General features: G+C 37.2%; 5 protein-coding genes across 6 annotated transcripts; 2 read left to right on the top strand and 3 right to left on the bottom strand.

Annotated features, from left to right (window-relative positions):
- Window positions 1–12,961: 12,961 nt before the first annotated feature.
- LOC306882436 (homeobox protein EMX2-like) lies at window positions 12,962–19,458 on the bottom strand. The gene is made up of 3 exons (XM_079437048.1): window positions 18,753–19,458; window positions 17,252–17,436; window positions 12,962–14,131 (listed from the first exon to the last, which is right to left on the bottom strand). Exons 1-3 carry the CDS (start codon window positions 19,141–19,143, stop codon window positions 13,964–13,966), a joined length of 744 nt encoding a protein of 247 aa, XP_079293174.1. The 5' UTR covers window positions 19,144–19,458; the 3' UTR covers window positions 12,962–13,963.
- A 4,193-nt stretch (window positions 19,459–23,651) lies between these two features.
- On the bottom strand, window positions 23,652–41,267 carry LOC306882874 (eukaryotic translation initiation factor 3 subunit A-like). The gene is made up of 22 exons (XM_079437858.1): window positions 41,095–41,267; window positions 40,241–40,431; window positions 39,651–39,787; window positions 39,207–39,370; window positions 38,793–38,992; window positions 37,239–37,447; window positions 36,904–37,075; window positions 36,700–36,804; window positions 36,262–36,360; window positions 36,035–36,151; window positions 35,702–35,887; window positions 35,268–35,615; window positions 35,023–35,127; window positions 34,750–34,863; window positions 34,352–34,474; window positions 34,050–34,203; window positions 32,276–32,457; window positions 28,961–29,040; window positions 28,343–28,863; window positions 27,719–27,857; window positions 26,971–27,131; window positions 23,652–25,352 (listed from the first exon to the last, which is right to left on the bottom strand). The coding sequence occupies exons 1-22, from the start codon at window positions 41,141–41,143 to the stop codon at window positions 25,171–25,173; spliced, it is 3,738 nt and encodes a 1,245-aa protein (XP_079293984.1). The 5' UTR covers window positions 41,144–41,267; the 3' UTR covers window positions 23,652–25,170.
- A 2,192-nt stretch (window positions 41,268–43,459) lies between these two features.
- LOC306882801 (DENN domain-containing protein 10-like) lies at window positions 43,460–51,381 on the top strand. 2 transcript variants are annotated; one of them, XR_013785295.1, is made up of 10 exons: window positions 43,460–43,929; window positions 44,275–44,471; window positions 45,057–45,136; window positions 45,306–45,454; window positions 45,676–45,787; window positions 46,635–46,735; window positions 47,199–47,306; window positions 47,393–47,487; window positions 49,148–49,488; window positions 50,051–50,382. XR_013785295.1 is itself a non-coding variant. In XM_079437698.1 (9 exons), the coding sequence occupies exons 1-9, from the start codon at window positions 43,866–43,868 to the stop codon at window positions 49,313–49,315; spliced, it is 1,074 nt and encodes a 357-aa protein (XP_079293824.1). In that variant the 5' UTR covers window positions 43,460–43,865; the 3' UTR covers window positions 49,316–51,381. The 2 variants fall into 2 exon arrangements, 1 of the variants encoding a protein (XP_079293824.1); XM_079437698.1 differs by having other exon boundaries at window positions 49,148–51,381.
- A 783-nt stretch (window positions 51,382–52,164) lies between these two features.
- LOC306882802 (thioredoxin-dependent peroxide reductase, mitochondrial-like) lies at window positions 52,165–54,827 on the top strand. Its single transcript, XM_079437699.1, has 7 exons — window positions 52,165–52,257; window positions 52,762–52,879; window positions 52,959–53,100; window positions 53,506–53,641; window positions 53,848–53,951; window positions 54,073–54,238; window positions 54,583–54,827. Exons 1-7 carry the CDS (start codon window positions 52,174–52,176, stop codon window positions 54,631–54,633), a joined length of 801 nt encoding a protein of 266 aa, XP_079293825.1. The 5' UTR covers window positions 52,165–52,173; the 3' UTR covers window positions 54,634–54,827.
- Window positions 54,828–55,254: 427 nt separating this feature from the next.
- Window positions 55,255–70,898, bottom strand: LOC306882800 (transmembrane 9 superfamily member 3-like). Its single transcript, XM_079437697.1, has 15 exons — window positions 70,649–70,898; window positions 67,511–67,706; window positions 67,201–67,323; window positions 64,892–65,052; window positions 64,579–64,656; window positions 64,334–64,465; window positions 63,939–64,105; window positions 63,693–63,787; window positions 61,393–61,523; window positions 60,981–61,120; window positions 60,685–60,753; window positions 60,448–60,594; window positions 60,148–60,231; window positions 57,125–57,201; window positions 55,255–56,997 (listed from the first exon to the last, which is right to left on the bottom strand). The coding sequence occupies exons 1-15, from the start codon at window positions 70,739–70,741 to the stop codon at window positions 56,930–56,932; spliced, it is 1,761 nt and encodes a 586-aa protein (XP_079293823.1). The 5' UTR covers window positions 70,742–70,898; the 3' UTR covers window positions 55,255–56,929.
- Between the last annotated feature and the right edge of the window lie 665 nt (window positions 70,899–71,563).

Raw genomic sequence — 71,563 nt, 5'->3', positions numbered from 1 at the left:
ATAACACAGATGTATGGTCCACACTGTAGACGTCAATAAGAAAACAATTTCCTTCCCTCAAGGAGACATTTAGACATCTTTTGAAGTAGCAGACTAAATCGACTTGTTAGGTAAAGACCAGATGCGTTTTGAATAGTGCAGCTTTTACGACCAGGTTTTTAGGTCCTTTCCAGGGAAGGAAATCACTTTGCTCGTAAGATTTTCCTCAAACAAGTGTTTTGATTCGAAACAGCGTTTTTGTTTTTGCCAAACACCTGTGTCTGGAATGTCCCATGATTTGAATAAATGTTCTGAACACTAGCCCCTTAATTCAGACTATATCTTTAAACTCATACCTTAAAATGCACACTGCAGCCTGTGTTCCTAAATGAGTGGACGTTGGCAAAAGGCTTTTAGCTGTGAGTGTAAACAAAAGCTCTAATTCTAGATAATAGTTCACTGCACATGATGCTCAGGGAGCAGCAATGACCAGTCTCAGTGGCTTCATTATCACTCTAATTTGTATTAGTGAGGCCTATTCTCAGAGGAATAATTATGTATCTTGTGTGTGCTCTCTTAATGAGGTTAAACTTAAGTCTTTGCACTGAATGGGGTCCAGTCTTGCCAGGATGTGAAAAAAGTGCAGTTCTCAGTGGTATGCTGCCTTTTTCTGTAATTGCTGTTTGTTAGCCGTACACTACTATTACACTTAATAAGGTGGCAAATAGACTTGGCAATAATACTGCCCTTATTGATATATGCACATGTTTGTAATCACTTTTGTAATTAGAGCTCACCACTTAGTTTTGAGAATATTAATGCAATGCAACACTCACAGCAGCATTTTCTGTGTATTGCACTAGGGAGTCTCCCCATATCTGCTATCACAGTAGCTTATCACTGCATAAAGTGCATGTAAAGATCTCTAGTTTAAACTGCCTGATCCTGCTCCGCAACTCAGCTAAAGCCATTTAAACACTCTGGCCTACAGGAGATACAATCAGAGAACACTCTTATCAAATAGATGGGCCCCTGTCATCACACAACCTCTCTAACCTTGCCTCAAGACTGTTGAAGTCTTGCCACAAACTGTTGAATCACCACCCAGCTGAAGGTTACAACCAGATCAATCACTGCGCTGATGTTTGTTGGTATATAGAGGTCTCACAGCTTGCTTGGGCTTAAATATCAGTGCTGAAAAAAACAACACCGAAATCATAATATGTTAAATTCTTTGTTTGTTAAATTCTTGTGGCTGGACATTATTTTGTTTTAATAATTTATGTGGTCAAATAAAAATTCTAAACTTGTTCTATATTTATTCTTCAAAATATTTATGGATCAATCAAAGATGTATAAGAGTATCCAGGAGAAAGAAATCTATTTCAAACAGTTTTAAACGTGCCATTTTTGGTTTCATATAAAAAAGAAAGAAAAATAAAATGTTAATATTTTCAAGAAAAGTTTACCTTTAATAAAATGTCATGTGGTGAAGTAAAAAGTGAATACATATGTTAGTGTACACATCTTGATTATTATTTATTTTTATTTATTTATTATTGACCTCAACACAATCAGGGGTCCAGGGTCTGCAGGGGTCCTTTTTTTCCATGTTGGTTGCAGCACAATTTTTTGTAAGTCAATATTAAAAAGCCAAATATTAATATACAGGAAAGCATATTATTAATAGCGATAATAATGTGTTTTTAAAAAATATTCCTTAGATAGGGATTTCATTCTTTTTTCTTCCTGATGATAAAAGGGCAGTTTATGTTGACCTGCATTTTAATGAACTTTTGAATAAATTAATAGACAGAACAAAAAATGAGTGTCGTATCATTGACCCTTCTGTATCTGAGTACCATACTCATAATTTAGCTATGAAAATTCTGATATTGCACTGATACTAAATTAATGGATGTCAAATATTAAACAAACCACAATCCTCACCAATAAGCTCAACACCACCAATTCACCCAGCCCTCCTCTGTCTCTTCTCATCTTCTATCCTCGTTAAAAACACCTCTTTTTTCTTCTTCTGCAAGGTTAGGGAGAGAAACCAGCTTATCAGTGATGGAGAGGGATTTATTAGTGAGAAAAAGATAATAGCTACCCATAGGGCCATAGAGGCCTGATTTACTGCCACTAATATTTGGGATTCCTACAGCCAGGCAGGCCGGGACTCTTTATCTTCCCCCCTGCCTGTGGCGCTGAGAGGTGCAGGGTCGAGGCCGGACAATGAGGGATGAACCCCCACGAAACCAATACTCTCACTCGCTCACTCAAAGCAATTGCGGACACAGAGTGATGTGAGAGGAGGAAGTTAGAGGGTGCTTGAGGCATCTGTTAAAGCCCAGCTCAGAGATCTGTCAAGCACCTGCTGAGAAACAGACAGAATTCCCTACATAGGCTTGCTTTTTAATCTGTCACATAAGAGTCAAGTCCAACAAGCCATGATCTTCATTCTAACATTTGCCTGCGTTCACGTGAGCCACAAATTATTTAGCTATTTGCTGTAAATCATGAAATAAAACAACATTCTAATTAGAATGTTAACTTGGGTTGAATATTCCACACATTCTCTTCTTTACATAACTATCGTGTATATCCTGGTCATGTAGGCTACAAAAATGTCAACGAAAACCTAGTAGTGTTTTAGAATTATTTATTAGTTATTTTATGTTGTGTTTTCATATTAGCATGCAGTGTCGTTTTAGTGATTTGAAGCTTTAAACTGATTGGTTCTACGAGGAAAGATCTAGAATGTCAGTGTTTAGCGGTCAATCACAAATAGTCGGAACCCCTCCATCGGGGACATCATATCAAATCACTCAAACATTTTGCGGTACTATGGAGCCCCGGAAGTAACACTCGCAAAAAAAAAAAAAAAAGTGCGGACAAGGCATTGAACGAGAAACATCTTCATGTACACAACAACGTTCTACGAACGCATGGAAAAGCAACGGTAATGGCAGCGCATGAGCACTTGAAAGTTTCTCTGCCTTGCCAAGTCGGTGGTTTTCCCACGGAATTGGGCTACTTTAACACAGTGGCCACAGGGTGTTTTTCATGTCTGCGGGTTGAAGCAACCCCAATAACGTGATATTTAGCCCCTGCAATGCAAATTTTTTACCGGGGGACCCCCTCAAAACACAATTGTACTAGTTTTGAGTAGCAATTGGGCGGTTTTTCATGCACAATTGAACATTTTATCTGCTTTTTTCTGCAGTTGTCAGTAACTGCTCTGAATTGAATGCTGATTTAATAATTTCTTATTCAGATTAATGGCAATAGTATAATTTGTTAATGTAAGCAAAATTCCTGAGAACATCATTCCTATTCAGCCACTCAATTCCACCATAATTTCTATCCATTATCCACTTACTCTGGGGCTTGAGCCCTCTAATGGACATTAATCCAAATATATTTAAAGAATTTATAAACTGGTGCATTTGTGAATCAGAAATCTGCACTTAATGTTACACAATGAATAGCCTAAAGGTGTGTGCACATATGTGTTTATGTACATGTCTTTTAGTGGTCTATTTGCCAACAATTCTGTTATCTTATGTATGAATGTACATAAATGTTTTGATACTATTGAGAGATTTTACTGTCTTTACCTGAGCACAGGTGACATATCTTCAGGGCTGGATACACAGTTCAAGATGGCAGGGAGCCTAACAGGATATGAGGAGATGTGCAGCTGTCTGTCCACGCTGATCCCTGCGCTGACCGGGAGGCAGAGGGAACTTCGGCAGCCGCACTTAGATGAGAGGTCACGGGTTCAAACCACAGGTGTTGTGCCCTGCAGCAGGACACTTCCCGTCTAAACAGTGTAAACGGTTTTGAGGAATGTGAAAGTGCATGACTGGATCAAAGGAGCCAGCCGATCAGGATCCAGTTTACACTGTATCTTTTGGAGACACTTTGGTTAAGCCATCCTGGTTTAAGCAGTGAGCTGTGACAAAGATGTAAGCTGTGTTATTTGCTGGTTTGTCTCAATGTAATGAGGTAAGCTAAAGTTTGAGGTGAAAACAACAAATGATATCACCCACATAACCGATGACTAGGTTATCTTTAGCATCAACAAAAAAAGATACAGATATATGTTTGACACCCAAGATAAGAACTTTTAACTAAATTGACATTATGTGCCATTTGTCGCTGTTAGCCTGCTCACAACTAGGATGTGGCTAATTAGTTAAAACTGCATAAGTGACTTTGTTTGTTGTTCTCACTTATTTAAAGCCTATATTAATCAGGAGATTTTAGCATTATGCTGCAACCCATGTCACATAATCAGTGAGTGTTTTTCACCATTACTTTGTGCCTCAGGTGGTAAAAGCTCTGCCATACGACTGCCTCACACCCTTTAGTGGCAAATAACGCATCAGTGGAGCAGGTGTGGCATATCTAGCTGTTTAAAAGTGGGCACCATAATAACACAAAGGCATGCAAATATGCTCAATGGGCCATTGAGCAATTTATGAACAAAATATGTATTCTTCATTTATATATTGATTACGGTCAATAAATTCCGGGCGTTCTCTAATATTTACACTCAAATTGGATTAATATATATATCCATTAAAATGCAAGCCATCTTACACAAAAATGTATGAAAATATGTGTTTTTTTCTTGAATTATATATTAATTCTGGTCAATAAATTCAGAGCGTTTTCCAATATTTATGCTCTGTTTGGATTAATATCTATTAAAATGCAAGGCCCCTTTTTTAACAAAACAAATGACTGTGTTTAGTGCAGACATCAGAGCCTGGAACCCACAAATTAGCTTCACTTTAAACTCTTCTTTTAGCTGATTCAATTTCTAAATCTTTCATTTCCTTTTTCTACCCTGAAAGACATCACGCCTTCAGAATATTTCATCCTTCTCGCATATCGCCACCTCTTTAAAATAATCTCTTTGCCCAGGCAGAAATCTTACCGACAGATAATCAGAGATAAATATGCTTAATTGAGGCCAAGTGAACTTTCTCTATCCGCACCACAGTCAAGCAATCTAAAGTAAACGTGCTAATTAGAGCGAAGCTCTGTTCCCGCAGAATGCTGAGTGGGCCGGGCTGCTTGAAAGATGCCTCACTACGGCTAAGCTATTAACATGGGGAGGCTCACATACAAATGCATTGCACAACATCACAGCTATATAATATGCATATATGTTACTTGGTAAAATTGATAGTTAAAAATCTTCACCGTCTGGGTAAGAAAACAATCATCTGCCGAGCTCTTACTGATAATGAGGAATTATGGGGATTTTTCACCAATAAAATACATCTCACATGTAAATAGAGACACAATAAACAGGTCCGACCGAACCACACCTGCTCTTTTACACAGCTTCCTCTGCCTGCTAACAAGTTTACATCTCAGCTAACTGAGATTCAAAATGTGGGAAAAACTGCTGAAAAGCAGGCGGGGGAGATATAACAGATTCGGGTCAGACTAGCGTTTCTCTCCATTTTCCAGAAGGGTCTGAGAGCCCAGTGTCCCTGGTCAGACCGCAGGCCCTAGCACTGATGAGACTGGACCACTAACACCCAAGGGAAGCAAGTTCCTAATTACCCATTGTGCCTGACAGAAGCCTCTTAATTACCAACTTCATTAGCTTGCTGGTCTTTGTTTTTCTTCAGTGGGGGCCGGTAGGATGGGGTGGAGGCTCGTATAGAAGGGAGATACGAGTTGCTGTTTTAGCACCTTTTCTCCCCATTCTGAACAATTCTTTCTTTCTCTCTCACTCTCTCTCTCGCTCTCTCTCTCTTTCTCTCACTCTTTCCTCTCTTCAAGGAAATGTTAAGACCTCAGTCAAGGATCTAATTAGATTCATGGTGAGAATCAGACACCTTTTAACTAGCCTCTGGAGTCCCTAAAAGGACAGCAAGTGACTGGGCAGGAGAAAGAGAGAGCTTCTCACACGCACACATGTACACACCACCTTTCATGTGTGAAATGGCCTGCTTTACTCTTTTCTCTCACTTAGATTAAAAAGCAACCAGTGAACACAAAATGTAAGACTATAAAAAGCTCCAATGCACTTAGTTCTAAATGTATTAATGGGGCTTTTATTTATTTATTTAGTATTTATCCTACTAATAACATTAAAAATGTGATGTAATCAAATTTTCTGTCATCTTGCCCAAAATACAGTTTACACATATTTGAAGATCCTTATATAAGATACACACAAACATAGAAAAGTGCATTATCTTAAAAAAAAAATTCACACTTCAGTTCAATGACATCATTCTTCCTTTTTTCCAGTTTGTGCTCTTCTCACAGTTAGATGGGGGAAAATGGTATGGGATATCTCATAAGGTCGAAATTGTAGTCCTGCTTTAGTTTTTTGCACTCCATTTACAAAACTGTCTAGGTACAGTTATTAGTAATATTAATTATTCCAATAAAAACCATATTCATAACATACTCACCAAAACTGAAGTCATTCTTACATAAGAAAGTGGTCTAACCAAATGTTTCAGTCTCATTATACACACACCCTCCTTTTCTCTGCTCCACACTAAATTCCATTTGCTAAACATGGATCATTAGAATTTTTTCCCCTTTAACAACATTTTTCTTTTTGTTGCATGGGTGCTGCAACTGTTGGAGAGTGTTTGGTCTAGGCAACGCACCAGTAGTTCATTTGAGATTGGTTCGCCAATTTGAATCAGGAATAGAGTCTTTGACTTTCAGAGGTTGACACTGGCAGTGAGTTGTCAAGTGGTTTAGTGTTTTCTGTCTGCATTAGGAATGTCAAAGGATTGACATAAATCCCAAACTGAAAATGAAATGAGTCTGTGAGAATTCCAGACCACAGTGTGCATGTGCATGTGTTCATGTATCAAGATCTTAATTTACAAGCAGTTCAGTAGTGCACACAAAGTGAGAAGATATCAAACATTTCAAATGTTATGTATCCTAAAAAATACTTTGAATTTCTCAAGACTTTACAGAAAGAAAGGCATAAACAGTGTATACTTAAATGTCTAATTCAAGACTGAATCTATATACTGACTCTTAACCAAGCAAGATTTTTGTCCTTGTGGTAATAGAGTTTTAGCCTGAGGGAGCATGTTTAGCATCGACCACTCATTAACTGTCACACAAATATATTAAACGATTCTAAACTATTGTGTAATAGGTACAAAAACAAAAAAAATCGGCAGACGAAATTGCAATTGCAAGACTTTTCGCTTAATGGTGGACAAAATTATTTCAGCACTACAAAGTGTGTTATCTAAATCAAGGCTGGCTGCGGTAATGATGTCTTTCAAAACACACACTCAATGAACTAGTGTTAGAAAGCATACCATCAACTTAGGCAACATATGAGAGGAGTGACCACTAGGGCGGTAGACGAGGCGAATCAATATGGCAACACATGTGATATATTTAGTGAAGCCATTGTTTATTTTATTTAGGGAACGAATCGAGGATTTTCCAAACAGCGAGGCCCCAGAGATATTTTATCAGGTGTACAAGTTCTGCCATGTGGAATACATTAGTACTTTAAAGGGAATGTCATTTGGCATTATTTTTAAAATAATAATGGTAATAAAAATATTTTATTATTATTATTATTATTATTATTACAAAGTCGAACCAGAAACAAACTTTAACTTGAGAACCCATAAAGAACACGCTTTGCACTTGCAGTTGAAACGCTCGGCTTTGACTTCTCCATATTATCTAAGGCTCATCATTTATGAAAAAAGCTACATTCCAAAAGATGCAATGACCACAACACTAATGTGGTAGCCTACTTTCAAAAGCGTGCATTGCTTTAAAACACAAATTTATTAAAGCAGTGCACCTGGGAATTCCAGGGTGAATTTAGTTTTAATCCACTCTGTGAGATAGTCAGGCTTGTGCGGGAGATCCAAGATACAGCAAGCTGACCGACTTACACTGTGCAAATGCAGTATTGTTAAAATTGAGTTATTTAAGCCCTATAGGCCTAGTGCTACAGGTCTGTTTCTAGGCCTACAATTTTTGTAGTCTGTATGTGTGTGCACGTGCACAGCGTGCGCTCCCCCCTCTTCTCTCGCCCGCTGTCTGTGTGCGTATGTCTGCAGACACCGAAAATATGTAGAAGTGAGTTGTCTGATAGATTTGTCAACAGACTATGCGGAAATGGAGAGATTGTTCATTTTAAAGCTAAAGTTATAGATCTTGGTTAGGGTTAGTGATTTCTGTCCTTTTACCATATCATCGAGGGTTGTTGTTGTGTTTTACTTAAGCAGTGATGTAATTACTGTATGGGATTAGGCTATTGATGTTATTCTATTAGTTTAAACGTAGGAATTAAATAGAAAATCACTTCTTAAGTCTGTTGCATAAACTTAATAAATTACTTCATGCACGGCTACTGTACACTAAAACACTTTTAATATAGGCTATAAATTTAGAAGTAGGCCTAAAATAAAACATGCTGGCAAGAGTCCCTTTTAAAACGAAACTCTGCAGTCTGTGCATGCACTTGAAAGGTCTACATACATGGCAGGGGATGAGGCTTAACTGTATAGGTCTATATAAGAATAGTGATTTAATAAGAAATCAACCCTCAATTTGATTTTACCAAGTTAACAAAAGACATTTGAGGGAGCTCTTCCTCCTCATCCTCTTCTTCCTACAAAACTGCTCCAGAAGCTTAGTCTGTATCATGGCAGCCACATATGATCGCAAATGCATTGGATCTGTGAAGTTGTCAGCCAAGCAGCAATAACTGCAGGGTCCCTTAAAATGACCCACAATGCGTGCTATCCCGTTATATTTTGTTACCTGCATTTGTCTCCATATTGTTGAGCTATGCTGCATTTCTTACTAATTTTCTGAAAATATTTATGAAAAATTTTTTTTTACCAAATCTCAAATTATTTCTTTATTATAGGCTATTCAGAATTGTCTTTGATACGCATGATTTTGATGTTTGGCGGTATTTTCACGATATATATTATTGGGGTCAAGGAGACCGTTTTGGGCATACTGGGGAAATTTCCGGCCATAGTTCAGCACCTTTAAAGCGTTTGAAAGGTTTTGGTTTCTTCTAGACAAATTCCCAGCGTCACCATTAATTAAAATGAGGTGATTCCAAATAACAACATAAATACATTTTTTTTTTTTTTTTTTTTGCAATACTAATGCATTTACCAGGGGCCTCATTTATAAATTGTTGCGCCGAAAACATCTTAAAATTGATCCTACAATCATCTCTCAAATATGCGTACGGGTGATTCATAAAATGACGTAAAGAAAACGCACGTGCGCGTCTCTTTCAGATGTGAAATCTAATCGCAAATGATCTTGAACTTGCGAGCAGATGAATGATTTCAGCTCTGTAAACGGCTCCTAAATAATGTCATTAACATGTAAAAGATTGCCAGTCATCATCCAAATTCTTTAATTTAGAACAGCAAGCTGCAAGAACAGTTTACATTTCCAAAAACCTGCAGTAGGCCTACTCGAACAAGAAAAAGTGCGTACGTCTGCTCAGACCCTGACGTGAAGCTAAGCATTTTTTCCACGTCAAATGCAGTTTTTACAAATATGAGCGTTGGCGTGGATTTAAGGGTACGCACGCTTTATGAATGAGGCCCCTGAAGTCAATAATAACGGTACCAAAATGTTTCCATCATATTGACGCATTAACCATATGGCAATGGATTTAGTGAAATGAGAATTCAGAGAAATGAGAATAGACTTTTAAATGCGGATGAAAAAGCCCCAAAAAAAGTAATGCTGTTAAATTTGTCAATGAAGTGGCCCTTTGAAGCAGCATAGTAATGCAGGTAAACCAAGAAAAGGACTCCCTATAGCTACAAGATCGATAAAGTCTCAGAAGTGTCACCGCTGCTGTTACCCGTGTTTTTTGATCCATTGATATGTGTGTGTTTAGTGCAGGGGCTGGGGGGGATTCAAGCCGAGTTACTGGAGCTGTACAAAGCAATGCACTTGACCAAGGCTATAAAAATGAATTATCGTCGCACTACGTTGTGTGCCATACTAAGAAGCTGTGACTGAATTTAAGTAAATTTCTTTAGACCAGCATCAGTTTTAGAATGGAAACTCTCAGGGCTTTCCTTCGTTAATAATAAAAAAGAGCATCTAAGATGATATTTAATTTGTAACGTAAACTATTTGAAGGGTGATTATTTTGTAATTGCTCATTAGTCTTGTATATTTATCGTTGTACCTTATGGCAAGGCCGCGGGAATTGTGAGGGGGGGTTCATTCTCCCATTACAAGGATCAGTTTCAAAAGCAATTTGTGAAACTGGATAGATTGTGTTTGTCATGACGTCACATTTCAGTCCATGCTATATAAATATCGCCTCAAACCAGCTTCAGTGGTCAGTTGCATTGGAAATAAAGCAGAAGCCGGATTATGTTTTTGCCAACTGTCAATAAACTGAAGTAGAACTGAGGACGGTCTGCACTTTAATCTCCATCACACTTTTTAAACATTTTAAGGGTAATCTTACATCAGTTTGGTGCAATACGTTGCTATAATGCAGGTAGCAGGCATAACTTTATTTTGCACACGAGTCCAGACCGTCCAGCGTATTATAAAACTGCCTTTTAGTGGGATCAGCGGACGTAATTAAAGCTAGTAATTGCAGATTAGAGGTTTTGGGTCATTGGGGTTATTTGATAGGAGGCTGTTTTAAATGACGGGTAATTATTTAACATCACTCGTATGGCGCAGGTTTTTCACCTGGGTTTAAAACCCAGACCTCAATTTCAGAAACCACTGCAAGCATTTGGAAGCTACACCAACTTTTTTTCCCTCACTGTATGATGAATCATGGCAATGGCCCTCTGTGATTGATCGTTTTCCTTCTGCATAAGCGTGGCGTTGTTGAACGTTTAAGTTAATGTTGCTTCTGAAACACGTTATCGCAGCACGGGGTAACCTAACGGGTCAGAAGGTCCTCAATACAGCGAGTCCCATGGCCCGTATGCTTGTTTAGAAAAGCAAATCGATTGATAGGCCTAGTCTATACAAGGTGGAAGTTATAGGCCACCGCTCACTGTTTGCGAATAATGACATTTTTGGGTGGATAGAGATTGTATCTTTCGACAACATTTGAATAATTTAAACACACGAGTTTATCATAATGTTAATAATTAGTTCGTTGCATATAATTCAATTAAACACATGCTTTAAAATAAGGCTATAAGAAATATAAAATATTGCATTAAGTAGCCTACTTCCGTTCTCTAATGCCCTCGCATTTTTGCTCTTTATTTGGCACACTAACTGGGCCTTTAAAATTAATTTAATCTTCTCAACTCAAATAACGCTAACAAATAATAAAAAGTTTTTAAGCCTGTTCTGTTTGGCGAAATATAATTTCCCTTCTTTAAATTCAGCTAATTGTCCAGCATTAAATGCAAAACACCAGGCGCATTTAAATCAGCAATGCAAAATTAATAAAGGGGAGCGAGCGGTAACGAGGGGGTGTCCTGTCTTTTGAGGCACAACGGAGGGAGAAAGTGCGCCAAATTTGTTTGCAGCGGATCAAGGCTCACCGCCTTCACTGCACTTTCTTTATCTTAATTCCAACTTGAAAAGATATAATTATCTAGTTTGAACAGGGCTGCTATCAAATCCTTCTTTAGGCAGGGTAGGGAACAGCTCGAGTGGATTGTGGGCTCTGAGCCGCTCGGTGTTGCCCGAGATAGGAGTAATGAAGTTGTGGAGTCCGGAGATACAAAGGGCATTAACCTCATTAGCATGAAACCTTTTCTTCTAACTATTGTGGGACCCTTTCAGCCTTCTAATCCCTCTATTTCAAAGATGGGTTTGTAATAAAGCTTTTAGGGGTTTTTCAAAGCTAATAGTATTCTCCGCAGATTTTTTTATTTTATTTTTTTTATTACCGTTATAGTCCACAGACTGTTCAAAAATCCCTTTATATAGTGGCCTATGTGTATGTATAGCCCAATGAAAATTTTAACCTTTATCAAGTTTTGGAAACAACACGAAAAGGCTCAATGGTCTTTTTTGGGATTTCGGAATATTTTGTCACGTTTGCGAAATAAAATAGCGAATAGGCTACTTAGCTATTTCATGCAATTTTATTTTTTTAAACGACGATTAGGCTATTTAGGGATAATGTGTTTTTTTAAATGGATGCAAAATAGGCCTACTAATAGATGAATTGACGTGTTTCACATACAAATAAAAAAAATCATATATGCATTCTATAGCCTATTATTCATAGTAGACTAGTATAATAAAAAACAAAGACTAGATACATTCCAGCCATTGCTGCCGACAAGATTTTAAACAAAGCTCCTATTTTGCGGCACATTGCAAACCTTCTCTTATCGCGTTGTGAGAGGTAGTCAGATTGTACTAAATTATGTCCAACCAGGCCCCCTTGGATCCACGGATTAACAGATTAAAGTGGACCACTGGGCAATGCATCCCCTTTCCCCCACATATTACTCGTATGATAATTGCCTAAACTGATTTGCACTTTCACAAAAGCTCGCAGGACTCTTTGTAGCTTGAACAGACCAGACGCTGCTCTTCTACCAATGGAAATAAAACTGGTTAATGCCAGTCTATCAGACTCAGCGGCAAATGAGGCAAGAAAAAAACAAGCACTTCGCTGAGGAAAAATCGAGCTAAAGACCGCTGTAAGCAGTCTATTTGTGTTACATTTTAACCAGTCCGTTTCCCGTTACATTCTTTATACACTCAGATTAATTAGACAGCTGGTGGAATATTCCATCGATAAAATAGTGATAGTTACGATACCTCGCCTGTTTGTCCTGAAGGACAATGACGCCAAGGGACCGAATCAAAAGAACACAACTGCCAGTGAAACCCATACAATAGCGTCCAATAATAATTTTCTAAAAAAGGATGCATCCTAGAGCATTCACTATACCGGATAAAAGTTTCATTTTGACCTCTTTTTGTCAATCAAAAAGCCTGTCATTTTATTCTGAGCAACATATTGATAAAACTTTATTGACAAAATATTGACAATTACATACTTCTTGGAAGTATACTTTGTGTTAAAATTGTAGCAAACTTAACACAAACACAAAATTATTTACATTCTTGTAAAAGACGATTTAACATAAACATTAGCTTTTAGTATCTCTATACATGGAATACGCTCAGTGCTTGAAGTTCTGCTGCCTAGGCGGCCGTCAATTCTCGCATTAATCCTTCGAGGCAACTCTTTAGAGGAGGGATATATTCGCACCAAGATAACGGAGTCATGGTAAAGCTTCATTTTTAAGGAATGCCATGGAGAATTTTTCATTAGAATTACTGTTGTACGTGGTAAACTTGAATAAAGTTTTTATAATCTGGTTTTAAATTTGTCTTCTTTAAAAACACTACAACGCAGCACTGCTACTTCATATTGTTTTCACAATCACTTTAACACGAGAATCATAAATTCAAAGACTGCACACTGTTGTAAAAAAGGAAGAAGCACACAACATTTCTCAGATTAAAAATAGAATCAAAACAAATTTACTTTGAAAAAAGAAGGTCAAATTAATTAATAAACCTACCAAAAAATTCATTGCTCTACCATGCAATTCAAGTTTTACAAAAACAGTTGTATATTTTGGTATCTTGATGTAGAAGGTTCACGTCTTGAAAAATAAAACGAGAGGAAAAAACCCTCAGAAGTGCAAATGTCCTATGCGCATTTGAGCTATGTTTTGTGATAGTGGTGACGAGGTGGAGCGGGTAGTGTGGTGATGGGGGGCGGGGGGCTGCATGTAATACCTGTCAATCACCTTGCCTTGGCAACGTGAAAATTATTGACAGTTCCCCTGTAGTGACAGCAGTGCCACCAACAGGATCTCTCACCCTCAAGCTGCCGATCTCGAAGAATCAAAATGTGATATTGGCTTTACCCTCTCCCTCTGTCAGTACACATCCTTCAAGCCACGCCGCTGTCCCGGGTTCAAACAGTTTAAGTCTTTTAATCGTCTGAGGTGACGTCAATTTCCTCAGGGCTTCCTTGTTTTGTGGCCATTCTCCATCGGTTTATGTGATGAGTTCCTTTCTTTTTCTGTTGTGAATCCGAACCTTCCTCTTCCAGTTTCTGACGCTTGAACTTCGTCCTTCGATTCTGAAACCAAACTTTTACCTGTGGCGAGGAAAAATGAAAATAATCAGCGTAGAGTACACAAAGGCTTTTCGTTGGCCTCTGAATAAAAAAATTCAACAAAGAGAGTTGGCCTAACAGAAGGTATCACTAACGGGCCTTAAGAATAACTAGGGCTAGACGGACAAAGAACCGCCAGGTATCTCACAGTCAATCTAGTCGCGAGAGCATTGGTCGACTTTCATTTAGTGTCCTCGGTCGGCATAAATTAAAACAGCATAAAGAATTTAAATGAGGTATTAAATGCATATTACTGATAAGTGAGGATGAGACCGGCTGGCGTTGCTTTCCTTTTAAAGTGCACCTGTCCTGTTTACGAACGACAGGTTGCATCATCACTATCATGCCCTGCTGCTACTTCAAACTCAAACTTAACTGTTGAGCGAGAATATACTCGGTACAATAGAAGCAGCATGTGAGTGTATAATAATCATAGGCGTAATTTACGGGTGGGACGGGTGGGACATGTCCCCACCACTTTTTACCAGGCTCGATATTGTCCCCACCACTTTTAAAAAGTAACTGAAAAATAGATTGCGTAAGGTATATATTAAAGGAAAAGCACCATCTACAAATCGTCACTCTTCATAATCTAATTCATTCATTTAACACATTTTTCCGCCGGTCAGACGCTTTTCAACGTCCTCAAAGATGAATGTTAAGTCTCGTTGTGAAACTATCGCGAGATACGCGATATGCGTCATGGGATATGTAGTTTCCTTTCCCTATTAGTCTACAGATCCTGTACCTTTCTTTTTACGATGTTCGTATTGTTTGGATACTGTTTCAAGGTTGAAATATTTTATTTGAGATTTTTGAGAAGATTAATTGGACAATATATCTGGTCCACAAGTCAAATCATCACTCACTGTAGTCATCAAGTGATCAAGTGATGACTAGAAGGTGGACCACGGTTCTTCTTCAACCACGCAGCGAGGGGAGTTCACTTGAGGCATTGTTAAAAACTCACAAGTCACGGTTATTATTACAAGTCATGATTAAGTGTTATAGGAAAAATTAAGTTATGTAAGAAGTAAATAATTCATTTTGGGATCTAAATGTTTACATTTGCCATCATAAGCAATATATTGGCATTTGTCCATCATTGAAGGCTGAATAATAGTAAAAGCACTTTTAGGCAACAGGACAATTCTATGTTATGACTGGGATTTTCACAATTAAAACAAAAAGTATACAACTACAAGTCTTTAGTTCATAGTCCTTTAATTCAGTTTTGTATTAAATCACAGCGCGCTCCAGTGGCCGCCAGAAAACATGATTAGCGACAGTATGTCTATATTCACGTAAGTTAAATATAATATGTTTTCGTGTTAAGCAAAGTAACTTACTGTGCGTGGCTGCTTCACTAAAAAGCTTCTTATATCACTTCCGCACTTTCTTTTGGACATTTTGTTGATGTTTTAACATTTATGCTATAGGTAGCAACATTTACCGTTAACTAGCCTTTACATGTGATGTGGGGGAGGAAAAAATAGAGCTTTTATAAAAACGTCATAAAAAAAATATTCGTTAAAACAATTTCATTTATTTAATTATTTAATTAATAAAGGTAGTTTAACCATTTTAAACACAAATAAACTTTCACTCATGTTTTACACAAGGTTTTGCGTAGTTCAGGATTGGTTAAATTATTTGATTGGATGAGGAAAATTTTGTGGGCTTGTCTTGACTCTTGACGTAATGTTGATTAGAAAATATGCAAGTAATTCAAAGTAGAATGAATCGTAATACACACACACACACACAATTGTGCAATTAATGAATACGCTGCAGTTGAGCTGACCATGAAATGGTAAGTTCACCATATTTATCTTGCGTATTTTGATTGATATTAGCTACCCTGGATGTGTTGTGATAAGCAAAACGTAACATTCACATTGTGAATGTTACGTTTTGCTTATTCGTATGTTTATAGACATATTTGTGAATGTGATGCATGTGTACATCAAAGTGAAAATTAAGTGCATTTCCAACTCTGAACTCAGTCCCCAAGTAAATTCGGTTATTAAATAAACAAATAGCAAAACGAGTTGTGCGGTGTCCCCACCACTTTTCAAACCAAAGTTACGCCGCTGATAATAATAGTGTGATACCAGTGTAACTTCACCGACATTGTCGCTTATTATCACGGATCAGTGTGTTAGCTGGCCTATTTACAATTCACCCCCTCGTTATTACATCCCCGTATAAAACCTTTTCTATTAGCACACATTGGTAAAGTTCAGTCTTTAGCTTAATTCATCACCTTTATCATTCATATCATCCGTAAAGCTCACAGCTGACAACTTGGCAAGTGAGGCACATTTAATGTGCTTTCAGAGAGCTAATTGAAGCATTGAAGTGGCTCGTAGTCCATTTCTCTCTCTTGCTCTTCTGAAAGAAGGCGTTTAGAAAAGGGCCGGTGCTGTCACCGGGACAATAGACTCCGACCGGGCCACTGAACGATACGCGCAAATACGATCTTAAATATGGTTAGGGAAATTCATCCGCCTCATTCTTTTAAGTGTCCATTTAAAACGGTTAACTGGTTAATTGCCAAACATTTTCCACAAGAGCCCTCTGCCTAAAACGGAATCGCTCAACCTCACCAAAAACCGGGTTGAATTGGAAATGGTGGCTTTAACTCACTTCAAACAGTCGCGCTTTTCGAACATTGCCTTTACGCATGGAATTCCCAACAAAACCAAACGCTAAACAGCGCAACAACATTTTCTGTTTGAAATCAAAAAGTCGCCACATCTGTGCAAATAATAGCTAAATGTATTGTGCAAGGCCACTTATTACTAACGCCAATACTCATTCCGACTACATATATGCAAATATGCTATCAAAGAGAACGATTAAACGTTAGAATATATTTACATAAAGAATTTATATTTTAAAAGATTTTTATTGTTTATTAAATCATTCAGAACTGCGTTTTTGTTAAGCAAACATTGTCTATGTGTTTATATTTAAGGTGTAGTCTAACCGTTTCAAGGACGAGATTTTAATAGTTATTTAGGCCGTATATCCATAGAACCATGCGCACATTCAAATATGGCTGTACACGCTAACGAAGACAGGTAAACTTCATCTTACCTGAGTTTCTGTGAGGCTGAGGGTGTGAGCGAGCTGTTTTCGTTCCGCACCGACGACGTAATGATTTTTTTCGAAAGCATGTTCAAGCCGTAGTAGCTGTGATGGTGAAAAAGCTGTACGAATCCTTTTGGGCTTTCTTGCCAGTGCATTGTGCAATAGGAAGCTTTCCGGACTCGTTTCGTTTCCTGTAATCAAAATGGTGAAAATGAAAACCCATCGTCTTCCATAAAATAAGCAGCCTATCCTTTATCAGTGTTAGACTTCGTTCGATTTGTTCTCACCTATTAATTGGGCCTTGCATGTTATAACATTATATAGGCTAGCATGCAACATCTTACTAAAATATAGTCTACAAAAATATCACAATTAACCGGTCATGTCAAACAGAAATAGGGCTATATAAAGATATTTTTTCCCTGTTATCTTTACTTGCCAATAGCCATAATGTTTCCTGTAGCTAAGTAAACTTTTGTTGCAAATTCAAATCTGAGACTAAATAATGTTATTTACAGGTAATCGTTAAAAATATGATGACTACAATATTATTTTCCTACATTTGTAAATAAACACACGGAGATAGGCTACAACACGGCTCTTTTTATTTCACAACTGAAATGTCTACGAATTAATTCAATGGCTTTGAGTAGCCTATCATTACCAGTGGTAAATAGAGGTTTTCATTATATACGAGCGTCTCGGTTAGAAACTGGGATGACAAATGTTTTCTTATACTGAATAATATAAAAAAGAGCCAGAATATTTCCTTTAACATTTGTGTAATTTAGCTAATAGTGTGATGTATGTAATAATACGATAGTATCACACTTATTAACGTTTATGAATATTAGCGTTCGTTTTTAAGGTCACTTTTACAACATTAAGGACCCATTCAAACGCACTTTTAGATAAAGACAGAATCTCTATAGGATGGAAATTTACGAGAAAAAAATAAACAGTCGAACGGAAATTTAACTTCTGTACTATTAATAAATTATTTCGTTGCTCTTAGGTTTTTGTGGATATTATTTGTAATAAAAGTTTTTCATATATATTTGACTACACAACAATGGATGGATTTTATTATGTTGATTATTTTAAAAGGTGATGTAACACGTTTACGCTAACTAAATATCTAAACCTATTAAAATAATTAATTTAAAATAATAAAACATCAAATACAAAAGTTATAAATACTTTATTTATGAATTTTAAACCAGCTTAGTGTATACTATAATGCCAGGTTTCTTTCTTCCAGCAATTTACTCAAAACCGTTGTATAATGTGCTACCTACTTCACAGTATTAGCCTATTATTTCGATACAATAAAATGGATATAAAAAAAATTCGATAGCATTAATTTCAGCAATTTTAATATCTAGCTCAAAAGAGGCATTTAGTTAATTATCAATGAAAAACTTCCGTGTCCTTGGGCCGTGTGGCCTTTTTCCTCTGGACGATTGGTGAAAATAACTGGAGAATAAAATATTTAGCTGGAACTTACCTTGAAATCTGTGACCCAAGTATCTATATCTATGTATCAACCACGGGTAAAAAGTTGAAGGGTCCCTTTGCTGGCTTGCGAAAAGAGGGTGCGGACTGTGCGAGGACGACAGTGGGTGAGCAGCCAAAGCGTGAGGAGGAGGTACTGAATGGACTGGGACGGCGGAGTTGGGAGGATGTGAAACAGCCTCAGCGAACACCAAGTCCGGGTTTGAGTAGACGCCCCTGCCGCTGGAATGAAAGCCGTTTAAAAATGGGTTCATCTGGCTTGAGTTTGCATAGCTGAGAGCCGCTGGTCGTATGGGCTCCTCGGATCTCGACGCTGGCAAAGGATTATCCTTCGCTACCAAAGACTCTATGGTAAAACACCTCTTCGGTGTGGGCTGAAACATGGTTCACCGGTCAAGATTCCCCAGTTTAAGTGAAAACGGTGCGCGCGTTAACACTAAAAAATACTCCACACCCAAGACCAAAGTTTTGTCAGCAAGTTAGTGGCGGCTAAAGAAAGAGTAAAAAATCTGTCAAAAGCACACAGCTCAACACATCGTGAGAGAGGTGGCCGACTTCTCCAGACAATCCATGAATGTGATCGGTTCCTCACCAGTTGTGCTAGCGATTTGTTAGTTCATGAGCCTAATTAGCTCTGGAGTCACATAAACAGTTTCCTCTGAAGCCTGTAATGGCTTGGTGATTGGTCGCTGCCGCTCGCCTTAAGGTTGAGGGAAGAGTCTTTAAGTGCGTCAATACGAACGAGCACGGAGAGGCGGATTCAAGCAAAACGGAACGGATTCGCCCAGAAACAGAGCTGTGGAGTAATTTACATACGCCGCTGATCCCATTGAGAGACTCAAGGTACTTCAGCATGTATTTGTGTTGCACACAGGGCATAACGACGCTTTTACACCTCTGTGCTTAATCACTGCACGTTTAGATGTAACTACACATGCTGATTTGTACTCGACTACAAAAGAGTTTCGTTTAAACAAATGACTCTAATCAGTGAAATTCTGTCAGGACATAATCAGTTTAAATGACAATCTGTGTAGGCTATATCAAACTTTTGAAGGTTTTTCTTTTCTGGACGTCCGGTGGGCCTGTCTAACGCCCACCTCTGTATTGTCTCTCCACGTTTTCATTTTCTCCGATGGGTTTGTGATTAGTTTAGGGATGAGAGACCCTCTTTCTCTATTGGCCAGGAGACAAGGATGAGGCAGACAATATTTTCAGCTCTGTTTGTTTGTCGGATGACTACAAGAGTCTATTACCCTCTAACTACTCATTAAATTAGCTCAGTTCAATCCCATTATGGGTTACTAATGTGCATACTGCATCTCAAAAGTTCAGGTATGCAAAGTTGTCAACGCGATCTCTTGGGGTTTAGAGTCTGTTTTGCAGGGTGTGAGGTAGTTCGGTGATAGGCTATTTTAAAAAGGTTTATATTCATTTTACTTGTACATACTTTCAGATTAATATCATCGCACTACAATTGCTTAACATAGAACGCAATTATTGGTTGCAAATGTACAAAATAAAAATGTACAAATAAAAATAAATTTTAGTTCAAGTTCAAGTTCAAGTTTATGTGTATAGCGCTTTTTATGATACAAATCGTTGCAAAAGCAGCTCTACAGGAAATTAAGTTTCCACAATATATTGATATATTGCAGAACCTTAATATATTTAACTTATGGCAAAATTTGGTAATTCTGTATGTGGTCTGAGCGTTGGCATCCTCTGAGGTCCTCTGAGGGGTTGGCATTATCTTTTCTCAGGTGTTCGGTCATCTCAGATCATTTAAGGGTTGGATCCAGACTGAAGCTTCTGTAATTCCTAGAAACAGAGAAACAAATAGAGACATAATTAGCGTAGCTGCTATTCCATCTAAGCAAAAATGATTTGTTCAACCCAAGCTAAAGAATAATAATAATGTACATTTGATCAGATATAACTGCAGTACAAGATTATAAGATGCATTATGTGAATGCTTGGCTAAAGAGATGTGTCTTTAATCTAGATTTAAACAGAGAGAGTGTGTCTGAACCCCGAACATTATCAGGAAGGCTATTCCAGAGTTTGGGAGCCAAATGTGAAAAAGCTCTACCTCCTTTAGTGGACTTTGCTATCCTAGGTACTACCAAAAGTCCAGAGTTTTGCCTAAATTTATATTAGTAAAATACATGCATAAATCAATTTATAAAATATATTATTCTAATTTGTTCATGAGACACAAGCACGCGTTTTATGACATTTTAAAATTCAAGTGTGTTTTATGGCACTGCAGTGAACGCATATGTGCAATGTGAGGGAAAATAATTTAAATATTTACGTCCACATTTATTACGTTCATTGTTCACTTTAATAATTTTGCCCATAGCTCTCAACCCCCCACATTTGTTAAAATAAATGAACAATACATCAGATGTTGGTTTAACGTACGAACGCAGCATGACAATAGGTATAAGTGATGTACATTATTCAGTAGCCTACTGCATTGCATTAAACGGAGGAATTCGTTTTAGATATTATCCTTTCCATGAGCTTTTCTTGTGTTAACGCGAAGTGAGTTATGTAGCTCTTCTTTAATTATTATTAATATTATAATTATTATTAAATCCGAATATATAAAGGCATATTTATTATTATTATTATTATGTCGGTCTATTTTGCTTGCGTCTAAATTAATAGCAAATAGGCTACACTGTATTAGAAACGGACCGGATTCAAATAGACTTGTTTTGTTTCTATAAACCTAGTTGCCACAACCCTTGCTCAGATATTCAAGTGATTTCTTGATTCCAGAAATAATCCTGGATTTTCATGCATATGACATATTTAATTCGTACGAAGCTGTTTCTTGTATGTAGAGTTAAGGTCACTCAGTTTTTGCTCGTCTGCTTGTAAATGCCTCTAGTTTACGAGCTCCATTTGAAATATGATCGCGCTTTTGCTAGCTTAAACTTTTGGACTTAAAATAGCTGCTGTGACTTATTATTTAGCCTAACTTCATTTTTTTTCGTCCACATATAAACAAGCCACTAGGCTACATTTTGATTTTTAGGCGAAGTGGTGAAACGAAATAAACTACTCATATTTTTGGGAAAAAAAAGGGACAAAAGAAATTGTCAGTAATTTTTACACTTGTCTGACTTTTGTGTATTTGCTAAATAAGGCAGATGCTATTAAAATCAATTTAGATATGTTTTATCTAAAGAACAAAATACGGCGCACACTGAGGATCTGCTGCTCCTCGGAGAGGGTCAGAGTGCTCCTGGATCTGCGCATTGAACTGTGAGGATAGTGCGACACCAGCTGGTACTTTTACAAAATGCACTTTTTGTAATTTGCATCACTTTGCGGGCCCACAACCTAAACACATAAATAGATCGCCTACGAAATGTTAATAGGTACAACCCCAAGAAACAACAACCACATCAATAATAATAAAGGATCAGTTCGTTAACTTTACAGGTCTCACCATTTTCACTTTTCATGTTTACGTAGACTAGTTAGCCTATATTATTTCAATTGATCTGTAACTATCTCCAAATTAAGGTTTCAAAATAATAATGTTCTCAGTGCATATAAGCCTATAGGCTGTCGTTCATTTGCACAAGCTATCAAAAGCACTAATACTTGATCGATACCAGCATATCGGTTTAGTCTCCAAAGTGATTTTTCTTCGGTGTAAAAATTAAAAGACAAAAGGTTTAAAAGGTGACGTAGACCTGGAATTAGAAGACAAAAGCGCATTGAGCTTTATTCGACTATTTATTATATCCATCCTTCAAAAAATGTGTCGGATACGCAATAATTAAGTGGATGGCTTTTGAAAAGATGTTATGAAATGTAACTGACGCCCATGAACAGCTTTTCGAAGAGCGTTGCAAGAGAAATGTCAACTGAATTATGTTATATCGTCAAACAGGATTCACAATCATGTATTCAGTGTGCAAGGCCTATCAATTTCAATACAATAAATTACCTTTCAGAGCTGTTCTTTTCATTCCACGCAATAACATGCAAACACAAAGGCTTTGCGCAGACCTATCGAAAATTATTCTGGTATTTATAAAAGTCTTTCTACTAGTATGCCAGCATATGCTGACAAAACAATATGCAGTTTTGTTTTTAATTATTTGCATTTTACTTTTGAATTCTAATTGTATCCCCACTTAAAGCGCAAAAGGCTAATTAGTGAACCAGCCCAGTAGGAAACTAATTCAGAAATTGCACTTGTTGCTACAAATGAACATTTAATTCAATATAGGCTATTCTATTAAATAGGCTATAACACAAGTGTGTCTGAAGGACGAAAACATTCGAATCCCGCCATGAAATTCGATTGAAACTTAAATAAATGCATAACAGCCTATACGAAATATGTACTGTTAGCCCAACCATGCTTGTTTTAGTCGTTCTCATCAAATAAGTCGATGAAGCATTTGAGTTATCAGTTTTAATATTTATTTCTTACACACACCACATGTGTAAAATACACACTACACTCTTAAAAATAAAGGTGCTTCAGGATACCATAAGAACCTTTTCCTAAAAATGGTTCCATAAAGAACTTTTAACATCTAAAGAACCTTTCTGTTACACAAAAGGTTCTCTGTGGCGAAAGAAGGTTCTTCAGATTATAAAAAGATAAGAAAGAGATGGTTCTTTAAAGAACCTTTGACTGAATGGTTCTTCTATGGCATCGCTGTGAAGAACCTTTTGAAGCACCTTTATTTTTAAGTGTAGGCTGCTATAGGTCATACAAAATAATGTCTTAAAGCATTAAGTACAGTGCAATTTAAGATTTTACAAGAAACCATCACACTGTTCAACATTTTTGCTTTATGTTCGTTGTCCTAACATCAGTTTTAAATGCCGTAGCGGCCGTAATTTTTTTTTTAGTTTGCTATAATTCATATTTAAATACTTAACAGTTAGGCTACATTTAGATCTGCAAGACTACATTTATAAAGTTTATAAACTAGGTATAAAACATTATTTCGAAATTAGAGTTTATAAGATCCAGTTAAATGACTGGAACTAGACTGAAATATAGGACAACTGGGTGGCAGATGCACAGATTAAGCGATACGTGCCGTTTAAAGGCATATATCCCATATTCACAAGCAACATCCCTCCAGCTCGAGGTCGGCGGAGTTTACTCACGGTGACCCGTGGTCAAACTTCACAAAGTAGGTCTTAGCAAATATAGGGGTCTAATCTAGTTTGGGAGTTCATAACCTCTTGCGTGGGAATTTGAGGCTCCAATTGCGGGATTATTGGCCTTAATTGTGGATTTTCCTCTAGAATGCAACAAAGACCACTGACATAATTGTTTCTTTCTTCTAGTCTTTTCTGCATAATTATATAATGCGAGCAAAAGTTTATCACCCTCGCAGCGGGAAGAATCACGATCCAAAGAAGCTGTTGCATGAAACTAAGAACTCGCATTGATGAGGTTTACCGAGGATTACCTCTCAGCAACGTGTGCGTGTGGTCCTCCTACCCCAGTTAGTTTAACCAAGAGCCAGTAGGTCTTTAGAAACAGGCGTCACACCACCTAAAACTTCCCTGGAAGAAAAAGACCATCCTAATCGAGTTTGAAACTGGATTATGCCATTGTTATTGTTTTCTTGTAGAGATAAAATCTCGCTATACTGAAATGGCGGTGTTGTTAGAATTATCTGCATTTTTGTTGTCATATTTGCCACCAAACAGGGAAAAATCACAAAAGACCGCTATTGTTTTCTACTGACAACAGCATAAATGAATAGATTATAGGGATCCAATCAATTGTTCTTGGTCCATTTATGAAGAAAGCCGTCTAAAGCTTCAGAAAACCTTACTGAGATTTTGGTGACCCCTAGTGAGCAAAATAATCATCTACTGAGGAGTCTAAAGACTACTCAAATAATATTGATACTTATTCCAGACACAAAAAGCATTATATTGTCTTCTCCTGTATAAGAACTGAAATTATGGTCATTTAATGAGCAAACGACTTTATTAATAAAGTTTTTTTCATATTTCTAGAGGGCATACAACCACAGCATGAGCAGCAACTACAGCATGGAGACAGCTGTAAAGATAACCTGATGATTTCATCTCAAAACCTCACCACCACACGTTCATGTTCTACAACATCCGCACCTCAAAGAAAAAAAAACATCCATTTAATTTTGTGTGACCAATTTAATCCTCTAAGCATGCATAACAAAAAGGAATGAGCTACTTGTCAAATGTAAGTTTTTAAAAAGGGATGAAATATAAATTGCCATGTTTGAAAACCAATTGCAAGTGTTGTAATTCTATGGCAAAGCTTTATGCATTTCATGTTAATGTAAGCAATGATCTGTACTGATTAGAGACCACATCAAGGCTTAGTACAACATCAAGCAAAAAATTCTGATGCTTTAGCATTAGCGGCGGACAGTGGTCCAGCCATCATCATCCGTCTCGTTCTTGGTCCGGCGCTGGATTTCCTTATCTTTGTCAGAGCGCCAGGTGCTCTTCTCACCGCCATCACGGTCCTGGTCACGTGGTCTGGGAGGAGCCTCTTTTTCGTCCTTGCGCTCTTCCCCACCACGACGCCATGAACCACCTTTGAGTTAAGAAACGAGATGTAAGAAACTGACCTCTTAAAAGGTACCCCAAGCATATTTCACTTGCTCAGCTTTGTCCCAGGGTCTTGGACTTAATACCAACACCTACTGTCATGGATGCCACTTTAAACCAGAACTGCTCATCTTGTTTTGTTTGAAAAAAAAAAAACATCAATAACTTGGACATTATTGGATTCAATTGCAATTTTTAGACTTTGTGGCAACTGTTTGCAGCAACATGGCTATGTTTGGAGGCATTTGGACTGTGGTATCATGCATTTGTAGTTGCAACTTGAGTTTGGTCTGTTAGATGTACGTCTGGGATTTAGTTTTGGATAAGAGCTTTAAAAAAAAGCAGTAAATAAATTTACTGTTATAACTTCTATTATTAACTCAGTCACTCATGACTAGTGGTGCGCGAAAAAAATAAAAATAAAATCGATCCATTGATGCATCGCGATTCTCTCTCCAACAATTCTGGATCGATTCTGAGCTTAGTTTTTTAATCAGATGTGCGATGACGCCGAGTTTGCTTTAGAAACACCCGTATTCTGCTTGCTTCCAATTCCTCACACACATACACCACTCGAACCCTCCGTAAAATAATATTTCATAAAGTTCGGAAAGGTTGAAGCGAATTACCACGACATTCACAAGCTTCATTGCACAGGATGCGCTGTGAGAGACGCGCGCTTTGTTTGATGTTACACTTGAATTGTGCGGTCTCGCCCGTTGGTATTTTCCTTACAAATGCTCTACGAAGTCATTTATGTGGTTTGGAATGCAGTGGACTTATATATTTAAAATATGAACCTCACTAACAGAAGGCTGCTTTCTATTTCAAATGCTGACGCACGCTTTGTTTGTGTAGACTGCTTGCGCATGCGGCTGTGCGCGACTCCGTGTAAGTGGTTTAATGTAGGCTACTTGCGTTTCAAAATGGATTTATGCAAAATTCATGCAAACACAACCAGTTATGTTTTAAGGGATTAAACGGACAGGACAAACCACATTACTTCTTATATTTCAAAAGAGATTTGTGCGTGAATGCAGCTTAATAGACCTCCCGCTATCTATGATGTCATAGTAAAAAACAACAGTTAAGATGAAGAAAAATCACTTACAATTCTTGAATGGAAAACGTTCAGATAATCTTAAATACTGAAAGCACTCTTTGTTTGTTGTTTGTTATATGTTTCTATTTGCTACTTGCTACTTGTATGTTTTGAAGTTATATTAGTTTAAACTTCTTAACTTACAACCGTTTTATTTATTTTTTTCATTATTTTAAAAAGTACTTAATTACTTTTGTAAGGATATGTAGCTAAATGTAAGGATTTTAAAATTCTCAAGTCGGTAAACTAATTAATTAATAAGGGGGAAAAAAGTAGATCAAGAATCGTTCTGGAATCGGATCGTGAGGTGACTAAAGATTCCCACCCCTACTCATGACCCCACACTATAAACAGCTTTATCTGTGCCACTGATACAGTACCTTCATGTCAAACAAGTGTTCATTTTAATCAAATCTGTCAAAAGGCTCTATATGTGCAAACTTAAATGAGCGAAAATATTACGACTGCATTAAAGATGTGCAAGGCAGATCATGAGACTAACCTTCATCATGGTCTCTGTGGGGAGCTCTGTGATCACGGTCGCGGTCATCTCTGCGGTCCCGCATGTCACGGCGTTCATCACGGCCAAAGTCTTCACGACGAGAGTCACGCCAACTGCTTTGCTCCTCAGCACCACCTCTTCTCCAGCCACCTCCTTCTTCTCTGCACATGCACACATTCACATTAAACTTAATGCCAACTGGATGAGCCTAGATTTCCAGCAAATAGTAAATGGGTAGATCTTAAGATCTGAAAACGTAAGGTATGGAACCTGTTTTATAAAATATTTCATTCAATTACATAAGCCTAAGGACCAAAAGGACTTAATACTGCTTTTAAGCAAAACAATCACTGTTTAAAGAAAAAAAATAAAACATGTTTTATTCTAATTACTATGTAAAAAAAAAAAAAAAGAAAAAATCAGGGGGAAAAAAATTTATGCGTGTCTATTCTTTACTACTTACAGATGCTAATTCAAAAAGAAGCAAAACATGCACTAATACAACCATCTACAACAGATTACATCCTAAATACCATGACGTAAGCATTGTTCTAAGTAGTACATTATAAGCAATTGCATGGCATGAATGTGCAACTGCTCTGAAACCACAAGCCTGTAGAATATGCAACAGTCACGTTTTTACTTCAAAACACAAAGCGCTCACATTTATCATAACAGAAAAGCCTTCAGAAAAAACTTGTATTTTTCATACAGAGTAAACTGTTAGATAAAGTTGTGTATATTTTACCTGGGAGGGCGGCGATCTCTAAATCGATCTCCCTCGTGATGGTCATCTCCCTCCTTCTCACCATCATCATGGTCAGTATCACGAGGAGGTCCCCAGCTTTCTTCCCGAGCCTTCTCTCGCTCTCTCCATCCACCTCCAACTGGTTACAAGGAGTAATAACATGAGTTGAAAAGACAACTTGAAAAGACAATTGAAAAATGGACACTGAACTGACTATAGTTAACACAAACCAACTTTCCACTGATCAAATACCATATAAAGGGGTCATATTTTTGTTCCGTCCGATGTCCGCATACATTAGTGAATAATTTCCAACAACTAAATTAATAATTCCTTTTTTCACCTTTTATTTTCCAACCATCTTTCCTCTGACCTCTGGAATAAAATGGGTTTTATTTTGCTGTTGTACCTTTAAGACCAAATAAATTTCTCCAATGAAATGACACTTTGCTGCACTTAAGAACGAGCTGTGGTTTAAACTGTCCCCTGTTTCAATAACAGATGATTGGATCACATTACTTTGTGACAGGAAAATTAGATTCCTCATGATATGAACTCTTTAACACACATATTTGGCAACATGCCCTCTGCAAGAAAAGAAACAGAAATACCACAAACTCGCACCTGGTCTCCCAAGAGGTTTCCAGGCTCTAGAGTCATCTCCACGACGTGGGCCAGAGTCATCCATACCCCTGCGGCCTCCCCTCTCATCATCCCCTCCTCTTCTGGGGCCCCAGTCATCATCTGCCCCACGTCGAGGCCCTCTGGGATCATCCATGCCTCTACGGGGTCCACGGTCATCATCAAAGCCTCTTCTTGGGCCACGGTCATCATCAACTCGTCTGGGGCCACGGTCATCGTCCATTCCACGCCATGGTCCGCGGTCGTCATCACCTCTTCGGAGACCGCGGTCATCGTCAAAGCTCTTCCTGGGCCCACGGTCATCATCAAAGCCCCGTTTGGGTCCACGGTCATCGTCTCCTCCTCGGCGTGGACCTCGTTCATCATCAAAGCCACGGCGGAGTCCTCTGTCATCTGAACCACCACGACGAGAACTTTCTCCTCCTTTACGGAAGGGCATTTCATGGTCACGGTCTTCTTTATCATTGTCTTCAGGGCCTTCACGCCCCTCCTGACGCCAGTCCCTGGAAGAAAAACAAAAAAAATAATGGATCGCGATTCTCTGCATCTGTTTTTAATCTTTGTCCGCATGAGGTTATCAATTAAAGTGAAAACTCTTACCGGTCACCAACAGGACGTCGCCATTCTGAATCGCCCTCACCACGCTTCCTCCAGCCTCCTTCTTCACGTTCACTCCAGTCCTGGAAAGAAAACGATTAAAATTTAGACCAAGATATAACACTATCCATTTTATATCTGAACAACAGTATGCAGTCATCATCTGGTTAAAATGGAAATGTAAATTTTTATAGTGTGTTAACACTTTTCTGAAGTGTTAATTTTTATAGAAATTAATACTGTTAACCAAGGGAGCATTAAATTGATCAAAATAATTGTTACAAAACTGCTGTTCTGGCATCCTGGAGAACAAAAAATTCCACAAAAATATTAAGCAGCCCAAATCAGCATATTTGAACGATTTCTGAAGGATCATGTGACACTGAAGACCTGAGTAACAGATACTGAAAATTCAGCTTAGCCATCACATGTAGGGCTGGGTATCGATTCAGATGTCCCGATTCCGATTCACAAGCTCTCGATTCGATTCGATCCAATCTGATTCTTAATTTTTAAATTACATTAAATTTGAATTACAAAGCTATTAATATTTATTAGTAGTAGTAGTAGTATTGTTGTTACATTGAGTCTTAAGACTGCACAATAGTAATATATTTGTGTCACAGTTTCTTCACGTTAAACCAAACTTTTAGTTTGACGGGTTGCCGTGAATAACTTGCAGCTGCTGTGTATGTGATATGACGGTAGTTTTCTCAAATGAAATGGTAAAATGCTAATGAAATTAGCATTTTAGAGCAGCTGGAGAGGATATCCGTGTGTTCATGTCATCATATAGTGAGACTGCAGAAGCTGTATATAATATATTCATTCATTGCGGAAATCACAGTGCCTTGACAGAAATGACACGCTTTCTGTTGTAACATCGTACAAACAGAGGTGGACAGTAAGCAAGTACATTTACTTGAGTATTATTTTTTCTGGAAACTTATGACTTTATCTTCACTACAATCGAAAGACAAATATTGTACTTTTCACTCCACTACATTTCTATCAAGATCCTCGAAGTAGAAAGTCATAACTATTTAGCAGCTTTGAAAGTCAGTGGGTGATTTTTTCTTCTTCTCTAAAACTTGACTTTTTTTCAGACAGTTTATCAGTAATCACTCTTGTAGGGCTACATTAAGTGATTTCCCAGCATTTTTTGAACACTGACCACTTGCAAATGTGATATTTACAACAATTCAATAAGTACTTAATATTGTGGCAGTATATATTAGACACAATATTATCTGATTTTGCTAAATTGTGTACGTGAAAATATTACATATAAAGCCACAGAAGAACTGTTGTGTGTCTCCATAATAAAACACAATAGGTGTTGGACTTGAAGCAGCTCTGCACAGACCATTCTGTGTGTGACATCAAAGTACCGCGAGAGCGATTAGACAGCATTTTAAAATTTTTGTTTTGATGTCAAATAAGTTGCTGTTTTGCTTTTTTGTTAAAGCAGTGTTGCTGTAGTAAAGTTAAACAGCTACAGTTGTGTTGCTGGGTTTGATTTTTTTTTTTTCTTTCATTCTGTATTTACAGCAATTTCACTGTCCACTCGGTTCAAATGTGGACGAATGGCTACACATAGATGTGCGTGCACACTGCCAGAGCTGTGAGAGATCACTACCATCCTGCTTTTGTGGGGGTGGGTAGGGGTGTTAAATAATTTTTCCCATAGGTTTTTAACCTTCTACAAGCTCTTTATTTCAAAGATACTACAAGCTAGTTAGCGTTTCAGTAGGTGTAATGCATTGTAAGTTGCTTCAGAGGTATTGCAAGTATTACGTACAACAATAATAAAACGGTGCATAAAAAAAAAAAGGAAATTTACTTTTGGTACTTAAATACTTTTAAAAGCAAGTACTTCTGTACTTTTATTTAAAGCTGCAGTCCGTAAGTTTTGCCTCTTTGTCGCCATCTCTGTTTGAAAACCTGGAATTGCAGTTACTTTTGGTTTTGAGGTGAATGTGTAGCTGTCAGTCACCGCACCGGTGTGGATACTGAACTTAAGAATCACATATTCCAAGACGTAGGCTAGAATCTATGACCCAAATATGAATTTTCACAGTATATTGCCATCTGAACAAGTAACAAGTCTGCCACGTTTGTTCTGCCCAATTGAGGAAAAAAGCATTACCATAAATCGCGCTACCAATGGTGATTTAATCTAAAGATCGGTTAGCTCATATCACATCAAGCCATGCAAATTATTATTATTGTTCTACTTTATTCTCAAATTATTAATGTGAACAACATCAGAATTGTGTGACAATGAGTATAGTGTGTATTAGCATGTAGATTTCAATTTCTGTACACAGTCTAATCTCTAATTGTCATACCATTCGAATTTCATATTAAGAAATTCTTTTAACCCAAAATGCAAACTATGCTCTCTTCGAACTTGTTTTCTTTCAAATAAAAATCTTGTGTAATCCCAGGCTATCTGTAATCAGAAGCACATTTAAAACTGGAATATAATTTAATTTCATTCACATGTGTTTAAACACATAATACTTTCTGGATTACAATCCGCCATCAAAATGATACATTTAATTATTCTAGCTGCTGTGAGGAAAGGCTATAAAAGATCCTCCACCTGCAGGATCCTCACATGCGATATAGTCTATTAGCCGGGACAACTTCTTTATGTTTACAGACGTGACGTAATGACACAGTGCCATGCGCGAATTTCCCACGAAAACCGTACCACTCAAATTAGAAAACATTATTATAAACTAACCGTTGTGAATCGGGCTAAAGTAAGGCGATAGTTTTGAACACTGGCTGGTTACATACTTGCTCAAATATTGATTTCGGATCATTTTTAATAAAAAAAAAAAAAGAAGTTACAGACTGCAGCTTTAAGTAAAAATCTGTCTTTACAAATGGAGTAATATTTGACCAGCAGTATCTGTACTCTCACTCAAGTAATGGAGGTGTGTACTTTGTCCGCCTCTGCGTACAAGGTAAATAAGGTGACATCTACTGGAGAAGACTAATGATAAAATTCACATTAATCAGATCTTGTGTTAAATGCTTGCTGAAATAAATACTGGAAAAGATCGATCCGTTTTTGAGAATCGATATCGAATCTACATCATTTTAAAAAAACGATTCATTGAAAAATCTAATTTTTTGCCCAGTCACAGGAATAAATTACATTTTAAAATATAATACTATAAAATGTAATAATATTTTACTGTATTTTTATCAAATAAATCCAGGGTTTGTGAACATAAGACACTTCTTTCATAAATATTACTCTTGAATGGTAGTGTATGGTGTATAAGCACATTTGGCAGTTACCTTGCTGGGTTTTTCTTCTGGTGCCTTCTTCTCCTCCTCCTTGCGGCGTTCACGCTCCTCAATTTCCTGTTGTCGGGCACGCTGCTTTCTCTCTTGCTCCTCCAGCTTATGCAGGCGTTCCTGGTATTCGCGCTCTTCCTCCTCTCTTTGCTCCTGTTCCAAGCGTTCACGTTCTTCCCGCTCTAAAACACAAAACCAATTATCAATTCAAAAATGAAAAGAAGTGAACAAAAGTTCATATCAAATAAAGATATAAGTATTTCAAAAAAAAAAAAAAAAAAGTATTGTAACGAATAACTTAACTAGGAGTAAATGAACAATAGGGCTGCAACTAACGATTATGTTCATAATCGATTAGTTGGCCGATGATTCGGATTAAAAAATATTTTTATTTTATTGACAAAAACACTATTCCACATTCTGCCCTATGTCTTTCAAAAAAATGTGCCAACTGAATTCTATGAAAACATACAGTGCTTAATTTCTTAGACCACCCGTCATAAAGAGAAAACACATTTTAGAAATATGTCAAAAAAATTGTTTAAATCTAAAAATGTTATTGTCATTTATTGGGCAAATTACAAACAGGAAAAACTAATTAGTATTTATTCACATAATAACAAAAATGGCCTCATAACAGTTTGCATTCTTGCTTGCATTGTTTATGTAGTTTTTGACAGTAATTGGGTATCTGAAAAAAACTATAAAGTGCTCTGGTTTTCTTTCATAGATAACAGCAATAATTTTTATATAGCATTAAAAATAGCCTACTACTGTTACTAAATAGCGTACGCATATTGGAGGACTAACCGATACAGAAAGCAAAACATGATTTTGGTAATCACCAATACTGTTAGTTTAGAGCAGCCGTGGCACAAACCTTACATAACTTGTTAAAAACCTTACATAAATTTGTTTTAATAAGCATTGTATATAGTGAGTAGTTTAAATCGCTATTTAAATAATAATAAAGATAATAAAGACGAATAAAAACACAAACTCAGTGTTAACCAACAGGTAAGAGTAATGTTCTGCAGGAACACGTTCACTTTGATCACAGTCACGTCTTACTGTCATTTATTTTATTCTGTTATAAGGCAGCTATGAAGCGTCTCATATTTATATTCAGACAGACAATTACATGCTGTTATCCCTTTAAGTTCCTACTCTCATAAAATAGTTGCACTGCATGTTGACTTTTAAACCTTAAATGAACTTTCAACAACAGATATTTCAGCACAATGGATATTTTTGCACTGAACAGTCTCCCTCTCTGTGTTCCGTCTGTCTGAAGCGCGTGCACGCACCCGCCGCGCCGGCGCTCATACGACTTTTTAAACTTAACACGGCCTGTCAGGACGAACCTTTATGCAAAAATGAAAATGCTCGCGTGACTGTGCCATTTTTAGATAAGGATATGACCGTAAACTGAACGGTTTTGCGCTGAGGACGCACACGCATCTGTCAAAGCGCCTGCAGGCCAAGCCATTACGCGAATGCATTAACTTAAAGCTTAAAATAAAGAATTTTCATGTTTTGGGCAGATTGGATCACGTACTTCTCCGGCAGAATCTCATTCTGTTTCCTCCACTATTTTTAGATGCATTTTGTCCATAGAAATGCGTTATTTAGTGCTGTAATTTGAGCAACCAGCTGAAATTGGACATGCACTGTGGGCAGACCCGACTAATCGATAATAAGAATCGTTGTCGATGATTTTCATAATCGATTTTATCGATTAGTTGTTGCAGCCCTAATGAACGGCAATAAGAACCTTTCTTGAGCTGTTCCTCATGGATTCTCTGAGCCTCCTCTTCTTTCTGGTGATAGAAGGCCTTTCGTCTGTCCTCTTTACGTTGCTTCTTTCTCTCCTCAAGACGCTTCTTCCTCTCCTCAACCAAACGTTCTTGGAACTGCTTGAGTTTTTCCTGTGTACATGAGAATTGCTCAAAGCTTAGCTACCAGGAGCATCAACATCCTAAACGTCAAGGACTTCATCTACAATAGCTACTGAAAGCAAATAATCTGTAAAACATTAATTGAATAAATGACACTTGAAATTTAAGTTTTGTTTACGTCATAAATGAAGCTTCGAGCAGCTTTAATTTTGGACAGGAAGTTCTCCTTGTCCTCCATCATCCTTGACATTCTCTGTTTGTGTTCCAATGCCTTCTCACGCTCCATCTTCATATTGCTGATCTGAGCAACAGATAAACAACAACCTTTAGCTTCAATTACAATAAACAACATGGCATGATTACATTATTCAACAAGTCCCTCTCATTTAGGTATTAATAAATTGCTGAATTAAACTATAACCAGACAATGAACAAGTAGGGCCTGAAGAAATACTTTCAATTTACCTGTAGTTTGAAGTATGTTCAAGTACGTGGGGGACTTTTTTTTTAGCAAAAAACTGAAAATTGGACCAGAGGGTAAAGGTAATGTAATTCTATGCAGTATAGGATTATTACCCTCTCTTCCTCCTGCAGCTCCCATAACTCCATGTCTTTGATGCGCTGCTCCTCGTAGGCTTTCTTGATCAGAGGAATCTCCTCAAGGCGCTTGGCTCTCTCAAAGTAGTCGATCTGGAATATGCATAATAATATCACTCCAGTGTAATATTCCAATGTCCTATACTCAGCTGCACAGAATTAACCCTAAATGCTCTTACATTTAAAACAGTTTACCAACATACTTATTTACAAAGACAAAATACTTCAATGAATGTGTAATATAAGCTCTACCTTCTTCTCCTGGTTTTTCAGACGCTCCTGAAGTTCTTTCTTCTCTTTTTCTAGTTGTTCTACCTGTTTGGCCATGATGAAATCAGGGTCCAGCTCCTCCAGATCCTAAGACATAAAATAAATAATTAAATAAAAATAAACTGTTTTTCAACTGATAATGCAGTCTATATTTCATTTTCCCAGGTAACTTGGCCAATAAAAGTCTGGTATGTCCTAAGTGGCCACTACCCTAACAAACTCAGTACCTCAATATCAATGTCTTTGAAGGCCTTGGCTCCCAGCTCAGTCTTCTTGATTTGCTCTAGTCGCTCACGCACTGTCTTCTTTTTGATTTGCTCGTGTTCTTGCATGATGCGCTCCTTTTCTCGTTCTTTTGCCTCCTGTCTAAGACGCTCCTCCTCGGCCTTGCGCACTTTCTGAAGCTCTGCCTCCCGTTGCTCCAGCTCCTCTTTCTCCCTCTGGATGTTAAGGCTCTCCAGACGCTCTTTGCGTTCCTCAATTGTTTGTCGGCGAGCAAGGATGCGTTGATGCTCTTTGCGGGCATTCTTCAGGTAGGCTGTGATGGCCTGCTGACTCTGCTCCTCATGTTCTTGCTGTGGGCAAAGTTACAGTTGATAATGAAACTGAAATAGCACTGACCAGCAGGGAGATAATCGATTAAACTTTGCAGTTGTCTTACCAGTATGGAGGCAGGTTTGATGACTTGGATGGCTTTAGCCAAGGAGGATGACATGGCAGTGAGCTGATTCCGTATTTGTGCAGAGGGCATGTTCTGTAGGAACGGACCTACTGGAGAATCCTCTTTAGTAGAATAGTTCAGATCGGAGCCAAAACTCAGTGTTCGAGATGTATGATCAATGCGCACCTTTGGGTCAATACACAAACTTTAAGTCACTACAACATTTTGAACAATCTGGAAATTCTCCTTGACCATGTAATTAACTACTAAGATGCTTGATTTAGAGACTGCGTGTGGAAGATAAAATGTTTTTTTTTTTTTTTTTTGCTATACCTGTAGGTCACAGTGCCGTGCTGCATCTACAATTGAGCGCTCCAGTTGGAAAGCATCTACAAATGGCACCAGAGATGCCAACCTGCTGAACTCAATGCTCTGGTAGATCTGAGCCACCTGGAATATTAAAACCCAGAAGACAGAATTTGAAGATTTGCAGAAGATTGAAGCAAGCACAGATTCCCCAAGTAATTTTTAGACGCTTGGGTGTAGATGATCAAGCCAACCTGTTGTAGCAGTCTGAGGATGGTGTTGTTCTGTAAGTGAGGAACATACTGCTGCAGGTCTAATTCTTTCTCAGCTTGGTCCCTCACCCAGTTCAGCACCTACGCAGCAGCAGCAAGAACACATACACAGCATGAATATTGTGTCTTTAACGTGTGTGTGTGTGTGTTGACGTCAAGAACATTGTAACATTGAAGACTGTTGTGTCAGAATAGTCTAACAAGTGCATCACTCTTCTTAACAATTAGGTTTATGAAAGTCAGTAGCTTAAAAAAAGAGAGTTCTAATGGTTAAAGAGTACAGCATGGGTGAATGTTTCTATTACTGTATTGTGGATATATACATGATTCTTATAAACTCAGAAGAAAAACTCTTGACTGAATCAGAAATAACAGTCACAATGTAATTCTAATGTAACTAATAAACCAAGTGCCATTCACCTTAGTCACTCTTCCACAAAGTTTAAGAGGGTGGAAGTCCATCTCCAACCAGTTGTAGACCTCTTTGACTTCAGGAACAACATACTGAAGCAGGTTGAACCTCACCTATGACACAAATAATACCCAAGAAGGTTCTCAATCTTTTTCAATAAACTATAAATGTAAGGGATTACAAAAATGACTAATGGATAGAATGGCTATTACCATGTCGTTGATGAGACTCTGGCGGGTGGGTGGAGACTGAAGGCCAAGTAAAGTAGCCAGTCTGCGGTGTTTCTCTACAATGATGCCATCCATGTCCAACAGACGAGCGATATCAGTGCGCTCAGGGGTGATGGGAACAGACAAAGTGGCCAACAGCACTCGAGTGGACATTCTGAATGAAAGGAATAAAACACACAGCAACACTTTGAAGCAAAACTAATTAGTATTTCAATAAATGGCTAACTACTGTAAATGACAGCAAAATTATCCCATAAATTCAAAATCAAACAAATGACCCTCATTCAATCTGATGTTTGCTCTTATTTAATTCTCACCTCTGCATCTCTTCTTGGGTGAGGTTCTTGCGCATTTCCCGGGAGAGGTGATAGAGTCGGTGTAGGGTGCAGGCATGGAATAACGCATTGCCAGACTTCCAGAACACAGTGGACACCTTATTGTAGTAGTTGGCCATAAGCTGGGGTTTAGGGGGCTTCTTCGAGAGGGCAAACAATCCATGGATGTCTTCAACTGCTTTGAATGCTTCCTGTGTGGATTAAAAAGAACGTAAGTAACCAGTATAATCAACAAATCATTCTTGCTTGCGCAACATATAACAAACAAAAAGTCTCTAGTGCAAAAAGATAGGACGTCAGTTTTTTTTCTCACAAATGAATCCCAACTAATATGAATCCCATAATTTTATTTGTTTTATTGATCTTTTTCTGTAATCAATAGGGCTGCCCTCGACTAAAGGTTCTTCTGATCAACTAGTAGTCATTAATTTTAAGCAATTAGTCGACTAATCGCATGTTTATATTAATAAACCATATAATTCATAATAATGAGCCTTCAACTGTCTATAGCCTATCAGCGCTAAAGCACACACATAAAGCTTGCCACAGCGCACCGGCAGAAGTAATGATTATGAATGCCTCAGGAAAAAAACAGCAAGAAGACTGCCTTAATATTATAATAATTAATTGACAAGTGTTTTCTAGTCATTTCCACAGTGGATGTGCATATTTCATACAGATTATATAATCTGAAAATATTTGTTTTCCATTTGAATTGGTTCATTTGAAAGTAGACATTTTCTACATATTTTTTTATGTCTGTGAGGCAAACACGGAGCTCAAGTTCACAGAGACCTAGACGGCAGAAAGCACGTTATTTTACAAAAGCACAACGTTTTGTTGTTATTGTGAGTGCACACAAATAAAAGTAGACCTTTCACAGATTTGAAAGATGTATTCTCATTTGTATGAGCAAAAATTGAGTATTTTAAATTGAATTCAAATGATCGCACCGGCGCCTCCAAGATAACTCATGCAGTGAGTGCGCTACTATTCAGCTTCAACACTCCGCACAAAAACTTCAATAGCACACATTTTTCTAAGCGATTAGGTGGTTAGAGGAAGCGGCCATGTAATGTTGCTGCTACTTACATGTTTCAGATGATAAGCCACATTTGAGGTCGATGAACGAAATGAACATTTGGATGTCTTGAACGATGTACTGTAATTACCACATAGACCAGCTGTTAATGATCTGTCCGTCACGGACTACGTGATTTCGCCACGTCCTGTGGATTTTTTTTTTCTGCAATTAAGCAACTAATGAAATTTTGATCGACTAAGCCTCTTCTGGTAAACTAATGGTTAGTTGACTATTAAGGGCAGCCCTAGTCGACTATTAAAGGCAGCCCTAGTAATCAATACAGTTTTGTTCTTTGTTTGCATGGAAAGCACTCTCTTTTGCACTGTAAAAATGTTGAAAGTTGCAGAATAAATGGAAACTAAACTCAACTGAATATAAATATATTTATGTTATATATTAAATATATTTATATATTCTATTGTACATTGGTGCCTAGTATGAAGCACAGAGACCTGCCACAGCTCCATGCTAATAGCGCTGTCCAGCTGGACCAGACGTGTCTCGAGGTGCATGGACTGGCTCTCAGGATTGTTCAGGTTGATGGCAGTGCTCTGGTTGTGATGTCGTTGGATCTGTCCCAGGTGCATTCGCAGGTTGTCACACAGCTTACGGAACTCTGCTTTACGAGTGTATTGCAGGCAAAACTTAAACGCTGTGAGAGAAAATGTACATTTTTGTAAGAAATTTGTGCACAACCAAAGGAATTTACATTTTTGGTATCATAACATGACTGCGATATATAATACAATGCTCTACTAATTCTACAGACCCCTGTTGCATAATTCTAACAAATAAACCCTTATCTGTACCCTATACTAAAACTCCCACAAGCAAATGTTTTTGTGTTATATGAGGTTTACACTGACCTTGCTGAGCAATGTCATGGTAAAGGCGCTCCACTTTGGAGTTATTCCTTAGCAGGTCCAGGCACTGGCGGTACGACTCCCACAAGAACTTGACCCAAGGCGTGAGCAGAAGTCTGTCAGTGCGGTCTTGAGTGTCTTCACCACTAACAGCACTCAACAGAACACTGAAGATCACAGAAAAAAATACAAATAAACAGATAATCTTTTATGGAACACAATCATCTAGGCAGAGCCACTCCCTTCAAAATTCACTTGAGGCTGGATGTTTGCAGGTTCCTAATGAATACTAAAAACAATAGCAATTGAACATGTCCTGTCTGCATGAAGCAAAATGTAGTGAAATTCTGAATTGAGAAAAAATTAATTACACCAACAACGACAACAAACAAAAAACTATACAGACATCAGTAGGAAGGAACTGTGTGGGGCTTTAGCTTCCTGTACCTTTCTGGGGTCTGAATGTTGTCCAGATCCTCAATGTCCAGCACCATCTGCTGAGACTCCTCTTTTGCAGTCTCAGTCTTCTCCTCTGCAAGTTTCAGGTAAGCACGGACCACATCCTCCAGAGATTTGATATTCACCTGAAGCATGAGAGAAGGAGCAGTCATTAATTTCCTGAGAAGGACAGAACTTACAATTGAATTGAGGTTAATTCTACAATAAAAAGTCACCATGACTGCAAATATTGTATAAAAATAACCTAAAAAGCATTACGACACAAATTACTAAACCTTGAAGTTGGCATGAAACAGAAGTAGCAACAGATCTTTTCTTTCATTTTGCGACGTTCATCCGAGTGTAACGGATTATTGAAAAACAAAAAATATAGGCTGGGTTCTATGCATCAGTTATTGATTGGATTTTGACATGTAAGCACTGCATTCTAAATTGGAGGCAGAAGAACGCAATCTTTAAGTGGACTAAATGACTGGAGTCCTGCAAATGTCACCATCATTTTATGACTTTTTCATTAAACACTACAAGGTCAAAACATTCTAGGAATAATAAATAGCAAAAATAAAATGGTTTCAAACCTGTTGACAGATGTTTTTGTATTGATACAGTCCCTCCTTTGCCAAGTGGCTCTTGCGCAGATCCACACAGAGCTCCAGGTACTTGAGCATGATAGGCTCGTGTATCTTCTGCCATGTTCGATGTTTTTTGCTCTTGATGACATCGTAGAGAACATCCAAAGCTGGCTGCTTTTTACCAACTTCAAGAAACTCTGAGAAAAGCAACAGAAAGGCTGTCATGACCACCAGATTTTGGGAATTTGTTTATTTATGACATATACAGCATCTAGATGGGACTGATTCACTGTAAAATGTTTCATGATCTTGCTGCAATATTTGATCAAATACCACTTTCAACACAAATAGGTCATTTACAGCTGGCCATAATATTATATGAACATAGAAAATAAATCGTGTAAGTTAACGTTACGCTAAACCAAATAATTTTGTCCAAATGACAACGTATTTGCTTTTCATTCACGAACAAGGAATACTGTTATAGTTGTAAGGATTTTCTTAGTGCATACTGTCAATAAATCTTTAAACTCCGATAGCATAAATTGTTATTGCTAAGCTAGCAGAATAGAAAAGCTTGCTAGCACACATGGTAACGTTAGCATTTACAAAAACGGTCTCTATCTTTGTTCTTTTAGCAAATATGTAGAATATTTACACTTTATTTCAAATCAGGATCTTTCTTTAAGTACGTTAAGAAGATAAATATACGATGCAGTAATATAGGAGATTTAAAACGCTGCATCATACATGACATCCGGCCTGCGCGGAACATGGCTACTCCAGCACGCGCCATATCGAGCTAGCAGCCAGACCCACGACTACAGCCCAAGAGACGACCACCTACAACATTCACCCACCGTTTGCCCGCTTAAGAGCGTTCTCCGGTCTCTGGAAATAGGCTGGCATTGTTATGGCTTGCTAGCAGACAGTTTTCAGATAGTAGAGGCTGTTTTATTGACTCTGCCTGTCCATCCGCGCCGTGACTTCTCGCCGCGCAAGCAAGAAAGGACTAACGCACGTGAACTGCGCCGGCGAGAAAAACCAGAGTTCCCGTATGTACGCGCTTCCTCCCTGACATGCAAATACATAATTTTTTATTTTTTTTAATAAAACAAATTTATTTTTATAAGTTTGTTATGACTGGGCTTATTATTTGACCTTTCAATATTTTTATTTCAGACATTAGCTAGGATACAAAAAGCCCTATAGGTGATAGTAGGGTAAGATGAGCCATTTTTTTACTTATTTGTTCCTCAAGATAAGGAAGTACAATGTGAGCCAAATGCTGTGGGCTAAATTGAGCCAGCAACTTATCTAAAGTAATTTCAGGATGCTTCCTATCATTTTAAATGATCAGAATGTATCGATGACAAAGGGTTCTAAAATGTATGGCTTAAAAAAAATGTTCCTGTGGCTCAATTTGCCCCAAGTTAGGGGTAAGTTGACCCGAGTCAGTTGGTAAGATGGACCATCAACCCCATGTGGAATTTTAAAGATAATTTACCTCTTTTAAAAACTAACTTAATCAAATTTCATTTTACAAACAGTCATATTTATTTTCTTAAAGCAAACATAAAATAAAACCAGTCAAATGAAGTTTAATTTTCAATCTTTAATTGTTTTAATTTCTAAAACAATGTGTTGAACACCAAAGTTTTAACCTTCCCAAAAACAGACTAAAAAGAGAGCTTGTCTGGTTCTCAGAGAAGGATTGTGTGCATATATATGATAAACTAAAGTTGCATAATATCACATTAAAATACCTGTTTATACTTAAGAAATTTAACTTAACTTCAGTGCCTTATGGTGGGGTAAGTTAAAGTGCTGAATCAACTTACCTTACAACATTTGTCTCACTTTGCCCCATAGCTGGAATTTTGGAGAAAAAAAAAACTTGGTAGCTTACCAATTAAGGCTAATATTTAGCTAACTGATTTGCATGGTTTTATTTGTTGCCAGATCACCTAGGCCTATATGCATCATACATATTTTTAAACCTGGATAAATTGTTTTGATGCAACAGCCATTACATCTGTTATGCTAAAATTTAGCATTACAGTTTTTACAGTAAATGGGTGCCTTCCACTCCTCCCATATGTTTCTCCTTTTCACAGTCTGGCAGAAAGGATGTGTGATTCCAAAATACATGGTCACATGACAGTAAAAGTGAACAGTTGCCAAGATACAGGGGGTGGGTCAACTTACCCACTGGCTCAACTTACCCCACTCTCCCCTAGCCCTTAAAAAATGCATACATATTATAATCATTAGTCATTCATGAAAATTATTCTGTGAACAATTATTATCACAATCTAAGCATTAGCAACATAATCTAGGTTAGAATTTAAAGAGATTGTGCACCCAAAAATAACAATTCTGTCATTATTGTCCCTCATATTGTTCCAAACCGTTTTCCTGATTTTTATTATACAAACACTGATACATTTTTTTTTAATATCTTGACTTTTTAAGATGAATGTTTAATTAGGATAATATTGTTTGTAAGTTTTGTCAAAAAAGATGCTGAATCTCAGGAAAATCAACTGTATTATTGTGAAGTGCACTGGAGCCAGATGGCATGAATGGTTGAATATGAATGATGTTTGAATATCACATTAAGTTCGGTGGTTTTATGAAAAAACGGAGAGTTTACATTTTTTGTTAAATAATGTTTTGATTATACACTGTAAAAAATAAATCCGTAAAATAACAGAAAAAGTAGCCTACTGACTGCTCATTACACAAGACATTATCTATTAATTTTACAGACATTTCTGTTAACTCTAAAACACATTGCAATGAAGTGTAAAATTCAAAATACTGCTAAAACACCTGTAAAAAATAAAATTAAAAAAAATACGAACAAATTCCTTCAAATTATACAACATAGTGTGCCCTATTTTTACAGTTTTTTTAGAGTGTAGGTGAGTTTTATTTACACAAATGTAGTGCTTAAAATAACTTATGCTTTAAAACTTGTTGTTACTTATTTGTTACCTGTTGATTAAATTAGGCTAATAAAATATTAATTGTAATTATGTTAGAATATGCTTTTATTTTTTGGTTTAATTATTTGTAAGTTTGATATTTTGAATATAGTTTATATTTTTGATGTTGTTTTTGTTGTTTGTTATTAGAATAGGTTTAATGAAGGCTAAAAACAAACTTAATCGCACCAACACACTAGATGTCAGTATGTGGCTGGATATTTTAGATGAATTTAGAGAAACCCAGAGGAAGCGTGTTGGTCACTTGACCAGTAGTGTATTCCTACTGTTCATGAGAAGTTTTCGTTTTATGTGTTTGTCGTTTTCCTCTCTATTTTGTCCTTTGATACACATACTCGGAGGAAATACTGCGACTCAACAGCTGGCTCACATGCACTGATATGATAGAAACTATTTGATAATTGGTAACGCTCGGCTTACATGAGAAAACTGTACCTGGACTTAATGCTTAAACATCTATTTTGCAAGAAGAATTGTAGATTTTGACACTATAATCGTTTTCTGGATAATCTGTCCCGGTATATTTGACAATGGGTTGTGTCTGTTCGCGCTGACACTTGCATGTGCTTTCCAAACTGTAAACATAAATGGTTCAGAAATTATTGAAGTGCTAGAAACAGATGAACGTGGTTAAGGAATGGAATATGGCTACATCTGAGATGATGCTAAGTCTTGGACTAATTGGTAAGATTAAAATGCCGCGAAAATTTGAATATATTATGTATTAAAGCGATAGTTAACCCCAAAATATGCATTTTGTAATTATTTACTCCTTTCCAAACCTGCATGCTTTTCTTTCTGTTGAACACACAAGGGGAAGTTAGACAGAGTCAGTCACCATTTACTTTCATCTTGTGGAAAAAGATGCAGTGAAAGTCAATGGTGACTGAGACTGTCAGTCCCTACCAGCATTCTGTCTTAACATTTCATTTTGTGGTCTGCAGAAGGCCTCATGACAGAATCAAAAATCTCTTTAATTACAGAATAATGTTTATTTTGTCAGTAATTGCATTCGTCCCCCTTATGCAGAGAAAGATGTAAATGCAGACACGCTTTGGGTTTGGTGTTATCCTTCCATCAGTGCTGATCTGCGAGAGGTTCTGTTGAGAAAATGTTGCCTGCCGTTGAACAATCAGGTGCTGCACACATTTGTGTTTGGACAGTACTGCCGAACCTGGTACTACATCACCACTGTCGAGGTTCAGGAGCCAACTGCGCTTAATAAGGTACAAAACTTCATGTCTAGGACTCCACTACCATCCTGAAAGCTTACAAAGCTGTGCTCGAATAATGCTGCTAAAGGAAATTTGACGATATTAATGTTTTTTGCTAATTTTCTCGTCTTTATCTCGCTCCAAATATGTACGTCTGATTGTCTTCTGTGGAACAAAATAGGAGAAGTTTACCAGAATGTTGACGCTGCACTTTTCCATATAATGAAAGTGATTGGTGACCAGGGGCAGTGAAGCTCTAAAAAGTGACAAAAAGCATCATAATACATCAGTTTCATGAGAGAAGACCGAAATCTAAATCATTATTTACTGATTGTTTCTCATTCACATTTATGTCTGTTCTAATTTGGCATATCAATGACAGATTGATTATTATTGAATGAGTCAACTATTCCTATAATCCAGTCCAGTGGTGCTCAACCATGAGGCCCCAAAATGACTTAAAATAAAATAAACTGAAATAACGGTCAAAATATTTCTGTCTTAGATTTACATCCGTAACAACTATTTGTTTCCTTTAAAACAGATGGTATAAAAATCATGCCAGCTTGCTAACTGACTGTTCAATTTCATTCAAAGGTGACACATTTGTCAATAGTTATCACAGCTAAGGACTTCAACCCTGAAAAATATGCTGCATTCAGTAGAGTTCTGTGCAGGTATGTTTCATTCAAGTACTAACCATGTAATGCAACCACTTAGTGCTTGTGTTGAGTTTCAGAAATCGGTTTCTTTCAGTAAGCATCTGTTGTTTGTCATCACACCATTTCTAAGGACTAAGTTTTTGTATGTTTGTGATGTTTCATCTGCATCATTGTTTTCGTTCAGGACGTATATCAAACATGGAAGTCCTGTGAAGATGATGGAATGCTACATTGCTGTTCTGACCAAAGGGATATGCCAGAGTGATGAGAACGGCTCCTTCATGATCAAAGATTATGATGTCAGGAAGGCCTACCTGGCTGGATCCTTAAAAGGTTAGGGGTGAACCCTTAAAACGAATAAGCATTACATACTAACCACAGCAAGAACTGAGCAGCTAAAATAATCTAATCACATACTTTTGATACCATGGCCATTTGCTCCAATTGGCTTGATGATTGTTATTTTAGAAATCCTCCAATAATGTGTTTTGATTCTGTAAAAAAATGTATGTATTGTATGCAAATTGACTTAAGATGTTTAATCTTTATTGTAGATGTTGTGTCACAATTTGGAATGGAGACCATCATCCTTTACACAGCACTCATGTTGAAAAAAAGAGTAGTGGTCTATCACCCACGGATTGAGGCGCTGCTGGAGTTCACAAGGTAACCACGGAAATGACATGGAATCAAAATGGGCTGATGTCTACTTTCTTAATTTATATTCATGGTCTCATTGTGCATGATCCATAAATATTAATTATTCCAAACCAGAAATATGTCAGATTGAGGAATTCAAATAGGTTGCAAACAGTATGTCCTGTGCTGCTTTTACAAATAGCAGGAGGTGTTTGTGGTTATGGTTAGTGTTGCAGTTTGTGATTCTTATGCTCACCAAAGCTGCATTTATCATTGATCAAAGATACAGTATAAACAGTAACATTATGACATTTTTACAATTTTTCCATTTCAATATATTTTAAAATGTGATGTATTCCTGTGATGGCCAAGCTGAATTTTCAAGAGCCTTTACTCCAGTCTTCAGTGTCATTTTAATATCCTAATTTGGTGCTGAAAGAAAAATACTATCATGAATGCTGAAAGCAGTTGTGCTGCTTAAGTTTGCAGTAACATTGATACATTTGTTCAGGATTCTTTGATGAATAGAAACTTAAAACATTGAATGGAACAGGGAAAAACATTTTATTTCACATTTAGTTCAGATATATTGCTTTAAATATTTCTCACATTTATTTATATTTTTCAATAGGAAAACAAAATCACATTTACTTCAGTTCAATTTGTTTTTCACATTCAATTATAAAAATTTGTAACCATTTATAGGTCTTTTTTGTCACTTTTGATCAATTTAATGCATCCTTGCTGAATAAAAGTATTAATTTCCTCCTAAATAAATAATATTATTGACCCCACACATTTAAACAGTATTGTATATGTTAATGGTCACACACTAAAAAGTTTGTGGTAACGGTTTTTTTCTTTTTAAAACCAGAGCTCTTCCTGGATTGGTATGGCATAGAAAAGACTGGTCCATCCTCCATTCTTTTGTTCACCTGGATGATAATGAGCTGGAAAATCTCAAGCTGTGTACAGGTATGGAGAATTTGTGATCCTGGACCACAAAACAAGTCATAAGGGTCCATTTTTCGAAACTGAGATTTATACATAATCTGAAAAGCTTTCCCTTGATGACGTATGACAATATTTGGCTGAGATATAACTATTTGAAAATCTGGAATCTGAGGGTGCAAAAAAATGCCTTTAAAGTTGTCCAAATGAAGTTCTTTGCAATGCATATTACTAATCAAGAATTAAGTTTTAATATATTTACGGTAGGAAATTTACAAAATATCTTCATGGAACATGATCTTTACTTAATGATTTTTGGCATATAAATTTTTTTTATAATTTTGACCCATACAATGTATTTTTGGCTATTGCTACAAATGTACCCCAGCGACCTAAGACTGGTTTTGTGGTCCAGGGTCACATTTCTTCTCCGCAAAAACTAGCACTTGCTGCTACCTATATGAATTTCCATGTTCTTTCTCTGTAGGTTATGTTGCAGGGTTTGTCGATCCTGAAGTCAGAGACAGATCAGATCTGTTTGATGTGTATGTTAATCTTCCAGACAGTGAAATCACTGTGTCACAAAATGCCAAAGGTGAGAGATCCAGTTTCACATATTGACTGGGAAGAATTGGGATGGGGATATTTAAGTCACCATATCTCACTGTAATTTGTTTTCAGAGGCAATGGCTATGGGAAAACTCCATAAAGAGATCGGCAACTTCATTGTCCAGGCTGCAGAGGACACTGATCGCACAGATGCACAGGTTATTAAGGTATGAGTAAGAACACAGTCGAAAATCTCAGCAATGACAACATACTCAGTGGTGGAATGTAACGAAGTATTTGTACTTCGTTACTGTACTTAAGTAAATTTTTACGTATCTATACTTTACTTAAGTAAAAAAAATAATGCATACTTATACTTTTACTCAAGTAGATTTTTCAGCAATTATCTGTACTTTGTACTCCACTACATTATTAAAATGCGTGTCGTTACATCCTTCCAAATCTTGCATAAAATTTTTTTGGTCGACTGACGTTTTGGCGTTGCTGGCCAATGCACGTTGAAACAGATCGGAGATCTGATTGGTCAAAGAACTCACGCCGAAAATAGTGAGTGCACGTTTTGAAACAACACAAGCAGAACTGATGTAAATCGAAGAAAAGGACACCAAATATCAAACATGGACGAAGAGCCAACAACGTCGACTCAGCTTGAGCCTGTGCCCTGCAGCTCTGATTCTGAGAGACACCCCTGGCCTTATTTAAGCAAGTTATTTGAATTTAAAGGTTCAAAGAATGACTCCTGGCGTTTTCAATGTGTCAAGTGCCTACCTCAACGCAAAGAACTGTTGGCGTTTAAAAACTCCCCTTCAAATTTGAAGAAACATATAGAGGTAAGACATGCAATGGTAGCTATTCATATTTAAGTTACTAACTTGCTATGACATGGTGCTATGACTGTTATAGAAAAACGGATGTCAACATAACAAAAATATCACACCAGTATAATATTTGTTTGACGTAAGTTAGTGGTACCCTAACAGGGCAACTTCATTAGCTGGTTATTAGCACAGCAGGGACGATAGCTTGCTAGTACGTTACATTTTTGGAGATGAGCAAACTACTGCTATATCTGTACATTCGTAGTTGGCTAAAATAGCTGTTTGTTTTGACTCGATTAAAAATTTTTCAAACTTTTTATACGGCCCCTAGCTTCTTTACCATTCAACATTGGGTATTTAGTTGACATTCGCAAGTAAGCATGCAGTTAAAACTATATCTAGGTTTGATTCGATTGTGAACAATTTTGCACTATGACAGTTGTTTTTCGTCAATATCATGACATTTTTTTGAATTTGCAAATATATATATATTATATTTATATTTATATATATATATATATATATAATATAATATATATATATTTAGCAATTTAGCGCGAAGTATATGCGAATATCAAACCAATTTTAAAAATAAAATAAATTGTATGTCATAATTGGATTAGCTTAATTATTATTTAATGAGTAATAATAAGTAAATAACCAGATTTTTACAGTGTGTCAGTATTGCAGAGAGCTTGCTCAACTACCCTTTCCAATACACAATAGAAATTGTTTGTGATTATTACAATTGAACAGCCCAGACATTGAGACAACCGATTGTGTACTTTTACTTAAAAAAATACTTTAAAGTAAATTTAAAAGTATGTACTTAGGACTTTTACTTAAGTAAGATGTTGATGTAGTAATTATACTTTTACTTAAGTATATATTTTGCAGGGTAGTTGTACTTTTACTTTAAACTTAAGTACTTCCTCCACCACTGAACATACTGCTATAGCATGACCTACATTTCAAGCATTTCAGTTTACCAAGACATAGAAATCCTACATGTGGTTTTAATCCAGCCCCTTTTTAAATCTGTCTCCAGGATATTTCAGTAAAAACTAAGGAGATCCTCAGTAACCTGATGTCTCTTGCTGATGAAGCAGAGAACTCTAAATTGACTTTGGAGACTCTGAAGCAGCGGCACTACCCTCCAGCAACTGAAAACTTCCTCTTCCACTTAGCTGCAGCTGAGCAACTCCTGAAGATCTGACCAATGAGTGCATCCCGTCCAACTGGCATGCCTCACAGTAACCGATCGGAGAGGAACTAACCATTCATTGTCAGTCACACAAAGAATTGTAACATTTGCAAGAATCTGTGTCTAATTTCAGGGGTTGTGAACAGTGCGAAAGTCATAAGAACAAATATATATTTCTTATAAAGGTATGTAAAATATTGCAATAACATGCAATAACATTGCAATAATAGCTGCACCTCATGAGTGTTGAATGTAATATTTCTATGTGATAACAGGTTTGAGATAATTCATAATCAAACCTTTTGGTAACACTTGGATTTATATGCCATCTCTGCAAACATTCCTGAGGTATCTTGATTATTAATTGTTCATGACCTTAATTTGGCATGCTCTTTGAACTTTTATAAAATTTCATAATAGCACATCAAGTGTGAAAGGGCTGACGGTTGCCTAGAGAAGGCACCGATGAGTCTAAAACGCTTGAGTATAATCTGAGGAAATCTAAATATAATATTTTAATACTTCATTTTAATTTTAATAACATTTTCGTATTTTCCCACCAAAACATTACATTTATTTTTTTTTTGCATTATGATAATGATAATTTGGAGAAAATGGGTGGCTAATTGTCAATTACGTGTATTAACTTGCATTATTATTTTTAATACACATCTGAATGGTCCTAAATTAGGATTTCATTTCTTTAAGATTAACAAAATAACTTGTTTCTTTCTTTTTATGTCGGAGGTGTAACATGACCCGGACATGAACTTTGAATCTTGACAGCTTTCATGAGATTCTCACACCTGCTGAACAGTATGTCAACAACACACCAAACATAAATCATCAGATGAAAACGTTTTATTGACTGAGAAGCCAGTACTGTGAAAAAAATCTCTCTTACCCCTGCAAATGTTGAGTAGGCAACTGTTCCAACAATAAGAATGGACTGCTTCATTGACGTTTTGTTATCCTAAGCAAAAAAAGTGGAATAACTGGTTAAAATAGTCTGCCAAGTTACAAAAAGACAGTTATTTTTTGTAATTTAAATTTAATTAAAGAAAACTACTGTTTACCTTAGTCGCTGTTGCATTTCTGTTAGCATGGTTGAATCCTGCACAGTATGTCTGAAGCAAAACCTACCACAAAAATTGATACAAAAACTGTTAGTTGACAAGAAAAGACAGAAATGAAGACAAATGTAGAATTTACTTACTTGCCAGAACAATGCAGGTGTAATGACTTTGTGGGGTATTAAACTTGCAATAACCTGTAGAAATAAAAACAGATGGGATATTTCATTTCAGATTATATATAGTTTTCCAAATGTACATTTTCAACTCTCAATGCATTGCTTTACATTGTAAGCATAATCTATGGACTATTTAAATTTTAGAACTCACCAAGGGAGCAGATAAAGGTAGAAAGACTGAAAACAAAAAAGAAGCAGACGAGTCATCAGATGGCCAAAATAACATTTTCAGTTCACATGAACGCAAATTGTTTCACATAAATGGCGCAATACCTGAACTGCATAAATGACACAAACCTTCAGTTTGTTAATGTACCTTGAGAACGAAACACTGGTGAGATTACACCTCCAGTATCGGGATGGACAGATGACTAAAAAAAGTGTAACAATATTAATAACAAAAATGTGTGAAATGTTAATGTTTAACTTAGTGTCTATAACCACATTTGGACACACTTGTAACCAACATGATAGGACAGACATGTCCACGCTTTTACCTGCTATTACACATTGATTGAAGTGGAAATCATTCTTTACACAAATGTTCTATATTTATTTAGATAATTACACTTATGCTTTATTTGTGAGGCAATGCAAAGCATGAGATTGTACTAAAACACAGGAGAACATTCCTGAAAAACAGTGAACACAGAAATCTGTAGCCTATTTTGTCCCATGTCTGAAGAATCAGTGATATCTATATATTGTTTGTCATCACTTGAAAACTATAAATTCATAAAAACTAGTAACCAGGCATTAGCAACCTAGAGAGAGAAATAAAGGAACACTGTCAAGTTTTCAAATTGGTACTAAGTTAAGTTAAATTAATAAAAAAAATAATCATAAACATATTAAGTAGCCTACTTTTTCCTTTCTTTGTGTATGTCTCTCATTCTGAAGAAGTGTCCGGGCCTGCTCAATTTCAGCCTAAGAAAAAAATATTGTCTTTTGTTGTTAATTATTAATGTAAACAAAGATATAAGCAAGGAACAAATATCACGTTCGTTTCTTCTGTATGGTGCACGTGAGGCTTTGCATTATGAGGTGATTGATGATATGAATGTAATTTACTGTTGGAGCAACTCACCTGACGACAACACAGAGCTGGAGTCGAGGATTCTGAACCAGAGACGCAGTCTGCTCAGAAATTACTGCAAAATTATGAAGGTATTCATTTATTTGTTGCTGACAAATCAATCAAAACGTGATTTTTACTGATTTTTCTCTTGCTTACGAAACAATGAACTTGTGCCTACTGTATCAGATATGATGCATGCATTTCTAATTCTCTTTACACGGACTTTAAATTATCAACGTGATCAAACTTTGCCTGTTGCACACAATCTACTATGCCTTCTGCCTCTGATTGACAGTTAAAATGCCTTTTAATACAATTCTAAAAGTGTCCACCTTCAGGTCGTGGTGCATGTGTTCATCTGTTTTGGCCCATGCCATATGCAGCTGCTGTTATTTATAAATTGCGGTAAATTAACGTATTTTTTCCTCCTCGAGTGAGCTCCATATTCTCACTATTTCACATAAGCCATAAAACCCTGATGTAGAAAATATGATTATAAAAGTGCGCGCGCAACTAATGCAAAATGAGTGCGCAGCTTTGATGCTCAAGGTATTGCTTCCGCATTGCGTGATTGAGCACATTGGCAAGATGGCAGCCACCATCGGGAGACTTCTCGGGACTTCTGTAAGTTTCATTTAGCAGTAGCGATAGTAACTCTTCTGGTGCGAACGATTATTACGAGGAATAAGTGTTTCGGTGCAAATGTGATTTAGTTTGATTCTGTTAGTCATCGTTTACTTAGCAGATACGTTTCACGGTGTTTAACCTTTAAACTGGTTATATAACGTCCACTGTCAGACTAATTACCAGTGCATAAACAATTGTTAAGCATGGCTATATTGTGCAAACCTTTTTTAAATATTAAATGATAATAAGTAAATGATTAACAGTTTGAAGTATTTTAATCTAACATGAAAAGTAATCCGTTTTTGTTAGATAAATGTATATAAAACATGTGTATCGCTTTAAAAAGCACTCAAGTGTGCAGCGTTCGTGCATTGTGTCTCTTATGCAGTGATCCTGTATAGTTTTCTATATTTTACAATGTACACATGGTGCTGTCTGTTGAACAGTGATAACAAACTTGTGTAACGACTCTTTAATGCATGTCCCTCCTTTTCACAACAGGCAGGAAGAGCTGCAGTTAATGGACTGAAAGTCTTGGTCCCTCACAACGGAGCATCAGTGATCAGGGCTACAAAACCTCTTGCTTGCATTGCTGCACAAAAAGCTTGCTTCTCAATTAGTAAGTCAGTAATTAGATTTTTGCCTTTAATTAAATCTAATATCTTTACTAATCCATCATGCGTGTTTGTAAATATCAGGCGCTGCTAGATGGGCCCCAGCAGTCACTCAGCCAGCCCCTCATTTCAAAGGCACTGCTGTTCTCGATGGAGAGTTCAAGGAGATCAGCCTGGGAGATTTCAAGGGCAAATACCTGGTCCTTTTCTTTTACCCACTAGATTTGTAAGCATACTTTTTTTTTTCATTTTCTTCCTAAGTTTGTACATGTACAATTTATAGTTTTTTCTACTACTGAATCTACAGCTTGATGCATAGAATTTCCTTGTATTTGAAAGTATTTAAAGTTCAATAGTATAGAACCCTAATAATTTAAAAAAAGAACTTGGAAAATCTGAGACAAACTCTCATCTAAATTGTGGGAATACAGCATGCACTCATGCTTAAGATTGCCTTAGTATAGCTGTAACATTCAAAAGAACAGAACTTCCATTGTAATGAATTATTTTTAAATAATTTATTCAAATGTATACATTTTATCCCCATATTAATTATTTATAAGTGAATATTTAATTATTGTAAATTAATGTTAAATTACTTAATGCTTCTTAATTTCTTCCTACTTCGCAGCACATTTGTTTGCCCCACAGAGATCATCGCTTTCAGTGACAAGGCCAATGAGTTTCGTGATATAAACTGTAACGTAATTGGTGTGTCTGTGGACTCTCACTTTACCCACCTGGCCTGGACCAACACCCCGAGAAAGGTTTATACTTTACTTTGAAAAGTCCATGTACACATTGCAGATAAACACAGTTAAAATGCACATTACAAATTAAACGCATTACATGTTAAACATTCAACATATTCTCAGTTCTCTAAATAGGATCAGGTTATTAGGAAACTTGCAACAGAAATGCCCAATTCATAGCAAATCTTAAGCTCACCGACTAAACTCTGGTTGATCTGTAGAGTGGAGGATTAGGGAAAATCCACATTCCCCTGTTGGCTGACCTCACAAAGCAAGTGTCCCGGGACTATGGGGTCCTGCTGGAGGGTCCTGGAATTGCTTTAAGGTAACATGAAGTTGCTGCACATTTACAGACAAGTTCCTATATGTTTTCATGCATTGTTAGACTGCATAATTTGCTTTTCAGGAGGAATGTATGCATCACTAAATGATGTTTCACATTATAGGGGTCTTTTCATTATTGATCCAAATGGAGTGATCCGACACATGAGTGTAAATGACTTGCCGGTTGGACGCTCTGTTGAGGAAACCCTCCGTCTGGTCAAGGCCTTCCAGTTTGTGGAGACCCACGGTGAAGTCTGTCCTGCCAGCTGGACCCCAAAATCACCCACAGTGAGTATTTCCTGTTTTTACTAGTAGTATAAACCTGTGCACGCTTTATAAACTGTAAGGGGCCAGTCACCTTACACTTTCCGTTCAATTGACTTCCATTCATATGTATTGTGGGAAACCGGAAAAACAAATGCAAATCATGTAAATTTCGCTGTGCATTGTCCATAGACATTTTGCATTCTCCAAGTCTAGTGACAGCAGCTTTAGCTTTCAGCTGTCGTGAATTGGTAGTATTTGGCCAGCAGTGAACTTAGTAAATCTGTCATAGCCATAGATGTAGAATGTAAGGGTTTGTTGATGTTTTGGCTTTGCATTTTTGTAATTGCCTTTTCTGTCTGTTTTAGATTAAGCCAACTCCAGATGGCTCAAAGGAATACTTTGAGAAGGTCAACTGAAAACTCAAAACTACTGGTACTGACAGATCACGCAGATCTTAGCACTTAAATGAAGCAAGCCCATAATCCATATCCAAAATAAAAAATTATTTATAGACCTCATGTATCAGTACGTTGGCAGTTATTAGAGAGCGGAATCTGTTTTGATTTATGTATTTGTTATGCTGTCCAAATAAAAACTGCACTGTCATGGATTTGTCTCTTTGCCATAGCAGATGCTTTCAATTCAAAGTGCTTCACTCTTCGACACAAGCAAAGAATGTTTGACATTTTGATTAAAGATTGTGAGGTCAAATAGTTTGTAATCACAGCAGCTTAAAAATTTGCCCTTTGTACTAAAGAGTTTGAAGTAAATTTGAGAGCGTAACAGTAAGTTCTCTGCTGAAAGGTACAATGGTGTAGAGACCGATTCTTAACCAAGACTGGCATCATATTACAAGTTATTTTGACAAATACACATGTTAAAGACAGATAAAGCTGCCGTCACACCATTTGTTTATTCTACTGAAAAGTGCAATCAATTACATACTGATTTGTGTGTAGTTCCCATCAAGTACTCAGTTGTCCTTGGGCAGAAATTTTAATTATGACAACTTTGTTCATATATAAACCATGCCTACATAACCTCAAAAACAAAGTTTATTTATTTTTTTTCCTTTTTACAGCAAGTTAATATTGTGTTTAAAATGTCTCTTTAGACTTCACATGGAACATGACATGAAAAACCAGAAATCCATTTTTTTTAAACTGGGAGGAATGAGGTTTAGAAAAAGGCTTTGCCACTTCTCAAACTTTTTTTTAGTTACATACTGTATTTACACAATGGAACATAAGAAAAATAAGAACAACAGCTTGGTCTAAGTGTATTTCCACTTAGTAACCATGAAAACATCTAGTAAAGTGTACAATAACTTCACTTTGTACAGTATGTATGCTGAGATTTAGCATGTGTGCCTAAATTGTGACATTCACAATTTTGGTTCAGATCATGGATACAAAAATAAGCACGAGAGAGACGGCTGTCCAAGACGATGAATAGCCTTTCAACTCTTTAAATAAACTAAATAAAATAAAAAAAGCTGATAACTAACTCCTCTATGAGCAGCACAAAGTCAATGAAGCACTTATTTTTGAAACCATTCTACAAGATGCTAATGAACAAGGGTAGTGATGGGGGTCACCTAAAGTGTAATGATGCTTAAAAAACAAACAAATAGAATCTGATCATATGATTTGGTGAAAAATTCATGCAATGTCAGGCAAGATGTAACTGTGCCACCTATCCCACCCCAACCTTCAAAAAACCTAATGAAAAACCTCAAACTGACTGTCCAACAAAAGAAAGAAAAGACACCCTTTAATAAATCTGTACAACCAAAATAAATTTGGGATCTACATCTACAGTTACATTAAGGTTATATACATGGCCACCCCCCTCCATATATTATCTTTACGAGCAGACTTCATTCAAACCCAAAGAACAACATAAGACTGAACTGGAAAAAGAAATATCACATCACACAACCCATTAAAAACCATCTGCCACCAAACCATCATTTCAGATCATCAGTCTCACTAGAATCTGCTGCGGATAGCGAACTCTATCTGATGTGCCAAGCTCGATCCTGCTCTGGTCTGTGGATCTGAGCTACAGGAAAACAGATGTCCTCAATACGTAGAGCTAAAACCTGGCTGTTTCACATCATATTGTTTTTTTTTCTATTTATGAATTTAAAAAAAAATGTATTTTGGAATTTCAAACCACATTATGCTTTTGGTGTCATTCATAAGCATGTAAAACAATACTACAACAATGGCATTGTACAACTCTGTAATACAAAACAGACAAGCAAGAGGATGGACGTAAACCCCACTCTCTAATATTCTCATATAACAGAACAAAGGCTCTCCATACACTTTGGCCTCTTCACTGAAGAGAGCTAGACTATTCCATCAATAAAGATCTGTTCAATGGTTTTTAGGTGGGATAGAGTTATAAGAAATAGGAGCAACGCTGTGGTGTACTTTCTTTACTCTTTTATCTGCCTTTACTGTCTGCATTTCCTCTGGAGGGAAAAACAAAGCAGATTAAACAAAAAATAAAAGTAAAAAGTCCTGTTTATTTCACCTTTCATTTTACCCTTGTGTACGTTTCATGCCGCAACTTTTAATTTAGAATGGAAAACTAGATTTTGTACAAGATACCACAATCTCTTCTTGCAAAATAAATGGAGACTTTGTGCCCGCTTCGATCGGGAGGAAGTATCGGCTGATCCGTAGAGTCGCTGCAGAGTTTCTAGTCAATTTTCACATTTGTGTAGATCTTCCTCACAAAGGCACTTGTTCCCATGTAACCCACGGCTCCTAAAAACAAAGGGATAAAGAGAAAACGATAGTCAAAATGTGTCAATCCCCTTCCCAGATAGCAACATTTATTGCTTAAGAGGAGAATCACAGTACTAGAGAAGTGATTTTCTTTTCTTGTACTCACCACACATGATTCCCAGAGCAGTACTGAACACAGCCATGTAGCCAAAATAGAACGATGTCTGAAATAAGCCATACATCCTGGGGGAAAAAATGAGTAGAGGCTAATTATTGGTATCAGATCCCACATCTACACATAGACAAATAATAAATCAGTTAATTGAAAATGATAAACAATTACAATATATTTACATTTCACACAAGTAACTAGAAATGCGTAAAAAGTGATACTTAATTTGAAGTATGCTCCTCACACACAGAATGTAGTTTCTACTATTTATATGGTATATATCTCACAAAGTGAGTACACCCCTCATATTTCAGCAACCATTTTAGTATATCTTCTCAAGGCACAATACTATATGAAATGAAACTTGGATATAGAGTAGTCAATGTGCAGCTCGTATAGCAGTACAAATTTACTGTCCTCTAAAAATAACTCAACATACAGCCATTATTGTCTAAATTACTGGCAACAAAAATGAGTACACCCTAAGTGATAACAGCTATACGTTGTTTAACCATGCAAAGTCACATGTTCATGTTTTTGTCTGCTTGACAGAACTATAAAAATTTGTGTATCTTATATTAGAGCAGTTAAATTTGGTGCTTTGAGTACAATTCTCTCATACTGACCACTGGATGTTCAACATGGCACCTCATGGCAAAGAACTCTGATGATTTGAGAATTAGAATTGTTGCTCTCCACAAAGATGTCCTAGGCTGTAAAAAGATCGGTAACAACCTGAAACTGAGTTACAGTACAGTGGCCAGTGTCATACAGAGGTTTTCCAAGATGGGTTCCACTTGGAACAGGCCTCGCAAGGGTAGATCAAAGAAGTTGAGTCCTCGTGCTGTGTGTCAGGTGCAGAAGCTGGCTTCAAAAAACAGCCGTATGCGTGCTGCCAGCATTGCTTTAGAGGTTGCAGAAGTGGAAGGTCAGCCCGTCAGTGCTCAGAGCATACGCCACGCACTGCAACAAGTCGGTTTGCATGGCCGTCGTCCCAGAAGGAAGCCTCTTCTGAAGCTGGTTCACAAGAAAGCCCGCAAACAGTTAGGTGAAGACAACCTGTCCAAGAGCATGAATTACTGGAACCATGTCCTGTAGTCTGATGAGACTCTGATAAACTTGTTTGGCTCAGATGGTGTCCAGCATGTGTGGCGACGGCCTGGTGAGGAGTACCAAGAAAATTGTGCCTTGTCTACAGTCAAGCATGGTGGTGGTAGCATCATGGTCTGGGGTTGCATGAGTGCTGCTGGTACTGGGGAGCTGCGGTTCATTGAGGGAAACATGGATTCCAACATGTATTGTGACATTCTGAAGCAGAACATGATGCCCTCACTTCAGAAACTAGGCCGAACGGCAGTTTTCCAACATAATAACGACCCCAAACACACCGCCAAGATAACAACTACCTTGCTGATGAAGCTGAAGGTGATGGAGTGGCTAAGTATGTCTCCAGACCTGAACCCTACAGAGCACATGTGAGGCATCCTCAAGCGGAAGGTGGAGAAGCACAGCAAATTTGTACTACTGTGTACGAGCTTGGGACAGTTGTGGTGTATCAGGTAAAAAATGATATAAATACTGTTCAGTTTCTCGCACAAACCAATCGTTTTGTGTCTTAGGACATTAATGTCTCGTCACGAGCTGCAGGGTTTAATTTGGATTTGTCTGTGCATGTTTTTTTTTTTACTCTCAAAGATTTGATGCCCATTGACTGGCATTATATGACTGACAGACTGCAACGGTTTGAGTTAAAAATCTTTGTTTGTGTTCTACTGAAGAAACAAAGTCACCTACATCTTGGATGCCCTGGGTGTAAGCAGATAAACATCAAATTTAAATTTTTGGCAGAACTATCCCTGTAAAGCTGCAGTCTGTAAATTTTGCCTCTTTGTCGCCATCTCCGTTTGAAAACCTGGAATTGCAGTAACTTGCGGAATTATCTTCATTGCGTGGGTTGTACTCTGGCACGGCTCCAGCGCGGATGAATCTAATGTTTTGAGGTGAATGTGTAGCTGTCAGTCACCGCACCAGTGTGAATCCTATACTTAGTAATCACAGATTCTAGCCTGCGTCTTAGAATCTATGACCCAAATAAGAATTTTCACCGTATATTGTCATCTGAACGAGTAACAAGTCTGCCACGCTTGTTCTGCCCAACTGAGGAAAAAAGCATTACCATAAATCATGCTACCAATGGTGATTTAATCTAAAGATCAGTTAGCTCATATCACATTAAACCATGCAAATTATTATTATTGTTATACTTTATTCTCAAATTACTAATGTGAACAACATCAGCATTGCGCGACTATGAGTATAGTGTGTATTAGCATGTAGATTTCAATTTCTGTACACAGTCTAATCCTCTAATTGTCATACCATTTGAATTTCATATTAAGAAATTCTTTTAACCCAAAAAGCAATCGATGCTCTCTTCGAACTGGTTTTCTTTAAAATGCAAATCTTGTGTAATCCCAGGCTATCTGTAATCAGAAGCACATTTAAAACTGGAATATAATTTAATTTCATTCTCATGCGTTTTATAAACGCATAATCCTTTCTGGATCACAATCTGCCATCAAAATCATACATTTAATTATTCTAGCTGCAGTGAGAAAAGGCTATAAATGATCCGGCACCTGCAGGATCCTCACATATGATAGTCTAGTAGTCAGGACAACTTCTTTATGTTTACAGACGTGACGTAATGACGCAGTGCCATGCTCGAATTTCCAGCGAAAACCTACCCATACCACTCAAATTAGAAAACATTATAATAAGATAACCGTTGTGAATCGGGCTAAAGGCGATAGTTTTGAACACTGGCTGGTTATGTACTTGCTCAAATATTGATTTTGGATAATTTTTAACCAAAATTTTGCAATTCTGCAAAATATCTTTGTTATGGTCCATAAAAGAAAGGAAATCATACATTTTGAGTGACTGAGGGTGAGTAAATCAGTCATTTAAATTTAAAGCATTTGTATGACATTTGAGGAAAAGGAACTAAAACTCACTTTGTTTTGAAGAAATAGTAGTAGAAGGAGTACATGTAAACGTAAACTGCTGTTGACGCTGCAGAGAGAAAGCTTGTCCACTGCCTGAAAAACAAAAAAAAGTTCAAAATTACATTAATCTTAAAACAATTACTGTCATTCAGTCTCATGATGTCATCTGGTTATGCTACATTTACCACCCTACAAGACATTTAAACGCCTCTGTGGTCTGATCCCAAGGGAGGATGGATGTGGAAACAAATTAAACTGCATGAGCACAACAGCATTATAAATACAATATGGCAAGAAAATGCTCCTTACCATCTGTAGTCTTCTGCGTTGAGAAGGAAGTAGGTACAGACGATGGTAACACAGACTGTAACAATGCACAGGATCACCAGCACCAGCATCATAAATCCATACACATAGTAAATCTTGTAGGCCCAGAAAGATGTGAAGATGAAGTACCTGAAGGAAGATGAGGCGCTCTTTTTTCTTATAGATATTCATAGTAATTATGGGTATAAATATAAATCCAGAAACAATTTACAGACTTACATCTCAATGAATATTGACCCGAATGGAAGGATGCCACCTAGACACACAATAACTGCCGGCTCCATAAACCTGCCAAACAGAGAAACATTTAATAACAATGATCTAATGTCTATTTATAATTACATTTTACACAGAAAACATTTACAATATTTACTTTCAAATTACTTAAGATTATATTTACATACGTAGTCACAGAAAACAAAAATGAAATGACACAATGATGAATATGGCATGATATCAAGACAACTGAGCATGTTTGAAGCAGTTTGTGATGTGTGAATCATGGATGAGGTTACCATTTCTTCTCTGGGATGGGTCTGGGTACAGCATTGACCCTACAAGGAAAGTTGGGCTGGCCAGAGAGGTTCCTGCCCAGAATTGTCCCCACCAGGTTCAGAGGTAGAATTACAAAGAAACAGATGCAGCACACTGCAACCTGATCGAACAAATTAGAAACATGATATTTTAACAGATGTGCTTAAAGGCTATTAAGTGATATTATGTGTAATATCAAGGGGATTAGAAACTAAATAATGATACCAGTGTGTTTACAACCAAATTCTGTGGTCCAAAATAACATTCAAGTGATTGTCTTTCCTTATTTAGCAGTTGATCTCAGTTGTAAAATCAGCCTGAGATTGACTTGTACATAAATGTAAATTTAGGCATGTAGGACTATACACTGTATAAGGCAGATGAGGAACTCACCATGGTGCCGAATGGGATGGCTCTGGAGGCATGGTAGTAGATAGCGATGAAGTTGATGAAGAATGCTGTGCCACACACCATGGCAGGAATCAGAAAAGCTCCTATGAACATCTGCTTTATCCATCTCCTCCCTGTGCAAATGATGTAAAATAGTTGAAAGAAACAACAAAAAAAGATGTACATAATTTCACCTTGTGCGATTCCTAGGACACCTTCTACAGGCTATATTAAAGGCCCTGGTATACTTCTAGCAATAATCGAAGAATCAACTAATGTGAGACGTCATTTCTTTTTTTAAGATTTATATTTGGCACAGATTTATATTTGGACAGTAGGTCGACAGGAAGCGAAGTGGTTGAGAGAGAAGGAGATGGGTTTGGGAAAGGTCTACGAGCCGGGACGCAAACTTGGGATGGCCGAAGCACTACATGTCGGCGTGCTGCCCACGAGGCCATCGGTGCTGACTGAGATGTCATTTATTAAAATAAATAAAAAATAAAAACGGCCAAAATTAAATTCGTTTCAGAAGTTTGAAACAGCTTGCCAAAAAAAAAAAAACTTTATGGAAAAGTTGGCTCCTACTGGCAAATACCATCAAACTACCATTGGTCCGTGGTGATGACCTAACAGGTGTGGCTCTGGGGCTCCGCCTTCCTTGGCATGGAAATCTTCTCTGGTTTATTTCTTCTGGTCAGTCCGTCAGTCAAGGTTAAAGGCAAGTAAAAATGCATGAACAACACACTGGAGAGGCACTTTATAGTAGAAATTTAAGTAGTTCAATTCTAATTGAAAGACTCACACCATTTCTCATGCTTTAAAGGGGTTATATAATGCGATTTCAAGTTTTCCTTTCTCTTTGGAGTGTTATAAGCTGATTGTACATAGATAAGATCCCTGAAGTTGCAGACTAAAGTCTCAAAGCCAAGGAGATATTCTTTATAAAAGTTAAGACTCCGCCACACCTGTCTACGTCATGATGTGTAAATATTTGCGTAATGCTGCCCAAATGTTCACGCAATGAAAGAAGGCGTGGTTTCAGTAACCGCAGTTAGTGTTGATGCAGCCCATGACAGGGAGACGCTGTGTGTTTCTATGTGAAAGCTAAAGCACTTTATTTGGCCTTCCGAAAGTAGATGCATTTAGGAATCATTAAGATTACTTACAACAGAACAGCACAACCCAGATGTTCGAATTTGTGCAACGCATTTTATGGACGACTGTTTCGTGAACCTAGGAGAGGAGGTAATTCTGACTTTGCTATGACAATCTGGCGCTTCTGAATCAGTGACTGTAAGTAGGTTTTGTTATTAGTTTTTAAGTATTTGCTATTGACTGTTCAAATGAGTTTTGTGCGTGCGCGCGTGAGAGAGAGAGAGAGAGAGAGAGAGAGAGAGAGAGAGAGAGAGAGAGAGAGACACATCACAGCACCGTCAGCTATCTTAATCGCGCACATACGAGCATCATCACTGTCTCTCTCACGCGACTCTGTTCCCCTCTCGGGCTTGAACTGATGGTAAAACTAAGGACATTATTAACTGTCTTTACTTTTATTTTGCAAGCTGAAGCTCGCGATTATGGAAAGGGGCGTTACATTTTCGATGTTTTACAGTGGTTGCGGTGTTCGGCCAATTACAATGCACTGTGCCAGTTGGCCAATCAGAGCAGACTGTGCTTGTTGGAAGGAGGGACTTTGTAGAACATTTGAAAGAGGCGGGGCATAGAGGACCTACAATAATGTACAGTATTTGAAATATAATGTGTTTTTTGAACATTAAAGCATGTCAACATATTCTGTTACACCAAATATACAAAATAATGATCTTTAAAAAAGCATCATATGACCCCTTTAAAGCAATCAATTCTATAAAGTGCTATATAAATAAACGTGATGTGACTTGAGTGTCGAATTACAGAGCTGAGTAAACGTATATGAAAGTGAAAGTGACGTGACATACGGCAAAGTATGGTGGCCCACACTCGGAATTTGTGCCCTGCATTTAACCCATCCAAAGTGCACACACACAGCAGTGAACACACACACACGGAGCAGTGGGCAGCCATTTATGCTGCGGCGCCCGGGGAGCAGTTGGGGGCAATGTGGACGCCATCAGTATACTGTGGCTAAGTTATTTTAAACTTTTTTTAAACTAAGAATGAAAAAGAACTTTGCTGTGAGTATATCTGGGCCTAAAATGCTTACATATATGGAACTTATGTATACAAACTTATGTATAGCTAACATTGTTAAAATGATATTTGGAGCTTTCCTTATTGCAACTGTTACATATTAGTTTGCATACCTCCTTGTTTTGCATATAGACTTCCACCAAAGTAGCCGTTGACTGGAGATGTGGCAGCATAAACAAATATGGCTGTACTCAGCATGGACCCTCTCCTACAGATGCAAGCATAAAATTCCTTTAATAAGCACTGAAATGTGATTAGGCATAGTCATTTTTGTTGCAGCCCTGTACAAAATAATTAAACAAGACATAAGTATAGGCAATAAGTTTATGATTGCCCTGTAAATCATAGGTGAAACTCACTCTGTGTACAAGTCCTCAATCATGGCCAAAATGATGACGATGAGGGAAACAGAGAAGATCTGAAAGCCAGAGCCAATGAGGGAGGAGAAGATCAGCGGATGGCTGGATGGCCTGAACACATCACCATGAACCTGCTTCCATCCGTATTCATCACCAAGATCACGATCCTGATATAGAGATAAAGAAAAACATAATGTGGGTTGAATTGAAAAAAAAAAAGTAAAGAGCAAGATGACATCCCTGAGAGAAATGTAGCATTAAATTATGGAGCTTTTATCAGAGCTAAAACACATCAGTCATTGTTGTGAATAAACTAATTAATCACAGACATGAATAAATTTAAAAGTGATGGGGTTTGTAAGGCTCATTTAATAGAGCATTTCAAAAGTGATCACCATGTCATCCATTTCCTCTTCTTTGCTGTATCTGGCATAGTCTTTCCTTAATGTCCTCATCAGGATCATTGAAACAAGACCAACCAGGAAAATCACCATCATGAAAGAGTTAAATATTGAGAACCAGTGAATCTGTCAAGTGCAAAACCACACACACAAAAACAAACATGAAACATATTCAATATATCATTCAGCACATTTTATATCCATTGGGAAAATGTTATCAAACAATATGTGGCACTTACTCTGTGTTGAAAGAAGGATGGATCAAGGTACTTGTCAAACCTATCCTCAAATTTCACATCAGATTTCTTCCACTTCACCTGTGAGGATCATCAAAAATCTTTAATATTATACATATGAGAGATATCTGAGCAAACACTGACTTCTTTCACACAATAAGCATTGGTTATACATTTTTTTATGGGCAAAACAGCTATGTTAAAAGTATGGGGGGGGGGGGGGGGGCAAACCACACAAAGTAAAATTTTAAGTGACAGTTTAACTAGTATTAGCAAATATTAGCAGGTTTCTGAGGCTCAAGGAGGATTTACTCACCGAGTATGACATGGGAATTCTTGTGTTTGGCACAAGCTTGACCTTCCCCTCGCTGGTCAGGTTAACATCCACAATTCTATCCCCATTGTGTCCAATCTCCAGCTTTTTGTAAGTCCAGAGATAATGGTCCTCACCATTCTCGTCAGCTTCACCAACAATTCCTTAAATAATCCCACAAAGCTATTTTTAATAATGTCAACAGTATATTATTATTAAAGTAAACAGTAAATTAAATCCTAATAAAATTTAATTAAAACTGACATTGTTTACTCAATATCATTCTCTGCTGTTATTAGGAATGATTCAGTAGCATGTTATTCTTTCATCAAATGTAATAACATTCTGTCTCTAAAAAGACAGGAATAACCACTAACATTTTACAGTCCAGTCAAACCCTAAGAGATAAGTCTGCTGTGTATTATTTCCTCTAGAATATTGTGTTTCATCTGAAAAGCTTCACATAACAGACACTTCACATGCAATTTCACATTGTCGTTTCAAGAAAAGAACTGACAGAGACATATTCAAGCTTTTGAGACAAACTTAATATTATGCATTTCACTTTATATGCAATATTGTATATCTATATTTATATATGCTTCAAAAATCATTGAAGAAACAAAACAGTCAAAGATACATCTCAAAAACATATAGCTAACTCACAAGGCAATTAAAGTCCAACTTAATTTCTTCCCATAATCAAATTTTCTTAATTCATGGGAACTATTAGAACACTTAATAATCCTACTGCTCTTTCAGTACAATGATCACACCACGGAAGTTACATTTCATTAGTACTGTTGTTGAGTAGTAGCGGTTTATTAAATGTTCCCTGGAAGGAAACAGCATGGATGAGAAGCTTCCAGAAAAAATATAAAGCAATTTTGTCGGATTTTAATGGATCTCAAAGAACTTTCTAAAGTATTTCTGTTCCAGTGTCCCCACAATGATGACTGCTAGGAAGTTTCATTCACCTTGTGACCAAAGTCTCATGAGACAACAGCATCCAACGACAATAGAGCGGCAAAGATGACTAAATGGAGACTCTCACCCTAAGGATTGGAATCCATTGCATTTCGTTGAGTGCAAGGTTGGAGCAGTGCAAGCTGGGATGCAGTGCAGACACTAATAAAGTTGTTAACTTGCAGAACAGTGGCTCACATCCGTGCACCAAATGCTGGATTTTTCTACAATTTCATTCAGCCTGATGCTCATCATAGGACACAACTTCCAGCATTTTGATGACCTTCTCGCCAGCCTCAAATGTTGCATAATGGACGAATCAATACTCCTCAGATGCTTTCTTGCCAAAAACCACCACGAACAGAACATCCCAGGAGACCCTTAATAAAGGCCCAGATACATACAGATTTACAGATGCTGCCAATTTCTCTTCTCTGAGAAGACAAATCCCAAGAACACCTCAGATATTAGAGTCCAATGCATTCTCATCATTGATGAGGTGTACAAAGTTAACCGTACCTCGGAGAGCAGTTGGTAACTTTGCCGCTGCACATCCACACAGAAACGATGGGCCCAAACACAAAGAATGTCATACGCATAACGGTTTCAATCACATTTTGGTGAAGGTCACTCATGAACCAAAACCCCCATCTAGTCTTTTTGATGACTAAAATGATCATCATAAAACTGTTCATCATTTTTGTTGTTTGTACTAACAGATTTTTTCTCAAATATATATTTTTTACCCTTCAAGCTGCTGTCTCACTTACAAACTTTATCAGCTGAAAAGTTGTTATTTTTATATTTTATGTAATCGAAATCAAACGGAAATAAATTAAAATATAAAATTAACAAATTTAAAATTAAAATAAATTTTACCTTGGCAAATAACTTAAAGTTTAAGTCTAAGTACAAAAATTGCTAAAACTGAAACAAATAAATGAATAAAAACAATTAAAGCTATACAGAAACAGAAAAAACAAACTAATAAAAATGACAAAAGCACAAAACTACTCAAATTAAAATGTATTTAGGAGCTGGCACAGTATTCACTGCTCGCACAGAAGTTTAATTTTTTCAGAGTAGCTTTCTGTCGGTCAGCATGGCATATTTGTGTGACCAATGTGAACATGAGTGAAATCTGCATAGAGAACCTTTTCGCCCTCAAGCGAAACTCCTGAACATGTGGATTCTTATTAAAATGACTAATGATTAATTTGTCGAGCAACGGTTAATGTGACTGCACTTTTCCTCAATAACACCACATACAAAACAGAGAAAATCTGTAAACAAACCAGTGCCAGGGTTTTGTACACTTCGAAAAGAACAGCATCCTGGTTACTCACCCCAGATGGGAAGGTCATCTATGTACATTTGGTACCAGTAGTGGTTCTTGATGGCATAGACAAACGCATCTCTTTTAGGTTTGTCAAGTTCAATGTCACAGTATGTTGTCTGCAACACCTCCTCTGTAAAAGACAAATCCACATTGCATTCTTATAATCACCAAAAGAGCAATAATACTTACAATACTAACCAACAAAAACATGAAGGAACTACTAATTTAATTTACATAGTATGACAGTCTAATTCTCGTGCCTTTGATAAGCTTCATTTGAATAGGTTAACACACTAGAGATTAACGTACGACCATACCTTTGAACTGGATATCCAGACCGCTGAACTCCAATTCAACCCCCTGCAGCGCCTCTCCTAACGTCTCATGATAGTGACTAATAGTTTTCTTGATGCCCACGCAGAACGGTAGGGAGAAGTACTTATAGGTCTCCTGTCGGTTGTGATAAGGGCCCACTGTATTCATCCATAGAACCACCTCCTCTTTATCTGTGTACTGCAAAAGAAAGAGAGCAGTCATCAGCTTCTTTGTGATGTTGATTCAACTCCAAGATGTCAGCATTTGAAAGAAAGTTTTAAAATAAACAGAAACTAGCCTGCATTTACATGCAGCCTGCATTCTTCAAATAATAGCAAACTAACATAATCATTCCTGAATCCGCACACACACAGAGCATGCTGTCCAGGGCTCAAGCACACCCATAAAAATTACATCATTGCTTCAAGATGAAGTCATCTGGCAGAAAAGAGATTTTAAAATTGAGATTGTGATGCTGCCAATCCCTCAAGCAAAAGCAAAATAAAATAAAAAATAAAGAGAGACCATTCTTGAAAGAAAAACTGCTTCAAAAAAAGAATACTGGTTCACTTGTTCAACATTACACTTCACTTCAGTCTTTAAATAAAATTGATGCATCCTCCAAGTGGACAGGCAAGCAAATTTTATACAATGCGGTTTAAAAAAAAGATAAAGAGTTACAGACAATTGATTGCACTGCAATTCCTGCAATACACATACCAGATATTCCCAGTGGAGAAAACTCCATAATTAACATCAAACTTTCAAATACAAAAGATTTTCCAGTAATTTGTACAAAATATACTGCACACAATTTTGTCTAGTGACCAATATGATATCCGCATCAACAGCATAAAAAAAAAGTGTACCTAAAATGTTGAATCAACTCGTGAACTGTGCAAACTGTGTTAAGTTATCATTACTGACAAGGGAAGATGTATAGACTGCTCACTGCTCAACATATTCAAAAGCTGCTGCCAAACCAGTTATTAGAATTTACAGACTAAACTACACAGAACCTATGACAGAGATGTTTGGAAGCAAAGCTTTTGTCACATTTCAGTGGTTATTGGTATCCTATTGTATGTTTAACAAGGTTTCTTATTCAAAATGAAAGACCCTTTCCTTAGGCAAATAACAAACATTAGACATAACCGGTCACCCACTAGACAGACATTAAATTCAATTGATCCAGGGATGTAGACAATCTTGATGCAAAATAAAGAGTCTCTTGATATTTTGGGGTGAACTATTCCTTTAATTCTTTGAATTACAAGTCTAAAGAATCACAGCAAAGATAGGGTGTGAACATGAAAATCAGGTAGTGTTACACAATCCTATCCGAATCTAAAGGACAATACAGCAGCACTCGCAACACTGGATGCACTGATCTAAATAAAATGAACATGAGAATAAGAGGAAGCGAAGACAACTGCATGTTTGTATCCATGAAACCTTAAACGCCGTCTCCCACGCTCAGAGGTATTCTCCTTGGCACCAGTTTGAATAAAAAGGAGCCCATTAAGTATCAGAAATCCCTAGATCTCTTGAGCATATGAGGACTTTTTATGTACTATAATTCATAATCCCAGATTATGTGTGGTTCTGAATACTAGGCAGTAATAATATGAAAGCTGTAAAAGGGGCTGCAATCAAATGGAAGATTCAATCTTAGTAAAGACTCATAATCAACTTGTCTGATCGTGCGTCATAACAGTTGTTCAAATTCTATTCGATAGTGAGAATATACCTGCCAATATCCAAAATGCTGATGAATTAAGGAACTTCAGGACAGTAGAATGACATTCAAATTCACCCCCAAAATGCTGTCTAAATAGGTCCTGACACAAATGATCTTTGGACACACTAGGGCACTTAAAGTCACAATGAAACGGAAGTATAAACAGATATTTTCTGTATTGTATTACAACCGAGTGTAACAGATTATCAAAAAGAAACTGGGGGCGGATTATCGAAAAAAGTGTAGAGTGGGGTCTTGGTTCTCTGTATCCATTGTTGATTGGATTTTAAGATGTGCACCTTAAACTCAGAACTGGAGATAGATTAATGTGAGCTGCAGTTATGACATATTGATAAAAAATTACAAGGTCAGAAATAAAAAAAAAGAGAAGAAAAAGATGCTCAGATGAATTGTTCATAATATCTAGCCTATAGCATAAGATCTAAATATGCATTTTGATTAATTTGAATGTTGAATTCATGCAGACTTTAAAGTTGCCTCAAATCCAAAGCAAACATTGTTATCAGGGCTATAAGACTGCACACTGCATTTATATTTTTTACAGTGTGTAAAAAAAGATACAAAAAAAACTTGTTAATTGCTTAATTGTTAGCTGCCTCATAAAAAAAATCCTAATTTTAAAATACAGCTCATGTAACTTTTTTATGTTTTATGATTTGTTATACGTGTTACCCAGGGCTCTGTCATTGTGTCATTACCGAGCACAGAAATTATGCGGCCTTCAATTGAACCATTGTACAGCAAGAAACTAATTTTATTAGCGCAGACAGGTTGGTATATTGACATATTTTGATTAAATACCATAGACCTAGGAACTGTAAAATGTACAGTCACCGAAATGTCATCGAGATAAAATTGTTATCCTGTCACTGTATTTCTAAGGCAACATTCTAGCGGCTTTTAACTATAAATGTAGCCATCTTTTACAGTGTGTCAGTCATAAAAAAGCCTGGACGAATCGGATGTGTGTGTCCAGACGGACATATTTTAAGCTAACGACGATTAGCTGACCCTTCAGAGTAACCTCACACATAAACAAAAGAAACACACAGTACACGAAACACATTGAGAGGTTATGCCTGAAATAACATTACACTTATCATACATCATAGGAGGAGACGAACCCGATGACTGCGAGCACTGCCCTGCTATTTGCACAACATAATGTAATTGGATAGCTAATGCTAAGCTAGCCACGTAGCTTCTAATGTGCTTAGCATTTCTAACACAGACACGGGACAATGAAACAGTCACCGAGTCCACTGTTTTGGATTTATTTCTGTCGTTTGCTGTCAGACACTTTTGTCAGAGCAACCAGCCTAACATCTAACGTCTCTCGATACTGTACACGGGCTTCTCGGCCCGCAGTTTATCTTACCTTGTGGTCGTGTTCATCTGCTCGAACTGGCAGCAATGAACTAAAAACAGTCGTCAGGACAACCACTTCAATCGTCCACCTGCAGAGCCCCATGATTTTCTAGGGATAATTCTGCGACTGATTTGAGATGGTATTTTTGTTGGGGGCTATCCCACCTTCCTTCTTCCTGGTTCTATGGCAGTGGTTGTCTTAAGATGCACACATACGAGTTTGTCGTAAAACTGTTCCGCGAGCGATCCGCGCGTTCTCCGCTGATTGCTGAGAAGAGGTCACGTGGGTACCGCGGACCAATCGTTGGAGAGAGAAATGATTAAACGATGAGGAAAGAAACCCTCCGCTCTGCCACCCATGGCCACGTCATCTGAGCGCAAACAGAAGGAAAGGCCGGCTTTTTAGCAGGATGTAAAACCACATTGCATGAGTGTTCATTGATAGAAACTTCAAATAATGAAGCAGAAGGTCACGCCTAATCAGCAAACTTGTCACTGTTAGTTTAAAACTATAAAAAAAGCGTTAAATCATTAAAGACCATTGTTATTCAAACTGCTAAAATAAGACTTTTAAAATAACTTAAGTTAACACAAGAGTTGTGGATATTATTATTCGGGTTTCAGGCAAGGTAGTTTTTTGTGTTGTTTGCCCTTTAGATTAGTTTAAGACTTGGGAAAACGCCTCAGCATATAGTGATCCCCAACTTTATTTATTTATTTATTTAGCCTATATTTTAAACTGATATTAAAATCATTTCTCAACACATTTGCATGGACTTTTTGCACATTTGCATTTAAGACCAAGTGAAAATAGTTAATTAATGAATTAATTAAAACAATGTGTTGTAGCCTATTAGCAACACTTGAAAGTTTGAAAACCAATACCCAATACACCAATACAATAAAACTTTAATAGCTTTACTCT

This window comes from Barbus barbus (assembly GCF_936440315.1).
Source record: "Barbus barbus genome assembly, chromosome: 16".
In the NCBI taxonomy this organism is placed as follows: Eukaryota; Metazoa; Chordata; class Actinopteri; order Cypriniformes; family Cyprinidae; genus Barbus; species Barbus barbus.
The sequence above is the reverse complement of the archived record's forward strand: the minus strand, read 5'-3'. Positions and strand labels throughout refer to the sequence as shown.

Bases quoted from the DNA above. Each gene is read 5' to 3' on its own strand.
- LOC306882801 (XM_079437698.1), top strand. From the start codon at position 43,866: ATGAACGTGGTTAAGGAATGGAATATGGCTACATCTGAGATGATGCTA. The intron at 45,788-46,634 runs GTAACCACGGAA...TTTTAAAACCAG, and splicing joins GCGCTGCTGGAGTTCACAAG to AGCTCTTCCTGGATTGGTAT. The intron at 46,736-47,198 runs GTATGGAGAATT...CTTTCTCTGTAG, and splicing joins AAATCTCAAGCTGTGTACAG to GTTATGTTGCAGGGTTTGTC.
- LOC306882802 (XM_079437699.1), top strand. From the start codon at position 52,174: ATGCTCAAGGTATTGCTTCCGCATTGCGTGATTGAGCACATTGGCAAG. The intron at 52,258-52,761 runs GTAAGTTTCATT...TTTTCACAACAG, and splicing joins GGAGACTTCTCGGGACTTCT to GCAGGAAGAGCTGCAGTTAA. The intron at 53,642-53,847 runs GTTTATACTTTA...GTTGATCTGTAG, and splicing joins GGACCAACACCCCGAGAAAG to AGTGGAGGATTAGGGAAAAT.
- LOC306882436 (XM_079437048.1), bottom strand. From the start codon at position 19,143: ATGTTTCAGCCCACACCGAAGAGGTGTTTTACCATAGAGTCTTTGGTA. The intron at 17,437-18,752 runs GTAAGTTCCAGC...TTTTGATTACAG, and splicing joins CTTGGGTCACAGATTTCAAG to GAAACGAAACGAGTCCGGAA. The intron at 14,132-17,251 runs GTAAGATGAAGT...TCCTCGCCACAG, and splicing joins TCAGCCTCACAGAAACTCAG to GTAAAAGTTTGGTTTCAGAA.
- LOC306882874 (XM_079437858.1), bottom strand. From the start codon at position 41,143: ATGCCAGCCTATTTCCAGAGACCGGAGAACGCTCTTAAGCGGGCAAAC. The intron at 36,805-36,903 runs GTAATAGCCATT...TTTGTGTCATAG, and splicing joins AGAGTCTCATCAACGACATG to GTGAGGTTCAACCTGCTTCA. The intron at 27,132-27,718 runs GTAAAATATACA...GTGCATGTGCAG, and splicing joins AGAGATCGCCGCCCTCCCAG to AGAAGAAGGAGGTGGCTGGA.
- LOC306882800 (XM_079437697.1), bottom strand. From the start codon at position 70,741: ATGGGGCTCTGCAGGTGGACGATTGAAGTGGTTGTCCTGACGACTGTT. The intron at 67,324-67,510 runs GTATGGTCGTAC...TGTCTTTTACAG, and splicing joins TCTGGATATCCAGTTCAAAG to AGGAGGTGTTGCAGACAACA. The intron at 61,121-61,392 runs GTGAGTTCCTCA...TTGTTCGATCAG, and splicing joins CCATCCCATTCGGCACCATG to GTTGCAGTGTGCTGCATCTG.